At 32.4% G+C, this 62,903-nt stretch overlaps 1 long non-coding RNA gene across 1 annotated transcript; it reads left to right on the top strand.

The window, feature by feature from the left end:
- Positions 1-45,038: 45,038 nt before the first annotated feature.
- LOC129222729 (uncharacterized) lies at positions 45,039-60,994 on the top strand. Its single transcript, XR_008580602.1, has 3 exons — positions 45,039-45,138; positions 46,207-46,382; positions 60,302-60,994. It is a non-coding gene; the product is annotated as an uncharacterized LOC129222729 (long non-coding RNA).
- The last annotated feature ends 1,909 nt before the right edge of the window (positions 60,995-62,903 follow it).

Below are 62,903 nucleotides of genomic sequence, written 5' to 3'. Positions count from 1 at the left end.
CAATCCATGGAGTACCCGACTGCCCCCAAGACGCGGACATTAACAATGACAAAACCGCAAAAACAGTGTTACTCCTTTTAATCTGTGGGAAAAATTTAGATTGGGAAGGAAGAACCTATCGGACATTCGGCCGAGGCGAAGCCCTAGGGCTTGGGAGCATGTACATGGTCTCTGTTTAAAATGTCCACTTCCTGCCTGGTTCCAGGGATCTTTTGTGAGTATGGAGGAGGAAGGGATGCTTTTATGGCCCTTTTATTTAAGGCTGTCTGAGAAATCGTTACTTTCTATTCTTTTTCAAAGGCACTGGCGCCATAGTTGCATCAAGTAAAACATCCGATAACAAATACTTTGTTTCTTTTTTCGCCGTGTTTACTTTTTTTTTTTCTCTTTCCATCAGTTTACATGCATACCGCTTTGAACCAATGACTTTTTGAACCAATTAGGTTATTTTGAAGATTTCATTCTAGCAAGAGAGCTGTGGCTGTGAATCATTTATTCTTTAGCTCGTACTATGATACATGTGTTTTCCTGCTCTATGCCACTCAATTGACGGAGGAAATTCTCTTTTTGAGGTAAGTACGATACTTAAGAAAAAAAGTTTAGTTCTCTAAACTATATTGATTGAAAATAGTCATCACTTTTATTAAATGTAACCTGAAATAACAATTTTTCATAACAAATATATTTAATGAAATTTTGAAATATTTGCTGTACAAAATGCTTTCTTGAGATTTAAGTAAAAACAGTTTGCATTAACCCAGAATGTTTTCCCCTATTATGAATGTATTTATTAAAAATTAAAATATCATCTATCGTAACTTTTTATGAAGAGCCAGAGGACAGCTAACATATTTTTTTTTTTTTTGTAAATCAGACTTGCAATCAGCATCAAAAGTTACCCGTTCATAAGAACCAAACCTTTCCTCAACCTAAAATTTTTAACATAAAATATTTAGTTTTTTAAAAAAAAAAACACAGTACGTTATTCGCATTTTTTTTAAGCTTAGTACTTTTATAGTTAATAACCTCATTATTTTACGAATAATGGGAAAAGTGCTTTTCTATTACTGATATTTTGAGTTTGAAGGAGATCTACAATTGGTAAAAAAGAAGACATGTGTATCAATAGCTTACCGTTTAATAGATCTTACCACATGCAAGAGATTTTTAAGTGATTTCTTTCAGCTCTATTAAATTGAGAAAAAATTATTTCGTACTGCTGAAATATTTTCTTTTACATACCGTATCTAAACTACCATAGGCCAGGGTTCGAAAATATCATGATGTTTTCAAAAATATCCGATATTTTTAATTAGCACAAACTAAAATCTTCCAAACAGATAATGCATCCTTAAATATCTCTTGATTTTCTTATATTATAATTACAATGTGCAGACGTAAATAATTCAGGTTTCTTTCATAATTTATATCTAATATTCCATTTTACATTTCTACCAATTTTAATTGGGTTAATTTAGCATGAGCTGTATTACTCATTTTTCTTCTGTTAGCTACTTTTACAGTTATATGATTCAGAAATGAATAATATACATTAGTCGGTGCACGGTCATAAGAAATTTTGTTTTTTCTGAGCAATATTTAATGTTTAACTAGGCACTTCTAATATGAATTAAAATTGTTACATTGCTAATAATTTTATGAATATAAAATGCAAGTAAAATGGGATTATTCTATTACTTCGTTATATTAATGATGTGTTAATACATCACAGAAATATAGTACACAACTTTTTGGTAATTTTAATAACGAATGAACAATATTTTTATGATTAATGTACTTTTTTAATTGAAAATACCGTAGTTGAAAAAATAAATATTGAAAATATCAAAATATCGTGATATTTTCAAAATAGATATCGGATATATATCTTGATATATTTCTACTGATATATATCGGCGAACCCTGCCATAGGCACGTAACTATTATTTTAATATATTACCTTTAATTAATGCCTTTTGTAAATTAAAATATTTTGACTTTCCAAATGAGATATTAAATTAACAATTTAAAATGTAATCCAAAACCATATGGTAACATAAGTATTTAAAATATAACATAATAATTTGGAGAAGATCTTCTCTGTATCTACTTCAAATTTCTATTCAAAATATTAAAGTTTTTTAACTACTACTTAAAAATACTTTGCGTCTCCAAATAAAAACGTTCTGACTTCTCTACCAATTTTACAAGGGTCAATATTTGGATTCCTCATCACAATACTATGTTCCATTTCTTTACATAAAGTCATCTAGTACAAGTCCTGATTTTGGCAGGGGCACCATAGAAGATTGTAAATAAGAGCAGACTTGTCGAGAATTAAAATAGAAGTTTAGTTTAGGAAGATCACCTAGGATTTCTTTTAATATATGCATAAAAAGTTGGTAGTACTAGACCAGTGGTTCTAGTAGTTTTTGAGTCCGTTGCTCTAGAGGCTGACTGACACTTATCCCGCCATTCTTCCTTTCTTATGCCTAACTGCAGTTAAAAAGTTAAAGTAAAGTGTATACAAAAAGCAATTTTATCTAATCGCTGTTTAACTTTAAAAAAAAAAAAAAAGTAAAATTATCTTATTTACGTTTTTTCTTTCTTTTTGATAGCTATTTGAAAGGAAATTCTCAACTTAGATCACTGACGTACTTTTCATAAGTAGAAAAACCTTTTTCAATCAAATTTGGTCATTTCAATCAATCCTTTTTAAATTGGACTGTGAGGAAATAAAAAAAAAAAACTAATGTAAAACAAAGCTAAAATTTAAAAATTCTTCAACTTGGCAATGAATGATAAAATATTTCCCAAAGGTTCAACCGAGGCATTAGTGGCTGGTGCAATTAGGTATTTCACAAAGCACGCATACAATCCGGGATCAAAACCAATCGGGGAGTTTCTGTGTTCATGTGCTAATTGACCGATAGAAAATGCTTTTTGAAGAACAAAAACTGGAACTTGTACGCACAATTGAAAACGTATTTTTAGATGCACAATGCAAAATCTAAAAGCCAACATATTAAAGAAAATAATCACTGATTTTTAGCTGACACAGAAGTTAGAGATAAGAGATTACACTGCATATGGAAAGAGATCCAGCGGCTAATTCATAAAGTGACCTGTGTTTCTATTGTAACAATTGTTTTTTACGAGCTAGTTACTTTGTAATAGTAACTTAAAAAAAAAATGCCTTCTGTTTGCTTTTAGAATGCAGAGAAGTAAAGATATACGATCTTTTTTTGGTGCAGAAAGAAAAGAAGACGAATGCCATTCTGCGCCAAGTCTAAGTCCCGATTTGCTTATTGACAGAGAAATAGTATCTAATCCCAAAATTGTTCAACATGAAACAACGGATCAAGGCCTGGCGATTGCTAATGCAGTTGAAGATTTAGGGAGCATTGATTCTGGCCCTAAGCAGCCTCATTTAAGTAAATATCCTTTGACTAAATTCTCGAAGCAAAATCGTTCCTTTTCTTCCAGCTTGTTTTCTTCTTTCAAATGGCTAGAGTATAGCGTTCAAACAGATAAAGTGTTTTGTTTTGTTTGTCGACATTTTGACTCAAATGGTACGGTAAGTCCTTTTGTTAAAACAGGTTTCAATAATTGGAAGAAAGCAAAGGAAAAGCTTCAAGAGCATAGCAAAACTCATTCACACTTGACCTCTAATTTAAAATATGAAGATTATATAACTTCCCAAAATGTTGGTAGTGTGCAAGACCAAATTTTCTCTCAAGCGAGAGAGGAAGCAGAAAAAAGAAAAAAATATGTGAAAAAAGTCATTGATTTTATTTTATACCTCACAAGGCAAGGAAATGCATTGAGAGGTAATGATGAAACCGAAAACTCTCCAAACAGGGGAAATTTCTTGGAGTTATGTGAACTCTTTTCAAAGTACGATAACGAATTCTCTTTGATGCATCAACACTATTTCAACTTTAGCAGTGGAGTAATCCAAAATGAAATTGTGGAAATAATCGCTAATTTAACAATTAAGAAAATAGCTCACGAAATCAGAGAGTGCGGCGTCTTTTCACTCATTGCAGATGAAGCACGGTGCTACAAAGAAAAGCAATTTTCGATTTGCGTACGATATGAGAAAAATTTTGAACCGCAAGAAAAATTTCTAACATTTTTGGACTGCTCTCAAATTCAAGATGCGGAAAACTTGACTCATTTAATAATATCTTCCATCAAAAAGTTTGGCTTAGAAAATATTCCTATTGTTGGCCAATCCTACGACGGTGCAAGCGTAATGTCTGGTATCTATTCTGGAGTTCAGACTCGCATCAAAGAAATTTATCCAGAAGCAACATTCGTCCATTGTAGTGCACACAAAATTAATCTAATAATTACAGACACATGCAAACACATCCAAAGCACTCAAACATTTTTCAATATTGTAGAAAGTTTGTATCACCATTTTGCAAAACCTTCGTCGCATCAAGTTCTCATTGACATTCAGAAAAAAATGGGAATAAAACACTTTGAAATTGGAACGCTGAGTATCACGAGATGGTCATGCAGATACAAAAACTGTAGCACCATCATTAAACATTTTGATGCGATTACAGATGCATTGGAAGTTGAAATTGAAGACGGAAAAGACAAAGGAGCTATTGAAGCCATGGGCATACTCTCTAATATGAATACGGCGAATTTTATTGTGAATCTCTTTGTAATGCATGATATTTTGGAAACAACAGAGGTTTTAAATAAATTTTTTCAAAGCACAGAATCAACTATTGGGCAAGCAATAACGTTGGTGAATAACACGATAAAATGCTTAGAGTCATCTCGGCAAGAAAAAGGCTTTGACCAGTTATGGAGCAAAATCCATAATTTTGCGGAAGATAGAAACATTTCTTTGCAAGGAAGTAGTACAAAAAAACGTAAATTGAAAGAAAGCAGTCGTTTAAGCGATAGCGTCACCTATTCTACGATTGGTAGTCGTATGCACAGCGAAGAAAACCTTCCAGCTAAAGAGCATTGGCAAAGAACTGTTTTCTACAGGGTGTTCGATGAAGTATTACAAAATTTTAAGTTCCGTTTTTCGGGTGAATTCCAAGATATGGCCCTAGCAATTGAAAATTTTTTGAATTTAGATTTTGATACTTCAACGTGTTTCATTAATGCATATAAGAAATGCCTGAATATTGACGAAAACCTTTTAAAAGCAGAAATGAAAGTGGTGAAAAATTACTTTAAAAATGATCAAATTTCAATCGCTGAACTTAAAAAATTTGTTAGTAAAAACGTATTTCCAAACGTTTATTTATTGCTCAAAGTGGCAGTCTCTATACCAATCAGTTCAGCAACAGGAGAAAGGTCTTTTTCTGCAATGCGACGAGTGAAAACGTGGCTAAGGAAATCTATGACTCAAGCGAGATTTGCAAATATATCTGTCATTCACATTGAAAACGAGTTTGTGAAACAAAATGTTAATGTTGACGAAGTTTTCGAAGAGTTCTCTTCACGGAAAAATCGGAAATTTTAAAAATGGTTGCTATGTAAATAGGGAAAACAGCGTTTAAGCATCAAATTTAGAGAAGAATGGTACAGTGACTCACATTTTTCGTCTGGGGCGCAAGATTCTCTATTTTTTCTGAATTATGTATTCAAGATTTATATTTATATTATAATTTAACTTTTTATTATTGCTTGTAAGCATATCTGGCATGATTTCATGTGTGAAACTAATAAACAATTTCTGGAACTGAAGTACCTGTAAGTTTAAGATTTTGTTATTTAAGTGTTTTAGTATAGCTATCTTTTAAAACTGCTTCTAATAAGGAAATTATAAGGAAAGTAACTTTGATTTTATATTTTAACGATACATAGAAGAGTACTGATATCAAACTTTAGGAATTAAATTTTTAAAATGTTTTCTAGCTTGAAAATATCTACATAATCTTTTGTAAAACTCCAAATTGAGCAAACTATACATCATACCTCTACTTATGTTTTTTAGTTATTTTTATTCGGTCTCATATGAAATAAGAGGATAAGTAGGTTTATGGAGAAAAAATGTAAATTGAAGAAAAAAAACCCTTTGTTATAATAGTAATTTTTTATAATTTAGTTGGAGTCGAGCCCGGATTTACGTACAAGCTAAGCAAGCTATAGCTTAGGGCCCCCGCTTTGTTGGGGATCCCCAACTCCCGGAATTTCGCATGATTCGTTCCAATAAAAAGAAAAAGTACTTCAAAAAATATATTTTAATTTCTTGTGCTTGAAAACCTTGAAAATTTGGATAAGTGTGACTAAAAAACCACTAATGAAAGGGGGGGGGGGTGGAGTGCCAATATATATCAAATTCAGCTCCTAGCTGCATCCTGCAACAAAACTGGAAGAATAATGGTTCTCACGTTTTTGAAACACATTACAAATTTTTGTGACTCGCATGTTTCATATCTTGCTATTTATATAATTCCGAATGCAGTATTTTAAAGTTTTTTTTGTTATTGCTCGCTTTTTTCTTACTTCTGCACATTGTCAATCTGTTTAGCCCGAAAAAAAAAGTACTCTACCTCTATTCCTTATCGTTTTATGCCCCACTTGCAACTGTTGCAAAGAAAAGTTGTTGTCATGAGAAATTCATAGTTTCTTTTTTCTTTCAAATTTAAAATAACCGTTTCTTACAAAGTTAGAACCGGGTATAAAAATGTACAATCAAGTACTAAAATATCAAACTGTTAAATGAAGTGCGTTAAATAATTTTGATTGTTCTAGAGTATCCCCCCTTGTAAATAATTAGATAAGTCGTTGAAAATCCGATAAGCAAAGTAGGCGTAGGCTCCAGTTTTATTTCTTTTCAAGTGTATAAATTAAGAATTATCCAAATGGGTTGAATGTTACTCTTGTTACCCGTTTTCTAACTTTTTACACCATGTCTTTTAAAACATTTTTTACTATTGATTACTTCATATTTAATTCATTGCTGTATTTGTCAGTGGGTTGGGGGGATGATTAAAAACTAATTGTACCGAAAGCCAATGTCAGCAAGTAACAATGCATTATCTTTTCTCTTCCAGCGCTCTTTCTCTCTGTCAACTGCTGTCATTGATTTGTGGAATCAAAAGCAATTTTTACTGTATTATCTTAATTTGTGAAAGAGAATATAGTTTTTAAAAGTTTTGTTTGCCTACTTCCGTCCTGATATTTTTGTAGTTTCAATCACATCTTATAGGGCTTCAAAATGCAGAATTTTATATCTGTTTTTCAGAATTTTCTCCGGGGGAAACCCCTTGGCCCCGAACCCCCTACAATTGGGGATTGTCTATACTCCACTTAAATGGGAGTCTCGGCTCATTCTTTTGATACCATTCCCCCTCTTAAAGTCAATCCAAAAAGGAAAACAGGTTTTTTTTTTTAAATTCATATTCTACATTTTCTTTCCAACATTTTATTTAATATATATATATATATATATATATATATATATATATATATATATATATATATATGTGTGTGTGTGTGTGTGTGTGTGTATATTTATATATATATATATATATGTATAGGGATATGATATTTTAGGGATTGGGGCTTAGCCCCCCCAGACAAAAAAACCTAACTCCGCCCATGGTCTGTAGCTTGATATGATAGTTTTTAGAAGGGGAATGTGGGGCAAAGTGTAAAGTTGAAATATTTACTCTGCTTTTAACGCCACCTATATGGTAGTGTTTCAACTATGTTGTCGCACATGTAGTCTATTGCAGTCAGGAAAAAAATATCACCGAAGATACAGGTATACAGAGATACAGGAAGATACAGGTAAACAGGTATTTTTAAAAATGTATACTCATATTGTAACATTTTGCTGAAAGTCAAAAATTAGTTTTGCAATTATTTAGTGATAATGATAATGTTCTTGTTATTAATATTTTAAATATTAATTGAGACCTTCTAATATTCGGTGAAATATTGATTTAGATAACTTCAAGCTTATTTGTATTTTAAATATTTTGTGCAATTAGTCAAGCATATGCAAAGCTGCTGGGGCAAAGTGAGTTTATTTTGCTTACTTCATCGTTTTCAAAATCACTTGCGTATTCATTTATTAATTTGTGCATTTACATTCTTTCACTTAGTAATTCATTTATTTATTTACTCATTCACATTATTTCTTATTCATTCACTCTTTTACTCCCTCCTTTATTTTTTTTTCATATCTTAATTGATTAGTTTATTAATTATTCGTTAATTGTTTCATTTATTCATTCAAACTTTTATTTACTGAGTCATTTTGATTTGATCGAAAGTATGTCTTATATTCGAGTATGAAACATTTCATTCGAAAAATATTTCGTTTTTCCCTTTGGCCCGTTAAAAAAGGCGAAAATATTCCACCTTTTAATAAATAAATAAAAAAAAAAGCGCAAGAGCGTATACTGCCAAAAATTTAAAAAAATGTTAATTTATGTACTGTAATTTTCAAATCAACTTTCCAATTTGTTCATTTTGAAAAACCTCGGTCATCGTAACTATTTCATTTTGCCTCACATTTCCCTACTATTCGGGATGCCGGAAATTTTCCCTAGGGGAGGGGAGTGATAAAGAGCCAAAATCTCTGCCTGGACCCAACAAGCCCTAGCAAGAATTCCCTTCTGAAATTCCCTTCCCGTCTTCCCGACCCCCTCTTTTCTGGCATTCTTTTAAAATAACCAGTTGAGAAACTGAAAAATGTTTTTTCAAAACCAACAAGTTAAAGACCAAATTATTTCAAGAGGAAGGACTTCCAAGCAACTACAGGAGGTGTGTTGCGCATTATCAACAGTACCACGAACCTGCGTGAATTCAGAAAGACTATTTTCATTTGCAAGAAATTTGTTCACTAAAATGAGCTCCGGGCTTAGTGAAAATTAAATAGATGCATTGCGTTTCTATGTTATAATTGTTTTTTATTATCATATTTGTTCCTTTGTTTTGTATTTGTTCACAAAAAGTAAATAATGCACTTTTTGAACCGAATAATAAAATATGGCAACGAAACATTATATTTTTGACTGTTTCTTGTAAAATTTCTAATACCGGTATTAATACTGATATTCCGATATCACGTCAAAAAAATACCGGATACCGGTATTACAATCCCTAATCATAAAAACAGTGATTGTGAAACTGGTGGATTACTCAGGAAGATGGACATGGTCTTCAATTATAAGATCTTCTCGGAGAGAAATGTTTGCGTAATGCATTCTTCTACCAGCATTTTTTTCAAATAGTTATGTCCTATGAAGGAAAATAGTTCAAAAATCAAGAACTGATTTTAAAAAATACAGGATAAGTATAGACGTTTGACCGGATTTAAAAAAAAAAAAAAAAAATCATGTTTTTGAATCTACTGCACATGTTACAAGAATTGATGAAAATTTGATTTGAATAAAAAAATATTTAAAAATGTATCATTTTTTTCGGTTACAAATTTTAAATGTCTAAACGTTTTGTTACGCGATAATAATCTAATCTGTTACCCAGTTCGCACCATACGTTTTCTCCAACTTTAATGGACCGAAATGCTGAAATGATTCATCTGTCACTGCAGGGGCAGACTGGATCGCGCAAGAGGGCGCCAACCTTGACCTCAAAAGGGCGCAAAAAAAAACTAAATAAAATAAAAGATACAAATAAATAGTGCAAAAAGGCGGAAAAACAAAGGTGAAAAGAGGAGGGGGGGAGGTGCAAAAAAAAGAAAGAAAGAAAAATAAAAAAAATAAAGGACAGAAAAAGAAGAAAAAGATGATACACAGGTTTATGAGTTCAAAGAAAATAAAAGAAAAACATAAGAAAGTTTCACCAAAAAATAAAAAAATAAATTAAATCAAAATAAATAAATAAATAAATAAATAAATAAGAAATAAAAAAGGTGTTCAGACTTGAGAGCGCAGGGGTGCATAGGCGGGAGGGCGCATCGGCCCGCGGGCTGATGGGCCGGCGGGGCAGTCCGCCCCTGTGTCACTGGTTCATGATGCTGCACAAATGAACCACAGTGCCCTTAATGCTTGACAAATACTTTATTGAAGCGTTTTCGGCACGAGTTATTCTTCAGAGTCTCTGAAGTAACCCCCTCACCACTCAAAGAAACAGACACTCGGCGTGTATAACGATTTGGATTGCAGATTGGACGTATGACGTGCAACAGGTGGGTCATCATACTTCGAACATTTGGGGGAGGAGTCAATTTTAATGAACTTTTGAAAATGCAACCAGACGAACAACTTATATTTTTAAAAAGTGTTGTAATTAACAGTAGCTGAGGTTTAAAGCAACAGAAAAAAAATCTACTCTAACTAGAGGATACCTAAAAAAAGGGCTCGTGATTCCTCTTTGCTTGGAATCAGACTATTTTGCGTAATTTCTGCTGGAAAAAAAAATAAATATTTGTATGTGGGACAAACCTAACCTGGCAGCATTGTGAACGTTACGTAGATCTTAACTGTAGCACTACGACGCTGCCAGGTTAAGCATACCCATCGGTACATGAAAATAAGAGAAAATTAACTTTTTGAGCATTAAATATATATCATTCATTTAAAATTATTATTAATTATGCCAAAAATTTGTTATTCTACAGCTTCTAATGGAAACTCCAGTCAACCGATATGCACAAAAGCTGCTTGCTTTATAAAGAACAAATTTGTCGGAAAAGTGTTTCTTTAAATTCGTTAAAATATTTTGACAGATAACTCTTAATTGAATAAAAAAATTATTTGGAACTTATTAACTTTATAAGTGGTCCACGGTCAAAATAAGCAGACTCCCGTCTCAGAAAGATCGTCAATTTCGTTTCCACATCACCTCTGGGGTAGGAGTTGCAATGCGTTTTTGTTAAGGGGTATCGCCAGGAGCCCTAATCCCCAGGACAGTGTTTATCTTAAATATAAAACTATTGCTTTTGTGCGTATAGAGATGGAAGTTTTGTCAAAGGTTTTAAACTGTCTATAGATAAAGCTGGACTGTTTCGCTTGCTGTATGCTTAATTTTTTTTCCTTTAATGTTCTCATTTTGATCTTCATTCAAATCTCTGTGGGTTGGGTATTCGTATTAAATGATACTGCTTACATTATGCAATAAATATAGTGAAAAATAAAAAAGGTGTGTCTTCAAAGTTTATGTGATTGTTCCTATTTGTGAGCTAGAATTCAGAGTAGAATCAGTACGAGACTCAAAGTTGCAATTAGCAATGAAATCAGTTTTTGTAGTTGTATCAATATTATCATCAATCAAATTAATATCCACAATAATCTTTACTTCGTAATCACCAGCATCAATCAAATCAGTGTTCACAGTGTTAATAGTATCATCATCTCTAACAACAATGAAATTAGTTTCCATCAGTAGTGTTGACTTGATCATTTCTACTAGGAGCAATATCAGTGTCCACAGTAATGATAACATGATCATCTCCAGTGGCAATCAAATCAATGTTCATTGTAGCATTTGTATCACCATCTCTAGTAGCAATAAAATTAATTTCCGTAGTAGTGTTTACTTGATCATCGCCACAAGCAATAATATCAGTGTCTACAGTAATGTTAACCTGATCATTTCCGCTAGCAGCTATATCAGTGTCCAAAGTAATGATAACCTGATCATCTCCAGTGGTAATCAGATCAATGTTCATTGTAGTATTTGTATCAAAATCTCTAGTGGTAATAAAATTAGTTTCCGTAGAAGTGCTTACTTGATCATCACCACAAGCAATAATATCAGTGTCTACAGTAGTGCTAATCTGATCATATCCTGCAGCAAACAAATCCGTGTCTAGTGGTCTTGATCATTTCCAGTAGAAATCAATTTAGTGTCTACAGTAGTGTCAACTTGGTCATCTCCAGTAGCAAGAAAATAACTGTCCATAATCAAGTTTACTTGACCATCCTCAGTTCCAATCAAAAAAGTGTCCATAATAGTAATAATATTGTCATCTATAATAGCATGAAAATTAAAGTCCTTAGTAGTGTTATTTTGATGATCACCAGTAGCAAACAAACCGGTGTCCATAGTTAAATCAGTGTGCATAGTAGTGTTGATTTGATCATTTCTTGTATCAATCACACAATTTTCCACACTTTTTTTTTTTTTTGCTGTCATTTTTCTCTTGTTCATCTAAAAAGAGAGAAAAAAAAACAATTTTTTTTTTTTTTACATTTCTGAATAACTAAATCAAATTAATACGTATTTTTAAACAAAAAATTGTTGCATTTTAAGAGAACAGTATCTTTTATTTAATTCCTTTAAAGTCACATAGAAAAGTTTTACTCAACGAATAATGTAATGTTTAGTATTTTTTTGGAACGTAAAAACTTCCTAACTGGGGTAGTCCAGACACTGATTGTTAGCTTTTGTTAGATATCAGAACTGTTAAAATCTTCCTCCGATGGGTGAACCCTGCAATGCACAGTTCTTTCTTGAGAGATGGAGAGATAGGTAAAGGTGGATCCATTCCATGCCTGCCATGAACCATGATCAAGGGACATAAATATCCTGGATTTTCTTTTCTTAGTAAACTGTCGGGTGTGTTCGCAACAAATGCTCACTAAAAATATCCCATATATTTTTCAGGAAACTTTGCTTACACCACGGCTTGTACTGTATGTACAATGAATTAATATTTGGAAATGCACTTAATTATAAAAAGTAATGCATTTTATTTAACGCACAATTTATATCCATAAATAACCATTTTCTTAATTCCAATCTTCATCTACATCTGTCGCCACTCATACAATATTGTTTATTTAGCACATTATTGTTATAATTATAATAATCTCCCCCTTAAATTTTAAAGTACCAAAAGTTTAAGAGTTTGTAGCTGAAAAGTCACGAATAATTTAGTCTATTTGGCGGCTTAGTTTTTCTTTTGGTCTCAGTGTTTTGACAGTTCGCTGGCTTGGCAAAAACGCATTTCAACCAACATCTATCTTTTCTGTTTTAGCTTCTGGAGATTTAGGCACAGTTCATTTGTCTACTACAGCGTTTCTTAATGTCTTTTATTAGTGGAACCTTTTTTTAATGCTCACTTTGTCATGGAACCCCTGATTTTTCGTCACCAGTTTGCAGTGGCGTAGCCAGGATTCTGTTTTGGAGAGGGCCCAGGTTCAAACCTCAAATAAACAATCACATTAACTATTTGTATTTGTCATTTAATATCTAATTAAATATATTTCATTAACGATCGTGCTAATTATTGATAACTGTTAGTTATAACTTGTTATTGTAAAATACCAATACATACACTATTATTTGTATTTTTTGTAAAGGGACTCAGAATTAATGAATGAGTTTTCGATTAAAAAGATTTTTAATTTGGAAAAGAAATAAATATGTTTTTTACCAGCAAGCAATAATATTAATAATTTACTTAAATTTACTCAGAAAAAGTTTTTAAACCTTAAAAATAAAACTCTTCGATATTACTATGTGTTAACAGAAAATGTAGATGCCCTTGACCATACTGCTCCTTAAATTCGTCCTTATTCGTTAAATATTGAAATTGTCCTCTCAAATGCTGTCAGAGATATAGGGAGAAAAGCTGTTATCAAGAGCAGAATATATATGAAACTGACGACAAAAATCGTAATTTTTGGTGTGCACTTCCAAAAATTTTTCAATACTGAAATTACTTTTAAAATATCTTTGGTGATAATGAGGATCAGAAGTTTCTCCCGGAAATGCCTGGAAATAGAAATTTTTAAAACGCACTTTTAGCCTATCTTTGGAGACAAAGTGAGAAAGAGGTGTTTTGGGATTGATCTTGGGAAAAATTGTGAAGTTGAAATCTTGAAGGCACAATTTCAAGCTACTTTTGATAGTCTAAAATTTGCATTATTTTATGCAACAAATAAAATTATTCCTATAGTAACTAACGATCAGATTAGAAAGTAAAAGTAAATTTATTTTTAATTTTGAAAAAGTGTTAGTTTTTCGATTTTTTAAAGAACAAATTTGAAAGTTGTGAAAAGAAAACATGCAAGTCTCATGGATCCCCTGAGAGAGCTCCGTGGAACCCTGGGGTTCCGCGGAACACAATTTAAGAAATGCTGGTCTACGACAATAGATTCCAATTTTGGAGTAGTAGATACATCTTTCTCAGTAAAGCAGATTTTAAATTAGCTGGCTCGCTAGGGATCGGAACAAAGGTTGATGGAGTATCTTTTCTTTCGTAGGTGATCAGCGTGAACAAATCGTATTTGCTTATTCACATCTGCTAAATATGTATTTGCGCTAATATTTTTTAAAAATTTTTCATTATTTCTAACACATTTTGTCCAAACTTTGTCATTAATAGGGAAATGTACAGCGGAATGCAAATTCGTACGTGATTGCTATTAATATCGATAATCTCTTTCGCGAATCAAATGATCAAACCGTAGTTTCGTGATTTTTGTTTGAGGAGTAAATTTAAATAATAGTTCAGCAGGAAATTTTAATGTGACGGAACACGGCAAGTTTCTATAAGAAAATAACAGATTTTTTTTTTTTTAATACTAAGCACTTTTCACAATGCACTCAAAAGGACAAAATAACCTTTCTGGGTCAGAAAGGACAATTTAAGAATTCCTGTAGTTTTCGAAAATTCCAAGAAAATGACACTACAAACGAAGAAAAGTGCTGCTCAAGTCATGAAGAGAATTTCTTATCATTATCTAGCTTTCAATCATAACTTTGAGTGTTGAAACATGAATATTTTTCTTATTGGGAAAGTTTGGTTTGAAATGACTTGAGCCGCACTTTTCTTCGTTTGTGGTGTCGTTTTCTTGGAATAATTGAAAACTACAGAAATACACTAAAACTGTCCTTTCTGACCCAGAAAAGTTATTTTGTCCTTTTGAGTGCATTGTGAAAAGTGCTTAGTATTTTTTTTTTTTTAAATATGTTATTTAATCCTTTTTAGTGTATATGTATTTAAGAAATAGAATCATTTTACCCTCACGAAACTTCCCCTAATTTTTCATATAAATGCTCGGTACTAAAAGGGAAAGACCTATATATGTATCTAAAACTTTAAGCTGTTGGCACTAAAATCTAATCCTTGTTCCTCTGTAGGATTTATGCTTGCTAATTTCATGCCTGCTTCAGAGAAGCTTTGATTCAAAATTTTCATTATGATTGCTTTTAACGGTACTGTTGCAAGGCAACAAAATTTGTAACAATGGATTTTATATTTAGACATTTAATAGGGAAATTACATGAAATTTGCTGTTTTCCATCCTAACTGAAATAATAATTTTATTCTAGAATTTTAATTCTTCAGCGCTAAGTTGTACCTTAAGATTAAGCAATTCATTTAGTGAAATCCCGAAACCGTGGTCTAGTTGCTGAGTCATAAGCAAAACCAGGCCTCAGATTTCTCCGTGACAATCAGGCAAGTATAATAAAAGTGCTTAATAATAAAGCACAATCAATTCTATGTTAAAATCTGTCATATCTTCGGTTTGAAAATTTTGCTTTTTAACATGTTTTTTATAATATTTGTAAACACTCTTCTCTGCTACTCCATTTGAATTAGGATGGTATGGCGGAGAATTTCGAAATTTTATTTCATTCGATTTACAATTCATAGTATAGTCATAATTTGATAAAATTATTGACCACCTTTGCATTCTTGCATTTGCCATTTCAGGAACTGGTTTATTATGATCCAATAATATAAGTAAAGGTTTCGAATCGGTCTCAATAACAAATTTCTGACCTTGAAGGTACTTATTGAAACGTTTGATGCCAAAAAATATGGCTAAAGCTTCTTTATGTACTTGACCGTAGTTTTGTTCAGCTTTGACAATGTTTTTAATGCAACAAAATATTGGTCTCAACAAAACCTGGAGGATGTTCATGGCGTAGAACAGCACCAAGTCCGTAGTCAGAAGCATCACATTGTAGTACAATAGGTTTTGACATGTCAAAATGAACTAACACATTGTAATGGTACAAAAATGTCTTGCTTTTTTCGAAAGCTATTTTGCATTTCGAATCGAAATTCCATTTAATATTCTTTTCTAACAAGCTGTAAAAGAGGTTTCAACTTTGCTGAAAGATTTGGAATGAAATGTTGATAATATATACTTAATATTATAAAGAGAGAGGACGAATTTTTGTGTGTTTATATGTTCGAGGTAATCTCCGGAACCACTGCACCTATTTGAAAAATTCTTTCACTGTATGAAAGGTGCCTTCTCACTGAGTAACATAGGCTATAATTCGAAAAAAATCCGATAAATAGTTTTTTTTTTAATTCCAATTTAGGCCCAAATTTCACGTAAATTTCCTATTATTGGCTATTAAAGGGGTGAAAAATTACTTGCACATATTAATATTATATATCGTTGAAAAGGGCCGAATTTTCCGCGTTCTAAGAAATTTGTTTCGATGCTCCAACTTTATTACGACGGGAATAATTTGCGTTTTTAGCTCGAACTTTTTTAGGCTTAGCTGAAATTTAGGCACCACTTTCTTCATTAAATCTATCAATAAAAAGCGAAGGAATTGTCCCACAGTTTTCTTTTTGACACCATTGAAAAATGCGACATTTTTTACTCCAGAAATATCTCGACCTATGGTCGAAAAAATTAGCTTCTATCTTCAAAGGAAAAAAAAGTTACAAGCGTTTTTAAATCAATTTCGAAATAGGTATGTCATTTTGATTCAGGTTGTCAACTATTTTATTTTCACGTTTCCACTGTTACGCTTTTTGAATCCATTGTTTACTTCCTCTGTTTGATTTTAATATCTTAAACTTATTTTATTTCATGTTTCCATGGTTACGCTTTCAAAATCCATCTTTCGCATTTTAATTTCTTAAAAGTATTTTAATTCGGAACTCCAGCGCTCGAATACGTTACCTTGCGGTGATTTACAAAACTGCAAATGAAACTAAAACATTGCCACGTTGCGTTCCACGTGTGTCTGTTGACGTAAACACAGGCAGTTTGTTCCGAGTATTTATTAACGCAATCGATGTGTCTTAGTTTGCTTTCAGCTACAGAAATTAATTCGTCCCTTAGTAGTATTCTCGAGCTTCTCAAAATAATGTTAGTTTCCATTATTTCCTTAATAATTGGTGAAAGCGAAAATTCTGGATTAACAAACTTGGATAACGTTATACAAGGTAAAAATTTTTATTGTTTTGTATGAATTTGTAAGAATATGGGGTTTTTTTTAATCTTAAATTAATTAAGCTTACCATATTTTACAGCAGTATTTAGTTGGAATGGAGGGTATGCAAAATATTTTCTTGAATATATTATCGTAGAACAAAATGAATAACCGAGAAAGAATTTACTTTATTCCTTTTATTCTCAGCTGAAAGGTTTCGCCAAATTTGTTTAGGGTTATAGTTTTAGTATAGTGCGAGCAAAGTAGCCTTGGCGAGATTTCGCGTTTTTAGTTAAACCATTTTTAATTTTGATCATGAGTGGAATAAAATGGTAGTAAGATTACAGAATTCGATAAATGAAAAGAAATAATGGTCAATCAACTGAAAAGAAAACTACCACCAGATATCCGTGAGAATTTTGTTGATGATTTGCATAACATGACACAATTAAATCGTAACTCAGAAATTAGAAAAATCGAAACAGAAAATTTTTAAATTAACCGATTCGGGAATTCGAGAGAAATAACTCAGCTACAAATGGAAAACAATAATCGCTAGCCAAGCAAGGCAAAAAAGTATCTTCTTTCGATAATAATTTGTAATGTCATATTGAATTTTCTAGCATTAATTGTTATTCTTGTCAGGCTACAATTATTATTTAGTTTTATCAAGAATTGATAAATATCGAATTCAACATCGTGGAAATAGCTGCTTAGAACTACGAACTACGTAGTTTGCATTAATCTTTGACGTTTAGTAATACTTCTTGAATTCTCATTTCTTTCTACGTGGGCCAGAATATCCACAAGACTTTGAAAATTAATTTAAAAAGAATAAAGCGAAAAAATCATACGTACGAACCAAAATCACAACACTTTTAGCATTTTCTTCGTTACCATGTGCGTTTGTTTTAGTTTTTAAGTCTGCCATTAGACAGTGACTTCAGTGCCCCCTATAGTTCGTTGGAGTTGCGAATATCTGTCGTCAATGTTTGAAAGGGTAATTTTGCATGGTGTTTTTTTTTTTTTATTATTATTATTATTATTTAAGCCTGATTGTTGAATATATGTCACTCGACACAATTTTTATTCTCAAGGTAGACCGGGCAAAGCCGGGAAACGCAGCTCTTAATGTCTTCTAAGATTTGAAAGCTACTGTTAATGTGATCATATACCTTTTCGTTTGTTTGGCGAAACATTTGTTATTGCCAAAGAAAAAACATCCGCTTCACTCGCAAAAGGACTGGGTTCCGGTAGCGTGGTCGCTTGGCGCGTTAGGCGCTGAGCAGGTTCAGTCTAATATGATTATTGTTTTAAGGCAACTGTTAATGAAATTCATTGTTTTGGGGATTTGTTTTGAAATAAAAGAAACTTTTGATTTGTTTTTATCCGAGTGAAATGTACGACATTTTCTTTTTTTCTGACGATGATTTTTGAATGGTTCACGGCATGTTTTTTTTTTCTTTTTGTTAGACGCATGGATTATGATAGCATGGTTGCTGGGCAAGTTTGGCGATAAACAACACTTATGGAATTTTTTTTACATTTGAAAGATATTATTTGATGTCTTTTTTTGTTTATATGGCGAAATATTTTATATTGCAGTAAAAACCGCTTCACTCGCTAAATAGAGTTTTAAAACAAATGTAAATCTAATTTAATCATTTGACAAAAAGTTTAAATTCCAAAGAAACTTAAATAGTTTTTTTTTTTTTTTGAAAAGGCGAGTACGCACTTTATACAAAGAAAAATGATCATTTCACATCAGAGGGGGAGGGGGCGTCAATTTTTTTTATTGAACGGATCTCCATTAAATTTTTAGCACGGACATCGCTGTGCGGGTACTGCTAGTCTATATATATAAATGGCTACTTCTGTATGTATGTCCGGGGTAATCTTCAAAACTACTGGATCGATTTTAACCATTTTTTTTCACCATAGATAGCTACATTATCAGGGAGCAACATAGGCTATAATTTATTCCTAAAAAACTTAGTTTTAAAAAGTTATGATAGAAAGCAGTAAATGTCATGTAATTTCCCCATTAAATAAATAAATATAAAACCCATTGTTATACGAAAATTCGTTGCCTATATTAACTGTAATGTTAATAGTAATCAAAATGAAAATTTTGAATCAAGGCTTCCTTGGAGCAAGCATGACATTTATTGCTTTCTTAGGAATTATATCCTCATCTGTATACATAAATGGCTACTTCTGTGTGTATGTATGTCCGGGGTAAGCTTCAAAACTACTGGACCGATTTTAAACATTTTTTTCACCATAGATAGCTACATAATCAGGGAGAAACATAGGCTATAATTTTATTCTAAAAAACTTAGTTTAAAAAAGTTATGATGCAAAACAGCAAATTTCATGTAATTTCCCCATTAAATGTTTAAATATAAAACCCATTGTTACAAATTTTGTTGCCTTGCAACGGTAATGTTAATAGTAATCATAATGAAAATTTTGAATCCAGGCTTCTCTGAAGCAAGCATGAAATGTATTCAATATCATTGTTTTTTTAGGATTTTATTCTCATCCAAGACTTTTCACTTGATACGTGTTTCTATATCAAGATAAGACGCGTATCGAGTGAAGCCTTGCCTCATCTATGCCGATAATCGATTATGGGGCTTAGTAAAGAGACATAATAAGATGTTTATCGCTAGTAACTTGTACGCTGTGAAACATAAAATACTTTGGGGAAACCTTTTAATTTTTAAATGGTTCTAATTAATTTTGCACAGAAAGAAATCTTAGAGAGGAACAAGAATAAATATTTAGGGCCAATTGTTTTAAGTTTTTGACACGTATATAGCATTCGTTTTCTTTTTGTATGGAGCATTTATGTGAAAAAATGAGGTGAAATTTCGTGATGGTAACAATCTATTTCTGAACAGGGTCGATCCTATGGTACCGGCCGCCCGCGTGCAAAAACCTAATGTTCCGCCCCTCTACAGAGTTTCGCATAGTTTGACTATAGTACCTAACCTTCTCATCTCTTTCCTTTCAAATTTCTGTATCGAGTTCAAATTCTAAAAAAAAAAAGGATGAATTAATAAAAAGTTAGGAAACTTTTATAGTGAGAAACGTCTTTGTAGTGTACAATTCATTGCTTTGAAGAAAGTAAGAGGTATTAAAAATTACAAGTCATAAAAATGCGTTTTAGTCTGTCTTCGGTGACATAAAAGGAAGGACGGAGGTGGGAGGATCTCCCCCCCCCCCCGGAGCGAAGAGTCCTTCCAAGGAAAAACTTTCAAAATTATCGTTAAAAATAAAAATTTTAGGAACTTTTTTGGAAAGTTTAGGGGTAAATAATGTTGGAGTTTTAGTTCAAACCAAAAATTCTTTTCTCCTTAATTTTTTTAAACCCTGATTGTTTACCTTTTTTTTTTTAAAGAAATTTTGCTTGATAAATAGAATTGTATGTGGACTACGGCCGCTCCTTGATTTGGCCGCCCGTGTGCTGTGCACGCGCTGCACACCTGTTAGGATCGGCCCTGTTTCTGAAATACATGTACACTAAAAAGAATAAAATAAGAGAGAATTTTTTTAAAAAAATAAACACTTTTCATAATGCACTCAAAAGGATAAAATAACTTTTCTGGGTCAGAAAGGACAGTTTCAGTGTATTTCTGTAGTTTTCAATTATTCCAAGAAAATGACACCACAAACGAAGAAAAGTGCGGCTCAAGTCATTTGAAAGCAAGTTTTCCCTTTAAGAAAAATATGCATGTGTCAACACTCAAATTTATAATTGAAAGCTAGATAATGATAAAAAAAAAAAAAAAAAACTTCTGTACAGGACATGAACCGCACTTTTCTTCGTTTGTAGTGTCATTTTCTTGGAATAATTGAAAACTACAGAAATACTGAAACAGTCCTTTCTGGCTTGGAAAAATTATTTTATCTTTTTGAGTGCCATTATGGAAAATGCTTATTATTTTTTTAAAAGTCTGTTATTTTTTTATGTGATAATGATAGGCAGACTGATGACAAGACGAGTTACATTATACGTGTAAAAAAAAAAAAAATCATATGCTTAGTGTTTTAATGGAAAATTAGAATGCAGGAGTGACCATCCCTCTAAAGCGATTGCACAACCCCCCTCCTCCAAGAACAAGTGCCTCCCAGAAAGGAAAAATGCCCTAAAACAAAAGAAAAAAAAAAACCCAGTCTGCATCATGAACCTCCCCTCAAGTTGGGCATCCCTGGATTATAGTAACTTTTGATATATTAGCATGGATGGTCGTGAATTCCACCCCTGCGGCGTAATGCATAAATTTTTCTCTTCTTGGCAGAGAAATGGTTACCTTAAGCATCTTAAGTGTGCTGGCTTTACACTAAATATTGCTTAATGTTTAGTTTCATTACCACAAATTTTTCCTTATGGCATTTCCGAGAGGTTTCTGAGATACTTTCAAGGTCACTCGAAGGTTCGTTAATGAATTCGTGTAATGGAAAAGGGCTTTGAAAGGGAATTGAATCCCCAGCGGAATTGCATTTGAGGAAATTTGTTCTGCATAAACATTTACTCTCAATTAGTGGTTTTTGAAGTCTCTAAATATTCAAGTGTATGAGATAAATTTTACTTTCCGCTATTAAATTACCAAAATATGAGTATTATTGACTTTAAATTTACCTAAAACAAATGTAAGCAGCTGTAGTTATTTAATTGTATACTGATTAGTTCTGCCTAAAGCCCTGTATAGTGCATACTGCTGTGTACTCTGACAAAGTTACTTCGGATCCGCTGAGGTTTGCCTTAAATGATCCCATTTGTTAAAATAGCAGTGAGAGAAGCCGGTTTGCTTGCTGTAATACTATCATTGGCGTTATTCCAGTCTATGAAATTCTCCTCTTTCATTCTAAGCGTTAATGAGCTCGTCCAAGGTCAAGCATTAAGTAACAAGATGTTTGTGTCTTAAAAGTACGATCATAAAGTGACTCAATACAATGCTGCTATTGAAAGCAGTTGTTGATTTGCTCAATGCTCATTTTATGCACCTGGTAGAAATGAAATGGCAAATAGGTCACAAAATCTGCTTTTTGCGCAGTTAGAAGGTGCGTGCGTATATAGGGGAGGACCTAGGGGGCCCTGGGTTCTCCAAAAATCAAGAAAATAATTTAAAATAAAACGAAATTTGGTTCACAAATAATTTCCTAGCTTTTACCTCCAAAAGAATCCTTCATATGAGGGGAGAGAGCAGCCCACCGAGCTAGTGCGGGCCCGCAACTTTTAATCTCTTCACCCAGTGGCGTAATGAAAGGATAGATGCTTTCCAGTGCCGGATTTGTTTGTGGAAATTCGGAACTCGTGCAGTGCCCGATTATAGCACAGGTCAATTAGGCATATGCCCCCATCTTCCTAAGGGGACCCAAATTTTTAAAATTTTATGCATAGCATGAAAAAATTCATTTATTTTTAAGAAAAAAAATATTACTTGGGTGGAAACAAAAAGCTGTTTAGATACCTTATAAGTATTTCTCTCATTTAGTAAGTTTAAACTGAGTCAAAAAGCTTTATTTCTTGAGAATTTCAAAAAAATAAATATAGGGACTTTTAGGTCAAATCGTTTAGTAAATGTCCTTATTGTTTATTTTGTAGGTTTATGAGTGTGGGGGGAGGGGAGGGGCAATATTCTCTTCAATATTTAGTTGAGCTTTGAAAAGAATAAGTTATAAAATGGATATAAAAAAGTAGTGACGGTGCTAGTCATCAGCACCGTCCAAACGGGGGGGGGGGGGGGAGCGGGGCAATCACCCCGGGCGCCATGAAATGAGGGGGCACCGCAGTGCATCCCCTCGTTTCGTGTATCATAGATACAGTCATAAACACACAAAACAGATAATGCAATAATTCTCTATTTTTTCCTAATGCACGAAAATATTCCTCTCTCCCAGTATCCAAAACATTCGTTTCTTTGTATCATTGAAGCAGACGCAAATTCCGAGATTATAACTGTTTAAAATTAAACAAAAGGCCCTTCTCCTTTGTCTAGTTTCTTGAGTTTCTACCACATTTCTTGGAATTCTGTCCCTGCGTGCCTGCGTGCAGTGACGTAACCAGAAAAAAAGTTTTAAGGGGGCACATTGGGAAAAAAATGATCTGATAGGAAACAGGGGGGGGGGGTCCAGTCAAAAGTTTGAAACTTTTAACTTTAAAAACGCAATTTTAGACTTTTGCAGATGCTACGGGGGGAAAAGGTCACAGCGGAAAGTTCTAGAAGTCGAAGCCTTAAAAACGCGATTATAGGTCACGTTTATTAACTTTATGCTAAGGGATGGAACTCAGGGACTATCCTCGATCGATTTAAAATTTAAAAAAAAATTAAAACAATTCATTTTCCCTCCTGCAAGTTTATGAAATTGAAGTTTCAAGAACACATTTTTAACAAACTTTAAACATTTATGGGAAAGAGGATCTGAAGCCCTTCCCTGGAAAAATTTAGAAAATTATGGTTCAAAAACTTAAGCAACGTTTTACATTCAGGGACTTAACTCACACTTACACTGAAATTTTTTGTAAGTGTCGTTTAAAAAAACCCATTCCTTGTGATATTAAAGAAAGTTTCTGAAACTCAAGTCTTAAAAATGCAATTGTAAGGCCATATTTTGTAATATTAGGGCCAGTAATTTTTCAAAATTAAAGCCCCCAAAACGCATTTCTAAGCGATTTTCGATGTTGCTGAATATTTGGGGGGCTTTCCTATGAACTTGCAAAAATTTGATGAGAAAAAATATATTTGTTTTTAAATTGGTAGAACTGGTAGGTAGAAAACTGGTTGTAAATTGGTAGAAGTAAAACCAAAAAACCTCTTGAAAGGAATTATTGGATGAGTCCAGATGGAAATTTGATTTTGATGTAATTTACATCAATAAATACATTTTTTACTTATAAGCAACAAATTATTTATTCGTGTTCTTAGTTTGATGTATACACTGTAAAAGCGATTCAGAAACGTTCCTGGAAAATAATGGGTAGCTGATGTACCCAATTTCTGCCAGTAACATATCTTGCAAAAACCAGGAACGTTTTCCGCTAAATATCAGTAACCTTTCTGAAACTATCCTTGAATCTTTATGAAGAATATGGAGAGCTTACCGGTTAAAGTCAGTCTAGAGCCTTCAAGAGAAATTCTGTAGGTTTTGCACAATTAATTAGAACCTTCCAGAGTTACTAATTTAAGAAAGCTCCAGAAGCATCAATGCAACCATGGCCAAAGCAGAATTGCAAGTAAGAATCAAGCATCTCCCTTGCGTATACAATTTTTTCTTGCAAAGCTGCAGCTAGCTACCCAGAGACTTATTCGCTCTCATTGAGGAGCTTAGTCAACCTCAACGGGCCGTAATCGAACTAAAGACGATGCAAATAATAAATACACTCAGTTAATATTTAAACTGGTTGCTAAATATATTTTTTACACCACTGGGAAGTCTGCATTTATGCAACTTGAAGCCGTTCAGGAAAGGTTTTTGCAAAGATACTTGATTTTACGGGGAAATAGATGAAAACCCGTGAAATCCTGCAACGTTCCACGGAAATAATCAGTATCATTTTGAAATTTTTTTACTAGCTTTTAAGAGCTAACACTTAAACTGCGTTAAAAAGTTAAACACATCTTTGAGTTGACTTAAAGAAAGTTAGTCGGGCCCTGAACTCCACTGTAAAAAATATCGGTGAAACATCGAACCAAAATCGGGAGAACATTTGCTGGCTCTTCTGTTTGGGGAAAGAATGAACCATAAAGCGGCGTCGTTTTCTTCCCGCACGAATGGTGAAAGCTGAAACCTAGAATGAGTCTCGCTCGCGCAAAAGACTAGTGCGAGGTTGAACCAAAATATTGATCGGTTGAGCGCGGGTGGATAGCGTATGGTAAAACAATGAAATGGTTTTATTTAATGCGAAGGTTTGGAGCGTGATCGAACTGTACTTACGCCCAATTTTAATAGTAGAAGCAGTGCGTAGTTTAACATAAAATTATTTTGTTTTTAAGTATTTCTAAGAAATCGAAAATAAAATAAAAATCAATGTTATTTAAATCTAAATGACTAAAAAAAAAATTCTGGTTCTATTGCATTCTTTCATGTAATCACCTACGCCGATTTTCGATTTCATTATTAATTATAATGTAAAACAAGAACTTTTTTTTTCTTTTTAGGCATAAAGATATTTTTTCAATAATTATTGAATTATTAAAATGAAATATTAAAATTATACAATTCTTATTATTTTAATATTTCATTTAACTAATACAGAATTTCAGAGATTTTTTATTTATTTATTTTTGTTGTTATTATTCTTTTTTTTTCTTTTGAGGAAAAATATGAGCAGATTTAAAAGTAAAAGCTAAATTTGTGCTTTTGCCTTTGTGATGAAAAGTAAAACAAAACATAAATAATACACCGTTAATGTCCAAATTTGCAGGACACTGCACACGTGTTTCAGGGGTTAAAAGGAACCTCTTTTAAATGGGGAAGAATTAATCTCATGATATAAATATTATACATTGTTTCAAATGTGCTTGAACTTTTATTTCGTTTCTGTGTGATGAAAAATGTATTCCAAGTAATTCACGTTTTTTTTTTTCCTTTATGCATCGAATCTTTCTTCAACTATTTTTGCACACAAGTAAACATTTCATTTTTTAAATAATGTATGATTGATTCAAAAATTAATGTGGGAGGGGGTGAAAAAGGACATCACCCCCCCCCTCTAGGAGAGGCAAGGCAAACTTTTCATTGAATTAAAACTCCGAATAGCATAAACTAATTGATAATCAAAATTAATAAAATTGACAGGTAAGAGTATTTGTGCAAAAGGAAAAAGCAAATTACAATTTTATAAAACTTGAGTAAAAAAAATAATTCAAAGATTGTTAGGAAGTAATCAAGCTGACTTTGTAATCAATAGGTGTTCTTTTAGAAAGAAAAATAAATAAATATATGCAGGTAGTGTTTTAATATAAAGTATGTTTAAAAAACACAACAGATAGTAAGTTTTTGTTTGAATTTGTTTAGCATTTAAATTGTGTATTGTTACTATACATAAAAAAAATTGGATTTTGAGACCTTTAATAAAAATCATGTTTTTTTGCAATCACAAACTGTGATAGGACTCGACACGTTGGGTTTCCTGCTTCTACTAATGGCTTTTATTGCAACCATTTTTTGAATTCAAGACGTCAAATTTCAAATGAATGCCATGGGGCTGGATGTTAGATGTTATGTGTGTATACCGATTTTGCGTAAAAAAGATTGTGTCAACTCAAGGTGGTGGTTTGTAAATTCAGTAGACACCACCTAATGTGATAACATTTGGGCGAAAGTGATTTGATATCAATAATTGGCTGATTATAATAAAAGAGAAAAGTTTAATGTACATATGCACAACCAAACAAGGCTCAGCTGATAAACAACTGTGTTACACGAATATTAAATGTAATCACATGAAGCGGCGTCCACTGTAATTTGAGTCTAAGGCACAGAACGCCACATTATAAGTATAGAAAAATAAAATTAAGACAAATCAACTGCTGTCAAGTGAAAACAGTAAGCAATCGTGATCGCTCAACAGAACCCTCCATTTTATAATCTATACATAGCACAGGGATGATTATACCCTCCAAAAGCAGGGGAGCACCTCTCTAAATGCCACAAACTCTCCCCCTTCAAAAAAGAGAAAAATATCCCTCAAAGCAACCCCTTCCATTATTTTTATGGTTTATCCAGTGACCACCTCTTACATGAACCCCCCTTTGTTCTACACAGTTTTGATTCTGTAAAGTGGCTGATTCAATAAAGTGGCATTGAAGATTTGATTCAATAACGCATTTGATTGAATTTACTTCGGATTCAATTAACAAGCGTCCACTGTATTTTTAAACATCAAAATGTTTTCTAAGCAACACATTCATTTATTTTGACATAGCGACACATTAATAATAGTCAATTAAAGTAAGAAAAAGTTGTTTGCGTGTTACGGATATGTCATATAAGCAGCGGCAGCAGTCAAGAGTACGGGGCATGCCGTCTCCAAAAAATGTTTTTTTGTTGCAAAAATATTGCAAATACTGTGTAACTGGTTTCACACCATCTTTTCTTTTTTGAGTTCCCCAAAATATTTTTTCCATTTACAGCATTGCTTTTTAAAATTAACCGAACATACTTGAAAATTATGGTAAAATCAGTAAATGAACACAAAATATAAATTAAATAATATCTTTATTCACAAATGTACATAAAAAGTTTTAAAATATTCAATTTTAAACATGTTTATGTTATTTCTCATAACCAAAAGGAGATACAATATAAAATTTCTATAAATGTAAAAAATACTTACATGGGCGATTTTACGAGTATATTAACTTTTGCCTATGGTAAGTTGAAACATTCATCTCATACATTAACCCTTTGGGTTTTAACTCTTATATGAAAACCATGCAATGGTCGAAAAAATATCTAAATGTAGTAACTAATATGTGATCCAAGTCGTCTGAATTAATGAAAGTTTAACCTACAAATTCAGCCAAGGTGCATAAACAAACTACTGTACACAGTAAAATTTTGAACTCAAGACAATGAAATATAAAACTGTATAAGAGAAAAATATAAAAATACGAAATACAGCCAACAAAAATACATTATTGCTTTAAATGGCCTTTCATTTATACAGCATGTACACATAAATGATTGTTCAGATTAAGCAAAGACAGGTTTAATTGGGTTTGGATTAATGAGGGTTTACTGTCCTAAATTGAATGCTTCACAAACTCAGGAAAAGATTAATTTTTTTTTTCAAGTAATTAAAATTGAAAAGTTAGACAAAAGACTTTATGTTAAGTAATGTTGATTCAAATTTTAATAGTATGTTTTAAAAAAATGGCAACAATTGTGAAGAAATATTTTGAATTTTGATTATTCTCAAGAATTTTTGGTGTTGTACGTTAGCAAAACTTTTTTGTACGTTTTAATAGTAACTAGGTGAACACATTTAAGGGGATCAAATTTTGTAAATAAACACATAATATTTTTAATTTTAAATGAAAAAGTTGCTGATTTAAATTGCGACTTCTGTTTCAAGGAGCAGCAAGGACGGGTTAGAAATTACAATAACTTTATAACGAATAAATACCTTTGTGCTGAAGATTCAAAAAATCAGTAATCCAATGTCATTAAGCACAAAAATTGCAAAAAATTGCAGACACGTGTTTCGGTGTTACAAGGAACACCTTTTTCAATGCAAAGAGGTGTGAGCTTCTGGATGAAAAGTCATCCGAGAAAAGCAACACGAGAAAAGCAACACGGTGGAACAGGAGATAGTATACATATCAAAAAATCGAAATTAAACGAAACAAAAAAGATAAAATGACACTCGGAGGCAAAATTTATTATATAATTCCATCAGGAAAAAACCGTTAAGTAATAAATTTTCCAAGAAAACCCATAAACAATGCGAAAATTCCAAAAATGAAACCACTCTGAATAAATTAGCAATAAATTTACCAGCGGGAAAAACTATATATATAGAAGCAATGTGTGAAATGGAGAAATGCAGGAAAAAACAAAGTGAAGGATAAACTTATTGGAATTAGTTAATCACAAAAACAAAATAAGAAAGCAAAAAATGAAAACAATAAAAGTAAGAAATGTACGACGTTTACATAAAAATAACAGAAAAACTAAACCAATTTTAACTTCAAGACTTTTTTAATGTAATATTTTTTATAAATAAGATCATTCCCTAACATTTCAGAACATATTTTGCTTATTTTATTTGTCTGTTGTACAGAAGAAGAAATAAATTGGGCACGATGGCACATTTATTATGTTGCTATACATAATCTCGCTTTCAGGAATGTTTCCTTAATTTTATGCTTTTGGCTTCACAAATACTACATTTTATTACACTGGTATTTTCCCCCATTGACTTTCTTTCATTTATGTAGCATATCTTGAGTCAAGAAACTGAAATAAGTAGTAAACTGAAACTTTGGTTCAGACTACATAAAAAATGTTTTTTTTTTGCAGTTGGTATCCAAATTTCTATTTATTAGAAGTTCAAAAAAAATATGTAAGTGTATACTGAAAATATTTGAAAATAAAAACTAATTAGAAAATTAGAAAACAGTTTAGTGTATTAATGTAATATGAAAGCACTACTCAGTTAAAAAACAATTATGCAAATGCTTGATAGTATTCAAATTTTACGAAGGATAAAATGAGAATAGCAAACTTCAATTAAATTGCTAAGAGGGACCAAAAAAAAAGTTTACTCTTAAAAAACATTTTTTTAACAACCGTTTTGTTCTACATATTCTAAAAATTAAAACTATTTTTATAAGACAAAATATTCTGAACTAAGTAAACAACATTTAAACAGGACATTTAAAATTTAATTAACAATAAGAATTACCAGGGATCTCAATAGAACAAATCAACTGCTAAATGTTTATTTTTTTATCAAAATTTAACTATAGTTCACATTCAAAATTTACATTTTGATTTACATTTAAAACAAAATTATGAATGGCTGACTTAAGATTAAAAAAATGGGGAGGGGGGGGGAGTTCAAGTGGCTAACTAACACCTTAAGATGTATATTAAGATCTATTTTTCTTTTGTACTAATAGCAGTATCTATGGACACATTTACAAAATGTGGAATGATTTTAGGAATATCGATTTGACACATTTAATTAGATTTATGTTATTTTACGTATAAATACTTGTACGTATACATTTCTAACACAGCATCATTATACAGTAAACTTGCTGGAAAATCGATAGAATGCATGTTGTGGACAAGGTACAGAAATGACATTTTACCTGCATTTTATTTTTTAAAACAAATTTTAAAAACAAAATGAGAGTGATATATATTTTATTACTCGTTGTGAGTATTTTAAGTAAAATATACCAGTATGTATTTTTTATTAAATGCTTAAGAAAACTGATCTCCAAAAAAAAAAAACGATTCTATTCATTCCTTAGATTAGTGATGTTTAATGTCCAAAAAAAAAGAAAAGAATCAGTTTTTTTACATTATCTGCTTTGAGTGGACCCTTTGTGTAAATATTGGAAGTCCGAACAGAATAGAAATGGTGGTACCACACTCAATCATTCATGGTTTAATAGATATTTTATCTTCATTAAGCCATGAAAATAGTAACAATGATTTAGTAAATAAAGATAAATTAAAAAAAAAAGATTAATGTACAATAAATAAACAAAAGAATAAAACAATATAAAATAAATAAACATTAAATAAGGGCAATTCCATGGTGTCGGACGTAAAAAATGAAGAAAATTTTCTCAGTTTTAATTCCACTTACCAAATATAAACTGTTCCAAAATGATCAAATTTATTTACAAGATACTTACTACATCCCACAGAGTAAAAATCATGTTAGTTTTTCACAATAGATCCCTAAAGTATAAATTAAAAAAATGTAAAGAGTTGGTGTCGGACATAAACACACAAATAGCAAAATTGATGGTTCACTTAAAAATTTATTAAAAGTCTGTGAATTGGCTTACATTTTAATTTTAAAAACAGCATAATTATAAAATATACTCATTATTGAAGCATATTTCAGTTTTCAAATGATATCATAAGGAATAAAATTATTTAAAAAATATTTTTAGCTTGGTGTCGGACGTAAGTTGTTCATATTGGACGTAAACTATTGCTCTTAAATGTAAATACATAACAATGATTACAGTTATAAATATATAATATAGGTTACATATACTGAAACAAAATTCATGAAATAAATTCAAAAATAGGGTTGATTGGGGAAGTGGGACACTGGGGTAAGTGGTTCACCCCCTAAAACTGAAATATGTATATAGTTTTTATACTTTTTTACATTGATCATGTCATGTTTCATCACAGTGATTAGTTTTGAATATAATTGGGTTACGTGGAATTTTTTTTCTAGGTCAGTTGACTTAGTCAAAAAAAAAAATCGGAATATTTTTTTTGGCGAGTTTAAGCAGAATTTTTCAAAGTGTTTCCCGGTTAGCATATATTTTTTATGATCATTAAACATTCATGTACAGTTTAACTTACAGGGATGAGAGTGGTCAGAGAGCAAAAAGGAGGAAATCCAAAAAAATTTCGTAAAAATGATGATATCCAAAACTGCATCAAAATAGAACCTGGAAGCCATGATATTCGAAAATCCAATAAAAAATGGCAAATTTACCAGTTTTAAAGGTAATACATATTTAATTAAGTATAAGTAATAATTTTGTACAGTTTGCTGCATTGTACAATTTCTTGCAAGTGTGTTTATAAATCTAAATTTCGAAAAAGAGGCAACAAATTCTAACCCCTGAGTTACTGAACAAAGGGTTGGGGGAGTCAGAGGTCAATCTTGGCTGCATCACACTATAGTGTCAACTTTTCATATTTTTTTAGAGAAAAATACATTTTTTTTCATTAAAAACATTTGAGTTTATAGTGTTAAACGAGTGAGAACATAAATTTTAAAATTAGGTCTGTTTGTAAAGTAAAAATTTACAATGGAGAGAAAAATTTAAAATTTCTTTATGTGGTAGAACATACTTTTCATAGTGAGAATTGAAAATTAATAAATATATATGTATATAAACGATTGGTTATCTTTTTCCTTGCAATGGAATCCAAAATTCGTCTTTAAAAACTTCCTAATACGATTTCTGAATCAAAAGAACAACTTGCAGCCGCCTCATTTAATCATGAAATCTCAAAACTTTTCACAGGCTGTAAAGCCTAAACGGTTTGAGATTCACCATAAATATTTTTTACACTTTCTTAAATATACAAAAAAAGTAACCATGTCAAGTTTCAATAAAATTCGAGACTATGGGGGGCTATGCCACATTTTTTGATTGACTTTCGAATTTTTTTCCAAAATAAATTAAAGAAATAAAAATATTATTGAAATCATGAATAAAATAAGCAGATATAAGGTAGCATATAGTGAAAAACCACCCAACATTTAAAATAATTGAAATACTTGCAGGATGCAAAATGATTGAAATCTCAAACGAGGCACGCAAATTTCGGCGCAGCACGAGTTTGACATCGTTGGCATGATTCCAAAACATACGTTTTTAGTAGATATCGCGGAGAATGAAGATTCGAAATAGAAAAATAGAAAAAATAAGAAATCTGGGACCGAAAATTTGAAAATAATCATATTTTTTTCCGATTTTTGAGAAAAATAAGGCTTGAAAAAGACAGGAAAAGGAGGAAAGGTTCTCAAAAGTCAAGAAAAAGCCGGAATTCCGGCAAAAGCCGGAAAAATCTCATTTCTGAACTTAGAGTGCATACAGCAATTAGAATTTTTGAATAAAATATTGTTCAAAACTGTTTTAGAGGAGAAGCCCCACTTATCCCGTAAAATTTCACTAGAAGAGGTCCCAACACTATGGGGTAAGTAGTTCCCCCATAACAGTGAGTATATGAAAATCAAAAGCAACTCTCTGATGTAACATTTGTATTAATGAAATATAAGACAACTATGATGACTTAGTAGGAATTGATAGTTCAGCTACAAAAGCTGGGATTAGTTATTTGTGAAACTTAACTGATAGAAAACCATCAAGATTTATATGGATTGAATGTTGATAATGGTTCTTCCTTAGCCAACTACACATAGATGTAGTCATTTAGTGTTTCCAATTGCAATTTCCAATCATAGTTTTGGCAAATTTGCCAAAATTGAACTTAATCAACTGTATTACATTCATCCAACACACTTTTTCTCAAAAGGGGTCCTACTTACCCCTAGCAACCCTAAATGTTATACAGTAAATTCACTAAGTTGTTTCTTATGCATGTTTCACTTTAACTTTGAAATCAAAGGCAAAAAAAGGAGAAACACAGTTGAAAACATATGACGTTTAAAGGAATGTAACAGTGTCGGACGTAAAAATTTTTTTACGTCCGACGCTTAGATTTTAGTAAAAAATATTCACTTGTTACAAAATAAAAATATGTTATATCAATGAGATTGAAAATCTTACTTTGTACCCAAAAATACATGTATGTAGTTTTAAAATTATTGGCTCAGCATAATTAACTGCACATTTTGGTGTCGAACCTAAAACACTTAATGTACCCCACAGGAATTCTTTTACAAATCAAAATGAATTATATTTTTGCCACATCACCAGCAACACATTGTATCTTTAAATGGTGATTTATCTCAATTCATAATATTAGTAAGTATTTTTTGGGAAAAACAGAATTTCTTTGAGAGTCACCAAATACAGTTTAAAAATATTTTAACCTCCTGAAACTTATTTATAACTGAAGTGAACAAGTTTTAGACAGGCATTTCAAAATATACAACTTTTTACCTTTAAAGTGACACCTCATTTGTTTGGAAATCTTAATTTTAATATTTGACCATCTGGTTGACCTTATCAACTGGTTGACCTTGTCCATAAGCACATCTTCTGCACAGGATGCTATCTTTTTGAGACAGCAGACCACAAAGTCGGGATCCTGTCGAGGGCCACTTTGAGTAAGGTTCTGTGAAAAGCATAAAGGTGTACAACATATTTAGCGCAGCATTTGGACATAAAATGTATCTTAAAATGGAGTAGCTAATTAAATCACTTAACTCAGATAAAGATAATGAAAAAAAAAAGAAATATTAATGCAAAAAAGGGCTAAGTTGGAAAACAACAGGTATGACTAATGTGACCATATGTTCCGCTTAAACATGACTCCCATGGTCCCTGGACATGTTCAAATGCATCGTTCTCCGAGGTGACAATACGGAAATCTGAATGCTTCAACTGAAGGTCATTTGTACAGCAATTTAAGCCTTTTCAAGGCGATAATTTAATCATGAATAATAATTGAATTTATTTTAAGGTTCTTCGGCCCTCATACACCTGTGCACGCAGGTTGAAATTTTGCTTTGTGGAAAAGGGTATCTATATAATTTTTACTGTATTTAAATTAATGCTCTGTTATTGAATTAAAAAAAGGTTAGAATGCACAAAATCAATGGGAGAGACTGGCATAAAATTAGACGGTACATATAGTATGTAGCAAGAATAAAATGCAGTACTACAATAGTACTGTACAGTAGACACAGTAATTATATTCAACGCACTTTTTAGTTGTTCAAGCATATCGACATTTTTTAAATTTCTTTAGTTGTCGGAAACTTCTTATTTTTACTTCCATTTTAAAAATTTAGATAAACAGCCGCTTATGTGGAATTATGTTTCATCAACTTCATATTTAAAATGAAAAAGATGCGGAGTGACGATTTGTAAATTAACAAAGCGATGTTTCGACTAGTACAGTGCGGGGTACTTTTGCTTTCAGTGATGGTCAAGGGAAAGTCCATTTACGAAACTGATATTTAGTACCCAATAAAGAAGGTGATACCTAAGCCTTGCGATTCCCTTCCGAAAACTTTCGTGTTGCGGGATGAGGAATTCGCGTTTGCTCTGAAATTCGTTACTCGAGAAAAGTTCATTATTTATCCATTTCGCGTAAGTCGAATCACATTGGAGCGAGAGTCCACTGCAGTTTAAAATTGCACATTGAAGTAAAATAAGCATTCTTAGTTATGTTTCATATTTCGTATATTTATTAATATTTGATTATAAACACTGGTACCATTCGGGATATTTTTCCTATTTCTTTATTTTCTTTTTTACTGATGGAGTGTTGATATATCAGCTAAATAAAAGTGAATTAAATATTGTCAGTTTTTGAGGTCATTCAGTAAAATTGAAAACTGCTCTTACTTCATTTCATCAGCAGCGTAAGAAAGGAGATGGTGTCCAGGTCCGGATCCCTAGCTTGAAGTTCAAAATCAATTAACTAGTTCCTGCAAAATATAAACTCCTATAAAATTAACTCCTATAATGAAAATTAATGTTTTTCTCTTTTAAAAGATGTTTTTCATCATCTAAATCAATTTTATGTAAATATAGTATGTATGCCTACATAACATTTTTTAATCAAATTATGACTGCATTTATTTACATTTCCTTTGCACTTCTTGAATGAAATATTCACTGTCAGGAAAGGATTAAAAACTTGAAGGTTGAATTCCTTCAACTTTTTCAATCCTATCTTGCAGCGAATTTTTGTAAAAATCGTAGAAAATGTTTGGAATGACAAAGTGGCTCAGTATTGGCTCAATAAAGGAATGAAAGAATAAATAATTCTTTGTTATATTCCATGTTCAAATGAGCCACTTTATTAATCTAAACCACTTTTTGAATATTTTTGTTCAATCCTCAAACGGTGTATATGTGTATGCTTTTATTTATTTATTTTTTTAAAAGTAGCGAAGTAGCGACTACTTTTCAAAAGTAGTTTGTAGCTGCTACATTTTGAAAAAAGTAGTTGTAGTTGAAGTTAACTACATTTGTAATAAAGTAGTTGTAGTTCTCTCTACGAAATAAAAGTAGTTTTTCCAACCACTGTTCAAACCATGAGTCTACAAACAGGCACACACTTACTATAAGCAAAGCTCTAAATATAATACAGCTAAGCCTAAGCGAACCTTTAAATGCATTACTAAAGTCAAAATAATGAAGGTTATACAAATATTTTGCAGTCTAAATTATCTACGTTTGTGATATTTAAAATATGGAAACATAAAGTAATCATAGTAACATCAGGTACATCAAAATATTACAAACCTTCGGATTGCAGCTTTAAATTCTGCGCTGCGCCGCGGAAAGTAAATAAAGATGAAGGCCGGTGAGTAACTTCATTTCACTTCGTTAGTTGAACTGAAATACGGTGAGATCCGTAATTTCGAGCGGTTGCACCAAGATTTCGAGCCATCATCGCTTCTGAAAAATTTTAGTTGAACCTCTTTTTCGCGATATTTGTACAAGTGCACTATAAATTGGTTCAAAATAGTACGGATATTTTTTACAGTGTCGTGTGTCCCGGGTACAAACTTCAAAGGGCAACGAATTCAGATGTGAATCTAAGCCTGGAATCAAAAAGGGATCATGACATGGAGGACCCTATAGCGATACCGAGACCAAAGAGATCCTGAAATTCCGCGGTTAGACCTTTAGTTACAGAAAATTTCTGGTTGAGATTATCCAATCCCCCACTCTCCTTCTTAATGTCACCAAAGATAACTAAAAATTGCATGTTTACGACATCAGTTTTCGAAAATTTTCGGAGGAGAGCTCTTTATCCTCCTCTTCTCTAATAACCAAAAATGACAGTTTAGGGATTCAAAATTCAAACTATTTCAAGTTGCGCTCTTATCCTCCCGTCACTTAACTAAGGTCTTCAAAGAGAATTTTAAAATGGGTTTTTAGAAAGGAGAGCTCCCGAATTTCCCACTCTTCCCCTCAAACATCACTAAATAGTTTCATGTTAGCATGTTAGAGCCACAAGGCTGAAAAATTTTCGGGAGATTCCGGAAACCCTTTTCTTTCCCTGATAATATCAAAAAAAAAAAAATGCAATAACTGTTCTTTTCGGCAACATTCGTGGCAGCTCTATCTCACCAACATTCCCACTTTGGGCTCCGGGAACATTGGGCGCCGAGCATTTTGAGCGCCGAGTATATAAGGTGCCAGGAACTTGGGCCCAATGTATTCCCGGCTCCCAATGTTCCTGGCGCCCAAAGTGCTCGGCGCCCAATGTCCCCGGCACCCAAAATGCTCGGCGCCCAATCTTCCTAGACCGTCTTTCAGGGAATTTAAAAATGAAATAAATGGGTGGGGGGTGGAGTGAAAGAGAATAAGTGTAGTTTTAGTATATTTTATTTTACCTAGGTTAATTTTCATTAATGTTGTTACTATCGTTCTTATATAATGTTCGTTCGATTCCGAGTCACAACTGACTACAACTGTATTTATGTCGGGGACTGCATACTAAGTGCCTTGCCTCCATTATTTTTTTCTACCGATAGATGGCAGCACCATCACCAGATCGAACAGTTAATGAGAATTTAGAACTAGACCAGGAGCTAATAGCTACCTGGTGCTAGCACCCCCAGAGGTATCGTTTCACTTGGAGGACATTGAGATCACGAGCATATTTAACGTCGCCCAGTCCCTTTTAATGACGACGGTGGATCTTCGACCATCTAGGTTAGAACTCAGGACCCTCCGGCCCCGAGTCCGACACTCTACCGATCGGGCTACCACGGCCCTCATAATGTTCGTTTTTACAAAGACAATGTTATTTTTTTTTTCTGCATTGTAAGCATCCTGCGTGATGCGGATAGATTCAAATAAATGGGCGAGATTTCTCTTGTTAAGTATGGTGGTTACGGCGGACTAGCAGGAATGCGCAATTTAACTTTGGAGGTTGTTGCTTATTTGTCCCTGAAGTCTTATTCGTCGGAGGAGCCCCCGGATTAATACTGATGAACCGTGCAACCGGTAGGTGCGGGGGACTTCGGGGTGCCATGCCATGCTCAACCCATGTTATTTTTAACTGCAAATAACTAAACTATGCTATTAATGTGCTAATTTAAAGAAGAAGAAAAAAAAGTCCTCGCACGGAATGTTTTTCAAACAAAGTCTAAGCACTAATAACGTCTACACTTATGAAATTTTATGAGCGATGAAAAGAAGAAGCTTGTAACTGTAGAACTCTCCCTGATTCTCAACGCCGAATTGTTTAATGTATTGAAATTGTAATGGCGCATCGTGTAAACAAAACAACACGACTATCACTGCGTTAAAAATAGACGTATCCAATTGTAACTCAAAGGCAAGTGCAGCTTTTTACTCTTATATTATTGTTCTTAAATGTTCTAATTAGGGAGCAGTTTTTTTTAAAGGTCATATTCTTCTATTTCATAAATTATAGGTTAATACAGAAAACGAGAATGTTGACAAAATGAAACTATGTTTTTTATTTTCTGACAGCAATTGAACCACTGCAACTTACCTTTTTAAGGCAGTAATCACAATTATCAAGGTCAGAAAATTATGTCCTGTAGATGGTGTCTTCCTGTATGTACGAATTGTTACTATCTACTGTTGAGACTCTCCACTAATAAAGTTGCATCATTGCTCTCCAACTGAAACTACAGCGTGTTTTTTTGAACAAAAATCAATACCCTTGTACTTCATATAATTTTGAAGGAAATTCATTGAAGCTTCTGGATCCAATAGCTGTTTATAATTTAAGGTGAATAAGATACATTTCTGATTTTGATTTCTCGCCAATGTTGCTTTTTTAAGTTGCAATAATTGTTTAAACATGGTGAATTTTCATATTACTTTTACTTTATACACTAAGGTACATTATTTCTGAGTATTTGTGCACTGTGATTTTCTCATACAGAGTTAGATGTTTTCTTATTTTTTAAAACTTAAAAGATTTCCAGAAATTAATTTGTCCCCTCTGTTGCAAATTTTTGAATAAGTTTACTTTGTTCAAAGCATAAAAGAGTTTCCATCTTAAAAATAGATATAGGTAATAAAATGTAGAACTACATCTTTGCTGGGATACACCACAATTTTTGTCTTGTTTCAATTTCTTGTGAGGTGTGTAGGTCCGAATATATTATTATAGCACATCAGCGCAATTTAACAATACAAGTATCAGTGTTTGAACTCTTGTAAAAATAAAATAGTAAAAGTAAAAATAATAATGACAACAAAAATATAATGCAGTGTAGGTGTTAATTTTTGTTTTGTTGATCTGGGATGTAACTTTTCTATGAGTAAAATTTCCATTTCACTGTATACATGGTGTTTCATGTTCAAATAATATTTTATGTTCTTAATTGTTGCTTTCTGTTAGAAATTTGTTTTAGGATCAAAAAGTATTATAAAAGGCACTTTTCTTTGAGCCGTAATTTTTGAAAAAAATGATGAGATCAGTATTACATGCTATATACTGACAGCCCTATTATCGCATCCAGAAACTGCAGTTTCATCCTTTTTTCCAACTTATCAGTCTGGAATAGGAAATAACCAAGTTGGAGGCAGATGTCATCTCATTGAAACCAAGAGTGCTAACAAACTGGTACATAAATTAAATATCTTTCCCTGCGAGAATCTGCAGCCGTGGTGCTGTTCAACAAGGGGCCCACATCGGGGGGGGGGGGGGGGGGAGAGGACACACCTGTTGGCACGGGCGCAAGCCTGAAGGAGGTAATGAGATTGGTAAAATATGTGTAGAGATGTAGGGATAAACAATATGGAGGGGGGCCCATAAAAGTCAATTGAGGCAGTGAGAAGCAAGTGGACTATTTTAAATTTCGAGAAAAACTCGTTTAAAGATCAATCCTATGTAGGTTTTCATTGATTTTTTTTCCTTCTAAATCATGCTGCTGGGCAGCACCTACCAGGGCTACTAGTACAATCTCCTGCCCCAAGACAGAGGAGAGATTCACCTACCATTTGTACTGATTATCCAAATTTTTAGTTTTGCCACTTGCATCCCTTTGCTTTTCACTACCTCAATTGTGACCGACCCCAAATTCCCATCCACACCAGGGTTGGCTTTCTGCCGGCAGAAACTAGTTTTTTGCTGTGCCAGTCGCAGAAACTCTTTATAACCGGTAAAAACCGGCAGAAACTGGCAAAAACTTAAAAGCATCTTTAATTACTTAAGTGATTGCTAAATGATATTCATTTAAGTAAACTAAAAAATTAAACTTCATTTCATCGTTTAAAAAAATAAAATCCTATGCTAATGCCCTTGATTTAGTTTGAGAAGGGAACTTTTCAATTGCAGATGCTCGTAATGTTTGGGTTAATCTAACAAAGGACGAAAAATCATATAGGTGCTCAGGAAAGAGGAGCCACATACAAAATTAAAAGGCATGTCTGATATTAATTTGCTCACTTATACGCTCCATCTAAATTGTTTGTGATCAAAATTATCATGTGCTTCAAGAAGAAAGGGCCAGAATTTTACTTGCCAATATTAACGTAGATTTTGTACCAATGTCACAGCTTTGCGAAACAAATTGGCCCTATTTCTCGAAACTTATTTTTCCAGTTGAATTTCTCCCACTATTCCAGTTACTACATGGTGGACCAGTTAAAAAAAAAAAAAAAAAATACAATAGATGAAAGTTTCACGAACATTGCTTGTTCCTTCATGCATTGCCTGCTAGCTCTTCTGTTGCAGGAATATTCTAAAGTTTCTCATTTGCACATATAAGATTGAGAAACTGTTTAGATTTTAGAAACTACCTTTTCTGAGAAACAACTGCAGGGTCCAAACAATGTATCATTTGATTTTAAATTGTGGTAATATCGTAATTAAATTGTGCTTTGGTTAATAATTATTTTTTTCATGCACTTCCTATTGCATGTCAATAATTTAATTTTTTTTTCATTTTATGAATTTTTGCCAGTTTCTGCCGCAAATGTGGCAGAAAGTGGTTTTTGCCATGCCGGTTTTAACCGGTTTCTACCAGTGGTTTTAACCGCCTCGGCAGAAACTTGCCAACCCTGGTCCACACCCCTATGTTACACTTGTAAGTTGATAGCAAAGCTTATGTATTAAGCAGTAAGTTACCACCCCTAAGCCAGGGCTAAGGCAGAACTACATACAATATTCCGAAGGCGATAATATAAAGTTTATGGGTAGAATAACCAGACTGTCAGAATATTGCATCTAGCCCTAGCTTAGGGTGGTGACTTACTGCTGAATGGATCAGTGATTGCAAAGGGTGAAAATTTTGCTAATTTTATGTGAACAAAACTGAAAGTTGAAAAATTTCTATGGAAAAATATTTTGCATGGCTTATATTTTTGCTGTTAAGACGGGCTCGCAAAAGTCATGAAAATTAAAGCCTTGTAAAAATAAATGCTTTTTACAATAACTGAACTATACCTGGAAAATATTCGGTAAGAGGTTATTCTTAATTTACTAATTTTTTTTTCTTCTCTCAAATGTTTTGTATCATCCATTTAGTATGCTTGATAACATAAGTTAAAAATATTTTCTGTTTGGTTATACTTGTGCAAATCACATTACCCAGAAATCAAAGTCGTCCTATATTTCCTATAAATCCTATATTTTTTTTAAAAAGGTCAAAAACAATCCTGTATTTCCTATAAATACTATATTTTCAAAAAAATCCTATATTTTTGGTACCCCAGAGGAATTCTACACCTTATGCATAACGAGTTATGTAACCTTTCATTGAAAGTTATACCCTGCTTCATCAAAAAAGAAGCTCTTAAAGGGAAAACTGGTGAAAATTTACTTGAGTTAGATCCAATAAAAGATTTGAAATTTCATGTTGATAGTCTCAATAGCCCCAAATTCACCACAAAAACTCTATATATATTTTTCTATATATTTTTTAAAAACATAAGATAAATTTTCAGAAATTATAAAACTGAAAAATATGAACACTAAAGTTGGTAATTAGCATTAGGTAGGAGATTTTGCTCTCATGCAATATTTAGTAAGTCTCCCACATAGTACTCAAAAAGATGGGGTTTTTCATGTTTCAGTTAAATTTTTCATTTTCAATACATTATTTTTTTTATCATTTATTTGCAAATGTTGTCGCTGATAATTTTTGAAATTGATTTTTAATTTACATTTATTTATATTTAAAAAAAAAAAAAAAAATAGAAAAAATCAATTTTTTGAAAAAAGGCCTTTTGCTGTATACCTTAATATTTTCAAATTTGGATAAATGTTTTTGTGGTACATATGGGGCTATAGAGGCAATGTTTTATCAACATGAAGTTTAAAATTTCCAAAAAAAATTTCTCGATTCAGCCTAGCACATGAGTGCTGGTTCACAATTTCAGAAACAAGTCAGCATGAGTTGGCGTTGTTAAAATTATATGAATATTTTTGCAGTTGTTTTGACATAAAAGGGAAAATATAAGAGGGTGTGGAAGTTGAAAAAACTTTTTTTTTTTTTTGGATACACCCTAATGTACATCAGTGATGAAGATATTCCTAAGAATGTAGCAGATAACCCCGTAAATAAGTATTGGGACTTTTTCTTTAACCTGAAGCATCAAAAGCTGCATTACCCTATTTTGACCAAACTGGTTTGGGCTGTCCAGACTTTCTTCATCCATTCCCAAACTTAGAAGGAGAGAGGCTTAACAAAAGAATTGTGACTAGTGACGAACCGAACATGAGTTTAGACACAATTGTTACTCTCAGAGTAATAAAAGACTGGGTAAAACACAGTGGAAAATGTTAATGTAAATTTTTAAAAAATGATCCAGTTTTGCAAAGCAGTACACTTGAAATATAAGGAACAGAAAGAAAAAAAATCTGGAAGAAATAAGAAGGAAAAATATTCAGCCTATAAATCGAATGATGTAACAAAAAAATCTTCTTGAGATAAACTGAAAGAATTTAAGAAAAGCATTAACTCAGCTCAGGCAATGATAGATGAGGGGAATACAAAATTAAAAATTAGGACTCAACTGTAAATGCATGATTGACATTGAGGCTGGGCAATCCGTAATGGAAGCTATTAAAAAATTTAAAAGCTGCTCTCAGAAAGAATCAAGCAGTTCTATGTAATTTGTTGCTAAACCATTTTGATTTTTAATTGAAATAAATTGTTATTTCCCACAATATTATCATCATTTTTATTTATTTACTTTTTGTGTGTGAGAAATTAAGTTCGTATATTCTGATAGTAAAGAATCAATTAGGTATGTCTAAAACAACTTTTTTATACATATTTTTTCATCAGTGGCTCAAAAAAGGTAACTTTTTTATGATGTGTATGCAAAATTTCATTTTTTTTTGGGGAGGGGGAGGGTCCTATAAATCCTATATTTTTCTGAATGTGTCCTATATTTTTTTTTTTCAAAAAATGTCCTATATTTTGTCAGTTGGTCACTTTGATCCCTGCATTACCTAATGCTGTGTGATTCTCTGAAAACCTAATAATATTCTGTCTGGGAAGAAAAAAGAATTGCTAGACTCAGAAAGTTGTTTTTACATTTTAATTGTAAGAAATAATTTTATCAACGTATCCCCATTCATACAAAATCTATATTTAACTGATTTATATTTTCCTGAGAAAGTTTTTTAAAGTACCAAAAAATCATTCTCCTAGACTGCTCTTTGTCTTAAAAATGTACTTTAAATTGTTTTAAAATTTTACTCTTACATTAATTTTATAGTATTTGAAAGCTTATCTGTAAATTATTTTGAGAGCCATTTTCTAAAAACAGTTTTTAATTAAAATAAAAGTAAATTACAATTATTTACTTTAATGGAGTGTAGCGGAAATGAAAAAAAATTCAGTGGATGCAGAAAAATGATAAAATATATATGTGTCGGGGTTGCGATCAGTGACACAATTTTTAATCTCCATTTTTGCAACTTTTATTGCCATGTGGCCAGTGACAACCGCTAGTTTTCACATTGGATCAATTATTTTTTTAATGTAAGAAAAAGAAAACCCACAACCTTCGTACAAACAACTGTATACTCTTAATTCATTGGTGCTATTGGATGCATATACTGTTTTTGCTTGTGGTCAAGTTCCACAGTCGGAAATTATTTCTAGGGAGGGATTTTAAACTTTGTTTGTGTTTACATTATGCAGGGGTGCCCACCTAGGGCAGACTGCGCCATTGAAATTTTTAGAGGGGAGAAGGTACTTTGAGGGGTAATTTTACTTTTGGTCTTTGCAATATATTTTTTGGGGGGGGGGGGGCTTACTCTTGAGGAGGGGGCACCCCTGAATTATGTGTCATGAAATAACCTGTAAATGAAAACCTCATGTGCATCATGTTAGAACTTTGAACTACTATTTTATATCACGTCAAATTTTTATGCTGTACTGTAAAAAAGTAATCAGTATTTCCATGTTGGTAATACAGTAGAAGACCATTATAATGCAGACCTATATAATGCAATTCTCTATAAACCGCACAACTTTTCAGAAGTAAATAAGAGGTTTTGGAAGCTTAAAAAATCTCTCTATTTTGCTTTGCAAACATAAAAATTGTTAGGCAAATTAAATTTTGAAAGTTTTTCATGTTCCCATCTTAATTCAAAGCTTTTAAATTTAAAATTTGTACTCATAGTACACAAAAAATACCAGATGGTTCTTGAAAATGCAGCTATTATGCGAACCATGAAGTTAGCAGAAGTGCAGGATAAATGCACTTTCTTTTGATTGTGAAACATATTTATTTGTGAAAAACTAATTGTAATATTGGTGCTTTAATACTCATTGCAGATAAAACTCATTCTGCTAATATATAGATATATTCTGAATGTTAGTTTCAAAATTTGTGAAATGATCTTATATAACGCAAAAACCTGTATAATGCAAAAGCTCTGGTCCCACGGTGTGCGTTATAACGGTCTTCTTATGTAGAACATCCACGTGCAATATCTATTTCAGACTAAGTAAAAATAATTTTGCAATAATGCAATACAAAACAAAAAGGGTGAGCAAACAACCAATGTCTTAATTTTATTCATGAATAGTAAGATAATATTGTGATTTTTTTTAGAAGTACTTATTTTTAGGAGTTGAATACCTAAAATATATTCTAGCTACTATGTTGCTCACGATTTCAGTTTTTAGTGTTAAAACTAGACTTAAATGACTAAAAACAAGATTTACTTTTTATCTTTTATTTTCTATGCATACAAAGTCAGCTCTTGGGGTATCTTGAAGAGCTAGGAGCCCAGAAAAATATTTGGTGGCGTAACCAAAGTTCAAGATGCTGAAATATTAAAATTATTTCCTTTTTGAGACACTTGTAATAGTATTTTCAGTAAGTTTCCGCCCTATAGCCTGGTCTAAGACAGAAATACATAAAAAAGTCCAGCTCAGTCATTCATCATGAATGACTGAGCTGGCGTTGTATTTTATGTACACATAATAGTAATTAATAAAACACACATAAGTGCACAGAAAAAAAGCATGTACTTCTCTTTTTCCCCCAAAAGTACAAAAATTCCATTCTAATAATTTTTTTATCAATTTATTTTCATTACTCTCTTGTAGACCTCATTCTTGTGGATTCATGTAAACCTTTGAATTAGATTCCCACCCTCAAGCCTTGTTAAAGGAGGACTTCCCCCATCGCTAAAGGAAGCAAAAAGGTAAAATTGATAGTAGCAATTTTCTAAGACATTTAAACTTTGAATGTAAAGTGTAGTTGGTTGATTTTGCTACAAAAAATCAAAGAAGCAATAAACAGCTCAATAAATGAAAAAGTATGACTGCCCAAAACTTTGAGATAAGCAGAGTGGACAAGGTTACAAAAAGAAATTTCATTATGCAACATTTATAGCAATTTAGCACCATTTAAAATCTTCCACAGCAGCAGAAGTTCTAGATATTGAGAATCAATTGTAGTTTGCTCTCAGATGTAAAATATATCAATAAGTGTTTGATTTTCTATTAATCGCTGTATGAAAAAAATGTATCAAAAATAAACCGAAATAATAATACTAATAAGAATAATAAAAAAAATAAATAAATATGTATGGCAGGGTTTGTTGATTTAAATCATGATTAAAATCAATTTATTTTTTTTAACAAAATCATTAATTAAAATCAGTTGATTTTATTTTTATAAATTTTGTATTTTTAGAAAGTATTGTTCTAAATTTAACTACACTTAACTTCAACTGGCAAAACTACATAGATCCCTCTTTCTGTGTATGTAGCAGATTTTTCACTCTGGCAATATTGCTTTTATTCCCAAATTGCAGTGCAGAACAAAATAAAAATTTGCAATTTTTTTTTATACACCATGACTAGTATGGTTAAGAAAAATAATTGTTCAACATATTATTTTACACTAAAAACGTACATGATGATGGAAACCTTATGTTTAAGCAAAGCATAAAACAAAATCACATCTTATCTAAGCACTATTACGCATTTATAAATTTTTAAAAATGCATTTATACTTAGAGAACTTATGTAAATTTTAAAAGTAAGCTGAATGGATTCATCTATTTTACGAAATATATTATGTTTATAAATGTAAAGTAATTAATATCTAAAATTTTATGAAGATTTAAGAAAAGTCTGATTTAAATCAAAAAATCTGATTTAAATCAAAAAATCTGATTTAAATTTAAAAAATCTGACTTTTTTGATTAAAAAAAAATGAACGCTGATAACAAATCCTTATTATTGCTTTTCTTATGTTCTTGAAGGTGGTTCATTTAGGTAACCAAAAATGCCTGGATGTTCTGCTATTAACTGTTCCAATAGAGCGGAGCAAGGATTTAAGATGAAAGTGTTTCCAAAGGATCCTAATTTACGTGCCATTTGGAAAGCTAGAGTGAAACGACGGGATTGGAGTCCTACCAAGAATAGTTACTTGTGTGAGGTAATATTATATTTTTAAAAACTGATCTTGTTTGTTATTCATTTTGTTACCAGAATTTTCAAATTTCCAGATTTTTTTTTTCATTACTTTAAAATTGCCTGCTGATTTTATATGATGCCACTCCTACTTTTGTTAATTTTTTAAAGGGCTAATTTGTGTTAAGAGAAAAACAGCATGTAGTTTTTTTTTGCAACATATTAGTATTCTTAGTTCAAGTTTTCTGCTCAATTACTGCCTGCCCATGGTTGCTATGGAATTGGCAAACATCTAATCAAGACGAGACTATCTGAATGAGTAGGAAAAGTAAAAATTCGATGTGAATGTGACTCTGCTTTAAATTTATAGGCTAACAGACCTCTGCAAAAACTGGCATCGGTGGAAACTAATAGACGGGTCCATTTCTGCCTGTAAATCAGAAATTAGCCTTTCCATCTCATTGGTGGTGAGCCAGAATAATTATTAACTCAATTTACTTGTATGATAAAATTGGTGTGGACGTAATTGACTGCGCCCGAATTTGGAAAGTAGGTTGCAAAAAATTGGTTGTGCAATGTGCATCCTGCAGGATGACTGTGTATATGGTTTTCATAAAAACATTTGTGAACTAGTGTGTTTTGGCCACCACAAAACTTTTTTCTATATCTTATGAATTCTGATCCCTCTCCATGCTTGACAAGGAAGCAATATTCCCAGCAAAAAAAAAAAAAAAAAATTATGCAAGCAAAGCTTGACAACCATCCCAATTTTCAAATTATTGTTAAACGAAGCAATGAGCGAAAATTGAAAGTTATTTTAAAAGCCTTGCTTATTATAAATACTTTAATTGTTATTAAATTCAAGATGGCATCAGTTAAAAATTTTAAATCATTGAATTTTCCAATCGTTTTCCATTAATTAAAATCACGTGAAATATGCAGGCAACAATCTGTTGTCAACAGACCTTTCTTATTGGTGCTTTGATAAAGCTATTGTTATTCACACAAAAAACAGGGTTGCCACGCACCGGGAAAACCTGGAATAGGGAAGTTTTCGATTTTTCAATTTTATTTTTATATGATAGAGTAACATGTATGAACATCATAGGTGAAAAAATTTTTGCGATACGATAAGTAGTTTTTTTTAAATTAATTTTTAAAGTTCAAGCCCTTATGACGTCAAATAGCACAGGAAGTGACGTCCGATAGGAGAGAAACGCTAGCGAACCGGTTCCCATATAATGGGAGAACCGAAGAACGTGCAATCGACTTCGAAGACGAAACGTAAAAGGCTTATCTCCTCGTATTCAACTCCTCGCGTTTCTGGAACATTAAACCTCTCATCCTCTCGGAAATATTCGAATATCACCATTGATATTATTTGAGGAAGATTATTTAGATTGTGCTTTAACGAATCCGGCCTCCATAGTGTGTTCAAAAGGATTATTGAATTTCTAAAAAATAAAAATATCAGCGCGCTCAAAATGTCCCTAGCAAAAACAAGGGATCTTCGGCGGAAGGCTGCGCATTCGCGCCCTGTGACGTAGGCTCGTGACGTTTCAGAAGAGCGCACTTTTGCGCGTGGATTTTTAAAAATTCATTAAAAATCAACCACGGTGTTTTAAAATTTGGCGATGGTGAATTTTTTAGTTTTGAGGGTCAATTAACAATATCCAATAGCCAAAATATGAACATTTAATAGGTTGCAACTTCCCTATTGTCAGAGAAAATGAAAATGGCCGAAAATCAGGGAAATGTCAGGGAAAATGAAAAATTGCATATTTCCCATCGTTCTTAGCGCGGCCCGCGGTCTATGACGGTCTATGACGTCAAAAAAAAAAAAAAAACCTTTCAGCCTTGTTTTTTTCGCCGCCATTCCCTTCCCATTCGTCGTTTTGTCATTCCCTCTTTCTTCTTTCCCCTGCAGTTCTCTTTATCAACTCTCTGCCATTGGCGCGTGCGCCATAGCAGTCGGTGGCGGACATGCTCAGAAGGTACTTCTTTTCTTCTTTTCTTCCTCTCGTTTGAGCGGGTTCTGTTTAAATGCTGCTTGTTTACGTCAGCAGTTCTGAAGTTGTTATGATGCACAGCACATTGTTTTGTCTGCGAGTGCAACTGAAGTTTTTAATGAGCTGCAATAATCTTTTCATATTTATATTATTTCTTTAAATTAATTAATGAAATCGTATTATTCTAAACAATTCTGTTCTGTAAATTTAGTTCATTAGACAATTTTAAACTTAGAAAGTTTCTTTTTTACAGAAGTATCGGTAATCTTTTAGTATTTTGGTAGTGATCTTTTAAGACTTCCAATGCGCTTTCTTTCAAAATAAAAGTAATCCGATAAAAAAAAAAAATCTGCACATCAGAGAAGTTTCTGATCAGTGCTCAAAATTTAACTTTATGACAGGGTGCCCACAGGAGTGATCAGGCCCGCCGTAAGCGAGCGTGCAAGGCGTGCGCCGCACGCCTGAGAGGCGGCAAAGGGGCGCAGAAGGGGCGCCAAAATCAGTTTCAACATGCTAAATCAAGGGGGGAAAAAAAAAAATCAGTTTTGACTTTCCAAAAATTTTGTTTGCTCAAAACGACGCCCCCCCCCTCATAGGAGACCATTCAGTGCTAGAAAATTTAATAACAGCAAGAAAGAAGGCTCTTTTAACTTCATTCTTAGTACCACCTGGGGCCAGTGCTCAGAAAAAAGCAGGCGGAAGGGAGTCTCATGACCTTTTTTTGACCTTTTCCAATGTTCACTCAGTTACCAGCCCAAGCAGACCAGATAGCCCTGATGTTCTTGGAAGTATATCAAGACAAGAGGAAAAAATAAATGAAAAGCAACCCTCGAGGCTGGAGAGGGGCTCACGGCTTATTCAGTGGCAGTGTAGTAAAAACTTGTTCTGCTTGTGTTTTGTTTGGTCACTTTGCCGCCCCCGTCGGGAGATCAAGTCAAAAAGGTAATGACGTGCCGGATTGGGGTGTGAAGTAAAATGGCTGGTCTTCTAAAGCCCGATATCTTCTTCCCGTAAAAGCACGGTAATTTTTAACGTAGGATCAGGACAATCCAAAGAGGGGGGGGGGGGCGCCAAGAGATGAGAGGGGCAGCCACAAACTGAGCTTCTACTGTGCATTAAAATTAGTCTTCTTTTTTAATTTTTATAAAGTGTTTTTCTTAATCTTAAATAGTTTTTAAAATGCTAGCACATTATATTTAATTTTTTGATGCAAAAAAAAAATTGATGTGCACAATTATTTTATAAATGAAATCTGATATTGTTAACAATAAAAACGCGAAAATATTCGGTACTTTTCCAATATACTCTCACTGTCGTTGTTAGCGTGAGTTTGGCAGCATTAAAATAAAGCCAATGTTCATCGGCCACTGGAGTATTTTTGTTTTACGAGTAAAACCAGCTTCCTTTTCCGTGTGAGTGTGAGTGTGTGTGGAGCTAACTTAAGGGCCGACTGGTCTTTCAGCCCGCTGCGGGGCGGTGCGCTCCCACCTGTGCGCCCTGGAACCTCACCACCTATGCATTTTTTTGCGCCCTCGAAACTCTACGCCCTCAGCTTTTTTTTTTTGAGCCCTCGAACCTGTGTATCTTTGTTGATTGATTTATTTATTCCTAATTTGCGTGCTTTGGGAGTCAAGGCTGGCGCCCTCTTGAGGATCCAGTCTGCCCCTGTATGCACTGTGATTAAATTAATTTATTTCACGAAATGCATCTGTTTCTTAACAACAGTTGAGCAATTTATAAAAGCTTCGTGGGAGTGCCTTCGGATTTTTGGTATTTCGAATTTTGACCGTCTACTGCAATATGCATTGACAAATATGTATCTTTTGAGCCCTCCAGGAAAATTTTGAAATGATGAACGTATGTGATACATAAGGTTCGAATTTAATGCAACTTTCCAGGACATTTGCCGATAATCTGCCCTTCCAGAAGGTCGGGGGGAAGACTTATGTTCTGATTATCCCTGCTCATTGGAGTCCGGGCCCCAACCGGAGATGAGATAAAATGTGTTTCACAATTGGGTCATTCCATACAGATTCGGATGAGTGCGCTCGACCATTTTTAATTTTTTTGAAACTCATATCCCAAAAAGATGCATATGAATGATGTTTAAAACCACTTTTATTTTATCTCTAACCTTAACCCTTGATTTTTTAGAGGTCATCAAAAGTCATTTTCGTAGTCAAAAATGGAACTTTTAGACCTTTGCACTTTGATCCAAATCTAATTGAATAGCAATCATGGCAGAACATTTTCCATTTTGATGTTAAAGTAAATAAGATAATAGTCTCACACATTGAGTAATGTAGCTGTAACTTAATAATTAAAATAATGGCAGCAGGCCAAAGTTCAAGGTCAAATGTAAAATGTTTACTCATTTCAAAGGGTCATAATTCACTTAGGGGATAAAAACGCAAAGTGAAATATGGCAAAAACTAATCACTGAGTTACACTAATGAGAAAATATAGCTGTAATTGTGTGTTTGTTTACCCTTTATAAATTACAGCCCCTCAAATTTCAGAAAATTGAGAAAAATGACATTTTTAGACCCCTGTAAACCAAAAGGGGATGGAGTTAAAAATAAAATTTCTTGGCCAATTGAATATTCCATTCAAGTACTATACATGTTATATATATTGTTTTGTGTATTTGGTTTTTAAAAAAGATACAGATTTTTGAAATTCAGCATTTTTGCAAGTTAATTAACACATTAAAACAAATAAAAAATCTGAAAACTTCATTGCACTTTCTTAAATTACGTATAGTGTCCTCGATGTAATTTATTATACTGGAAAAAGATATTTTAAGTAAATAAATAATTATTTTAATTTGATAACTTAGAAATATTTGGACATAAATGAGTAGTTCATACATTATTGACAGCTTAAAGGTTTGACTCTGCAAATAAAATTCCCAATACAATATTTAATCACACTTTATGCCACTGTATTTAAATACTATCACTGTAAAATTATTAGCACCTAGCAGGTATGAAGAATAGTGTGTTACTAAAAAGACTATTAAAAGAAAATACCCATTTTTGTCAAAAAAAGTTATTACATAGCTTGTATTGATCACTAAATTTAGAACCCCTGTCATTGTCTTGCTCCTAGTACATTTTCAAAACATCAAATTATGAGTGTGCCTTGGTAAAGCACTCCAAAACACCATATACTTGAGTCACCATTATAACTATAGAACTACTAGGTGAGTTCATTTTTTCAAAACTACACTCAACCAAGAAATAAAAAATGCACTTTTTAAAATTTAAATTTTGTGTATCTAATGTTTTTGCATATGTTTAAGGCAATTTAGATATGTTTATGTACAGAGCATATGTTTGTGTGCATTGAAAATTTGTGTGTGTAGATAAATTAACTACTTAAGCTGTCAATCAAGTATGAACTACTCATTCATGTCCAAATATTTCTAAGTTATAAATTAAAATAGTTTTTTTTTAATACTTAAAATATGTTCTTTCAGTATAATATATTACATAGGCCATTTAAGAAAGTGCAATGAAGTTTTCACACTTTTTATTTCTGTTTTCGTGCGTAAATTAACTAGCAGAATTGCTCAATTTCAAAGACCTGTGCCTTGAATGGAATACTCAATTGGCCAAGAAATTTTATTTTTAATTCCCTCCCATTTTGGTTTACAGGGGTCTAAAAATGTCATTTTTTATCATTTTTCTGATCTTTGAGGAGCTGTAACCAATACAGGGTAAGCAAACACACAGCAACAGTTACATATTCTTATTAGCATGGTTCCAGTGATTAGTTTTTGCCGTATTTCATTTTGTGTTTCCGTCCCCTACGCGAGTTAGCCCCCTTTGAAATGAGTAAAAATTTTACATTTGACCTTGAACTTTAACCTATTGCCATTATTTTAGTTATTAAGTTACAGCCGCGTAACTCAGCATGTAAAACTATCATCTTATGTACTTTAACATCAACGCGTAAAATTAACTGTCTTAAATGTAATTCAAATAGATTTTGGCCAAAATGCAAAGGTCTAAAAGTCCCATTTTTTATTGCGAAAATGACGTTTGATGACTCTAAAAAACCAAGGGTTAAGGTTAGAGAAAAAATAAAAGTGGTTTTAAACATCATTTATATGCATCTTTTTGGGATATGAGTTTCAAAAAAATTAAAAATGGTCGAGCGTACTCATCCGTTGAATCTGTATGGAATGACCCAAGAAGTGAAGTCGCATCTTTTTTAGGCATACCTCTACTACCTCACCCTATAAATTCTCCACTTTCCTGAACCATTCTGTTTATTACAGGTATTTTACTTTAGCAACGATCTGAAAAAAGACTGGTTTCATTTTTCTCTTTCTTTTTTTGAAATTCGTGCCTCGAAAAGCTAGACATTGATATATCAAAAATTTTACAATTGCAATCATTTTTTAGATTTTCGCTCACCAGAGTGCTTTTTGCACTTCTCATAAATTTTACTGTGCTTTATCAATGATGTACTTATTTATCCAACATTTAGTTTACTTCAAACCGTTTATTTACCGACCGAATGTGCTAAACATTAGGTTATCCTGTTCAGAGCAATGCAACCTAATCGAAATATCACACGTTGCTCGTAATTGAACATGTTCTGTACTAAACAACTTGTAAGAAAGCAAAAAATATGCCAATTTCGGTGCAGGTATTTAATTATTTATTTATTTATTTTTTGGAAAAATGTCTTTTGCTTTGTACATTTCGCACGAAAGAAGGAATAAAATGTTGTGTTTTCTTGAACGAATTTGACAATCCGAAAAAAGTAAGAGTTCCTGGGAAGTTATTTTTCTTTGTATAGCTTGTATTTTTCATTTCAAATCAAAAAATGCTATTACTTACTCCTTATGTTTTCTACTTGATATGAGTATTGACTCATTTTCTACACCCACTCATAATCATATTGGTTTTTATAACTGTTTTAAAACATTTTCAGTGGGTTTGAAACTTTGTAATAGAAATGTAGTATAAAAAAAGTTCTCAAAATAAACATACAACTAATTGCTGTACTTATTTCTGTTACTGTTTCATGGTAATTAATTACGGATCTGTTTTTCATATTTTTGATCATAAACTAAACATATTATTTGCTTACTAAGCTTATTACTTGCTTATTACCTTCATTGCCGATATTTAAACTCCGAAGTTATCTTATGCATGTCAAGCTCCCTCTCCAGAGAAATATTAAATCAAAAATATGACTTAATTTTGTCCTTTCTTTTTATTGAAATGAAAAGTTTCATTTAAGATACTGAAGCAACAGGTTGCTTACTAGTAAGCGTTATGTGCTAGCTAATCACCAAAATAAGCAAATTGAGAGAAGAATCTATAAATTGCAAAAGTGGCAAAGTGTCATTCATCTTCTGCTTTCTCATGTAGCAATAAAAGAACAACTTATGTGTCTCGTGTGTTAGGAAGCACAGAACATGGAAAATTTTGCACAGGCAAAGAGATTTCTTTTTTTGGGGGGGGGGGTGGAGGGGAGATCGCTGGGTAAATCAAGCTAGAAAGTTTTTTTCAACCTACTTCAAAAATAAATAAATGAAATAAATAAATAAATAAATAAAATAATAATAATAAATAAATAAGTAAATAAATTTTCATGACCCTCGGGGGAGGGGGCCGAATATCCCATGATATGGGGGGGGACGACCAAAATAGGTTTCGCACGCGGGCGCTCAGACGCCTAGCAGCGGGCCTGGGAGTGATTATGGCGCAAGTTGCGCATCAAAATTTTTGAGGGGGATTTTTTAATTATTTTTTTTACTTTATTTTTTATTCAAATTATTTACTCATATTATTTTACTTTATTATTTTTATCTGTGTGTGTGTATTTTATTGGGGAGCGAGCACACTTTTCTTTCAAAACAATAATAATTAAAAATAAATAAATAGGTAAAAAAAATAAATAAAAAAGAGGGTTAAAAATAAAAAAAGCGCTAAGGCGTTCAGAAATATTGGGGGGGGGGAGGGGTTGTGCCATTGAACTTGGGGGGGGAGCACCCCTGTTTTATGAGTAACAAACAGGGGAAATATGTGAAGCTAAAAGGTGCATGATTTTTTCACAGGCCAAAGTCTAAAAGCGCTTTGAGTTCAATGGATTGGAGGGGTAGAAGGCAATAATTGAAAAAGTTTAGGTTTCATAAGTTTTTAGTTCAGATTATTTTAGCAATTAACTTTATTTTTGTGATACAGATGTCACAATTGTTAATTTTACAGTTCTTTCACTTGATGTAAGGCAGTGGCTCCTCGCTATTGAAAATTAGATATGCTACATTTACATTAATTGTTTATTACAGTGATTTGCTTCACTTGTGTTAGTACATTAGGATAGTTCAAAACTACACTTAAAAAAAAAAAAAAAAGGTTTCTCCTAGAAAACAGGACACCACTCAATGTTTTTAGACTTGTGGACAGTAAAATACTGGAAGAATTTTAACTTCCTATTCCAACTGAAAGAGGGTGCTCGACCCCCTCCCTCAAACTTTGTAAGTATGAGGAGGGGGTTAAAAAAATACATTGAACTGAAAAAACAATGTTACATACTATAATCTACACGAGTTATATGCATATTCATTGCAATAAAATAATTACTTACATAAAAAAAAAAAAAAACAGCTGGGGAAATTAAATGTTTCTAAATTTGTGACTTTTTCTATGCTAGAGCTAATGTTAAATTAAGGGGTCATTGAGCACCCTCTTAAAATTTGAGTAAGAAGCTAAAACTTTTACAGCACAATACTATTAGTAGGTCTAAAAAAAATAAGGTGTGTCTTGGACTCGAGCTCAGAGAAAAAAAAATTGAACCACCCTTAGTACATATTTTTGATTATTTCAGCTTGAGTAAATAAAATTTGGTAACCATTGTTTGTAAAGTTTGAAAATGAGGTAAGTTTTGTCAAAATTTGAGATGTATATATTAATGTTGCAAAATGAAGGTGGAGATCGATAACCTGGAATTTTTCTCAAAACCACGTGAAAACCTGGAAATGTCAAGGAATTTCATTCTTGAACTTCCGTGGCAACCCTGAAAAAAGTGGCCCCCTCTCTCCCTTGAGGCGATTGGCGCCTGTTTGAACCAACGCCTCTTTACGTATAAGTTCACATTTATCCCAAGTTTCATGTAAAACATAGCATTACTTCTTGAGATATAGCACTCACAATGAGCAAAAAAGAACATTCAATTGCACCACCCCTTTTGAGCTATTGGCGCCAAAATAGAACCAGGTCTTGTACTCTCTTAGGTCTAGCTGTAAATAAATTTTTGTTTGATTCCATTCATTAGTAATTGGTGACTGTTTCTGAGATCAATTGTAACTCAGAGAACTCGAGGGGATGTGATTTTGGATTTAGTTTTCTGTGATGTAGGAAGTTCTGTTCAGGGCTGTGTTAGGCTTTCTGGATTAAATTTGATGTGCAGGGCTTAAAAAAGGTATTTTCATCAGGATTGGAAAATAGCAACATAGGTCTGTAGTGGACAGAATTTAAGGAAAAACTAGTAAAAATGGTTGGGGATCATGTTCCATTTTGGGGAAAAGGTGTTCATACTAAAATTTGGCCCATGTAGTTCTGCAGGGAGATTAAAGAAGCCCTAAATTATAAGCAAGCCGCTTTTCGTCAGTTTTAAGAAACTGGTCAGAGTGCTGATGCCTTAAAATACAGGAGTCTAAAGGCTCCTGTATTGTAAAGCAAGACGTAATTTTAAGCTCTTGGTACAGATTCAGAAAAGGAAATTAGAACAAAGGCTAGCAGATAACATTGACAGGAATCCAATAAAGTGTTTTTGCTTATGCCAATTCTGGGAAAGCTTGAAGTAGTCAAATTAGGCCATTGGTTGATGAGCATTAGAAATTTAATTCAAAATGATAGGGATATTGCAAATGTTCTAAATAACTTTTTTTTCAGTGTGTTTAATGATAACTGTATCTCAACAGTTGACACTAGCATGACACAAACTATTATACAGCTTGAAAATTCTGTGTTTTCCAGGGAGGAGGTTCGATTTCATTTGAAAAAACAAAATTAAGCTACTAAAGCTCTGGGACCAGATAATATTTGTCCAAAAATTTTAGTTGAATGTGCAGAGGAATTAGTGGATGTTATTCTAAATATTTTCAACATCTCTTATAACTCAGGAACAGTGCCAGAGAACTGGAAGCTGGCTAACATAACACCGCTCTTCAAAACAGGGTCTAAAGGTATTGCAGAGAATCATAAACCTGTAAAGCTGACTTTAGTGGTTTGTAAGATTTTGAAACTTTGATCAAAATTACGATTATGAAATTCTTATAGACTAATAGTCTGTTGACTAGTTTGCAGTATGGTTTCAGAAAAGGTAAATCATGTGCTACTAATTTATTGCATTTCTATGATAAGCTTACCTTGGATTTAGATAACAAAAAGTGTGTGTATGTTGCTTATATTGATCTTCAGAAAGCAATGCAACGTTAATAAGTCTCAGTGCTAGTCTTTTTTTTTTTTCAATTTTTTTCTCAATTTCTTCAGTCATTGGGCTTTTTACGGACGTGCCCTCTCCCCCACTAGGAGTCTGCGGCCACACAGATCTGGGCCTGTTTTTTGCTCATCTAAAGGGCCACTCTAGGCTGAAAATTATGTTTGTTATATTATTACATTTAAAAGTTATATAATTGTTACTTTGGTAATTACATCTTTTTACAATCACAAACTTTGATATTATCTTGTACAAAGTGTAATTATCACATAGATCAGTTTTATACAGCTAGGAGCAGATACAGATTATTACCTTATCAAACAGAACAAAATGTGCCATTTTTTATGACTATTTAATATATTTTTTAATGTGAACATTCAAGTATAAATATATAATCAAGTAACTTATTTATACAACTGATTTTAATCTAGTTATGTGGAAATTAAATTCTTCTTTAAAAATTTTTATTTGTATGCATGAGTTTTTTTTTCTTTCCATAAACCAAATTTTTCGACATTTATGCGTGTGCTAAAAAAAGTGTTCAAAATGTAGTGCAGTAATTTACAAATTTTTTGTAGTTACATAATGTATTATATTAAAAATAAGAACTAAAAAAAGAAAAGCACAAGTTTTAAAATATAAGTGTTTAATCATGAATTTCTTGTTCTTTAATCTAAGATTTAAAAATAAAACAATTTTAGCAAAAATCATTAAATTTTTTTGCACCTTATATTAGACATTTAATTACATTCCTTTGAGTTCAGTTATAAATGGAACTGGAATTAGTTGTCTTGGTAGTGTTGTGAATTTCCTTTCATAAACTGCACCAACTATTACATTAGAAAGTTTTTATGCAATAGAATTATTGGCTTTTTTTTTTTTTTGAGTGAAATATTTTTCGAGTGAACATTTTGGAGAAAAACATTATCAAATACTCATTAATGAAACCTCATTAATGTCTATATTTATGCATTACGAATATTGCAGTAAATACAAGTCAATTAGATTACACCTCTTTAGCTTTAGCATACTTTTGGGCAGTTTAAGATGGTTTCAGACACTTTTGGGCAGTTTAAGGCGCTTTTTGGGTGGTAGAAACCACTTATCCTGACCTAAACCAGTATCGGACAGTTCAAAAACCCAACCCTGGTTCAAATGAAACCAATTTCGATTGATAACAGAATTCATGCAAAATGTATTTGGTAAAACCTTCCCCGAAACAAAAGTCTGATTATGGCCAAAGAAAAATTTATGGTTTCCTGAAAACATTGTATTCTGTGAGTCATGAAAAGTTACAAGCAGAAATCATAGGAATTCATTGATTTTAAAACTCAAAATGTAGGATCCTGTGTTATGTAATACAGTAGAATCTCAAAAATCCAAGATAATTGGGACTTGCGCCACCTCGGATTATCCGAAAAAATCTTTGGACTACATAAGGACATGAACTTTTTACTTCTTACACTATGAAAAGGTAATAGTGTCTCCCCAAAAAATTAATCACTCAAATTTCAAGATAAATTTATGTTTTAATTGATCTTAAACGAGTTTTAATTGTTTTTTTTTTCTTGATGTCTGCAGGTGCTTGTGTGTAAATTTGCAGTCAACCAAAAAATGTCCTTTGATTGTCCTCGAATAAATTTTGATGAGCTTTGTCGTGATATTTGTGTCTGTGTGAGCGTGCGTATGTACAGAGCCCGATTAAGTTATCAGGGGGCCCTAGGCCATGTGCTTTTTCTGGGCCCCTATGTAGTCAATCCTTACGATTTTAACCAGTGGTGAAAACAGTTTTAGCTATTGGTTGAAAAAAAAGTAGCCATTTGGGGGCCCCTAAAAAGTGGGGCCCTAGACCACGGCCTTGTTGGCCTATTCAGTAATCAGGCCCTGCGTATGTATCATAATACAAAAACGTTAGTCATAGAAGGAGAAAATTTCATATATACGAATTGTACAGCGTCAAGTTTTGCACTTCCCTTTTTAATGGCAATCAGATATTTTAAAAGAGATGTTTTTTACGTTCTTTAAGGCAAAACAATGCATTAACTTCATGTTATATTTTTTTATCAACCAACTTCTTATTTTCTCCAAGGCATCTCTTGAAACATCTTTAACTGTCAATGAATATGTTATTACGTTATTGTATGTTAATAGGAAAGTTCTACATAGCAAAATATTTCAATTTTCAGATAAAAGTATTTTTTGTCCGTAAAAAGTATACCCTAAAATTACCAACCAAGCACCTTGAATTAAGCGAAACCTTGGACTTTTGAGACTTGGATTTTCAAGACTCTACTGTAATTATCTTTGATGAACGAAGAAGAAAGTTATTGTCACCTTTTGTTTTCTATTCTTGTTTTTCAAATTGAACAAACTCAAATCGGTTCTGCAACCAAATAAAAAAAGAAACTATTTTTAATTTAATTTTAAAAAGTTATTTGGAGTGGAAACACAACCTGAAAAACCTGGAAATCAGGCATTTCTTGGGGAAATTTTAGTTTCTGGAAAATATCGAGAAATTTTCAGGGGGGTATTAAAAAATTTCTACTAATATCAGGGAAAATTATTGTTTGCAGTCTTTAAATTGGCTAATCTTATTGTTTTATTTGCTTTTATTTTTTTCATAAGCAAAATGTAAGAAATATAATTTCTTTTTTTTTTTTTACAAAAAAAGCACATTAAAGATAAACCAAAAATGGGGAAAAATAGCATTGTATTTTTGTATAATCTGCTTTGTATTGTCAAATGTTCAGGAAATAATAAATTTTATGAGGAGCCAATAACAAATGTTGAAAGATTGCCACTTAATTATAGGATGAAAAATCAATAAAGTGCAGTACAAATCTTACAAAAAAAAAAAAAAAAAAAAATGCTGACATCTGTTATAGGGTTATACAAGGATTTACCCCTCCCTTTTATGTGTGAAGACTGGAGTTTATGGATAAAAAGACACCAGGACCTTTCAAATATTGCTTATTGCCTTTAGTAAATGTTTTTTATACATTATTTCTTCTTTTTGTATTGATAAAAAGGTTGTTTGTAATCCAGAAATATCTGTAATTGTTTTTACAAATATTGTGTTACATCAATGTTATCTTTTACCAAGGGTGCCCACCAGGGGGGGGGGGTCATGGCATAGACTGCACCATTGAAATTTTTAGGGGGGTGTTTTGAGGGGTATTCTAAATTATTTTGGGGGGGGGGGAATCTTTGTGATATTTAAATGGGGGGTGCACCTTTGCTCTTACAGGTGGGGTTGGCCATCCTTGTCCTTTACATTTGTGTGAAAGTCACGATTGTAAAAATCAGGGAAACTTTTGGAGCTTGATCAGGAAATATCTGAATTATCAGGGAACTTTATTTCACGGATTTCGTTACCATCATGTTCTTTTTCTTTAATTGAAAGGAAAGGAAATTCTTTCTTGTTTTGTTTTTTTATTTCACTTGATCTGTTAACATAATTCCAATTTTGCAGGCACATTTTGAGGAAAATCAATGGGAAGTGTCACCATTAAATGGAAAAAGAAAACTAAAAAAAAAATGCTGTCCCAACATTATTTTCTGAGATCGAAGGATTGATTTCAAGAAAGTCACCAAGAGAACGACCGCGCCTTGAAACGGTACAAAAAACTGATGAATTTGTGCACATACTACATGAGATGAGACATAAAGATCAACACATTGAGTTTCTAACAGAGTCTCTTCAGAAAATGAAAGACGTGAATGCTGTGCATCAGCGGCGAAATGAATCTTTAAAAAAAAGAGTGATGACAATGTCGATGAAATATTGTGTATTGAAAGCAAAGTTTTCAAGAACGAGGAGAAAACTTATTTGTGTCCTGAAGACTTGAATTACAATTTTCTAACTTGATGATGAAAAATTAGCTTACTCAGTTTTATTGCTAAAGTTTTTAAAGTAAAAAACATAATGTATATACATATTTTTAAAGTTTATTTCAGATTCAAAATTTCAAATATATTTGGCATAGCTTTGAGTCTTGTAGCCCATTAATTTAAATGAGAGTGAAAACATTTAAAATTCTCTTGTTATTATTAATTTTACATTTATTTCTCATTCATTTCAATTTTTGAAAATGTGCAACCCCAATTGCATTTATTAAAAGTATGTACTTATATCTAACAATCTTTACTAATAATAAAGCGGAAAGTCTCTCTGTCTGGATCTCTCTCTCTGTCTGAATATCTATCAGAATCTCTGTGACGCGCATAGCCACTTTTTATGAAATTTGGCACAGAATTAGTTTGTAGCATAGAGATGTGCACCTCGAAGCGATTTTTTCGAAAATTCGATTTTGTTCTTTTTCTATTCCAATTTTAAGAGCATTTTCCCGAGCAAAAGTATCATAAGATGGACGAGTAAATTACCAAGTTATCATAACGTGGAACCATAACATGGGCAAGCCAATTGGCGAGAAATTCAGCATACATTATTTGCAAATATACAGGCGAACCAAAAGACCTTTTAATTTTCTACTACGGGCAAACCCGTGCGGGTACCCACTAGTATTATATGAACTAGCTTTTTTGTGCTTAATTGTTTTATTTAAATAAAAAGAAAGTTAACTAGTTGATTCTGCTAATGTTTTGTTGATGTATAATTAGTTTTCAAAATGTTATTTTTAAAGCAGAGAAGCACTGAAAGAGGGATCGACTCACCCTGTACTATTACTGTTTTAATATTCATATAGTAGTTCGCCATCATATGGCAGTATACTGCCGTGCTAAGCACAAAAATTGTATTTTATCGAAATTGCATAATGATCACCAGGTGGTTTTTTGTCACATATTTCACCTAAATGCAATGTTTTAAAGTCATATGTCAATGGGAAGGATTTAAAAAAAAATCTGAAAAAGTTATATCTGAATCAATTACATGGAGGCGCAAAACTTTAAACAGCAATTTCTCATTTTGAACTTGGCTGCAGATACGACTTTTGCGCTTTGCACGGCAGTATAGTGTGAAGAAGAAAATCAGTTTTTCTATCTGTTAGCCATTAGCAAATATCTAGAATGAAGGAGTAATTACTGTGATATCATTTTCAGCCATAAATGTAATTCTTTGTGCTTCAAGATCTGGTCTGGTATGTCATCTGTCACAGTGGCGGATCTAGCCGATCCTGTTGGGAGGGGCGTTAGAGTAATGCATTGTAGGGGGGGGGGGGGGGGGCGGCTAATAAAAATAAGATTTTAAAAAAGTTTAAGAAATGAAGCATGATTTTTTTTTCTTTTTCAGAATGATGTGTATCGTTTGAAGAGTTTGAATGAAAGTTATAAGTGTTTCGAGTACCACACACACACACAAAATAAAAAATTGAAAAAGAAAACAAATTTTTACTAATATTCTGGATACATTATCCAAATTAAACCCCTCAACTTTTGATTTGTTTGAGGACTTGTGAAATATTTTCCATAGCCATTTAGGTCGTCCAATTGTACTTTTTCCCTTATGAAAGAAATGTTGCAATATCAAAATGGCATCTTTTTTACTAGTTTTCGTACCAAACAAATGAAATACCAAAATTGCATTTGTAAATAAAATTGGAAGATAGCTATGGATTTAGGTTTGTTTAATATTTGCTCATAAGTAGGAGTGTTTGCAGGCTCTCCCCCTAAAATTTTTGTTAGGAATCATTTTTAGACTATTTGGTGGTTAATAAGAAGGGAGGCTAGGAGGTCCCCCTCCGGAAATTTTTTGAAATTTAAGGGTATATTTTCGAAAAAAAAATTGTTTGCTATCTTTGGTTTCTTGAAGAGAAAGGATGAGATTCAGGAATTCTCCCCAGTCGGTTTTTGATATTATAGTTTCAAAAAACGCAATTTTAGATATCTTTAGTGATGCTAAAAACTAGAGGGTTCGGAAAATTTTTGGAATTGAAGTCTAAGAAACGCAATTGTAGGCTACCTATTTATATGTTTGGGTAAAAAATGGTATGTAAGTATGATCCATTATTTTTTACTTTTCAGTTCCTTTTTGTTTTTTGAAGTCGGTTCTTTTTTTTATTTGAAAATAATTTATATAACCACTAGGGGAATAGAAAAATCTTAAAAATGTTATG

This window comes from Uloborus diversus, chromosome 5 (genome assembly GCF_026930045.1).
Source record: "Uloborus diversus isolate 005 chromosome 5, Udiv.v.3.1, whole genome shotgun sequence".
NCBI lineage: Eukaryota > Metazoa > Arthropoda > Arachnida > Araneae > Uloboridae > Uloborus > Uloborus diversus.
Note: the sequence above shows the minus strand (reverse complement) of the source record. Positions and strands in the feature narration are given on the sequence as shown.